Source organism: Oncorhynchus nerka, linkage group LG18 (genome assembly GCF_034236695.1).
Source record: "Oncorhynchus nerka isolate Pitt River linkage group LG18, Oner_Uvic_2.0, whole genome shotgun sequence".
NCBI classification, from domain to species: domain Eukaryota; kingdom Metazoa; phylum Chordata; class Actinopteri; order Salmoniformes; family Salmonidae; genus Oncorhynchus; species Oncorhynchus nerka.
In genome coordinates this window covers 59,067,869-59,139,957 of record NC_088413.1, presented here as the reverse complement: position 1 = coordinate 59,139,957, position 72,089 = coordinate 59,067,869, and the positions used below count along the sequence as shown (strand labels likewise).

Below are 72,089 nucleotides of genomic sequence, written 5' to 3'. Positions count from 1 at the left end.
TCACCATGTGCAGTTGCAAACCGTAGTCTGGCTTTTTTATGGTGGTTTTGGAGCAATGGCTTCTTCCTTGCTGAGCAGCCTTTCAGGTTATGTCGATATAGGACTCGTTTTACTGTGTATATAGATACATTTGTACCCGTTTCCTCCAGCATCTTCACAAGGTCCTTTGCTGTAGTTCTAGGATTGATTTTCACATTTTGCACCAAAGTCCGTTCAACTCTAGGAGACAGAACGCATCTCCTTCCTGAGCAGTATGACGGCTGTGTGGTCTCATGGTGTTTATACTTGCGTACTATTGTTTGTACAGATGAAAGTGGTACCTTCAGACATTTGGAAATTGCTTCCAAGGATGAACCAGACTTGTGGAGGTCTACAATTTTTTTCTGTCTTGGCTGATTTCTTTTGATTTTCCCATGATGTCAAGCAAAGAGGCACTGTGTTTGAAGGTAGGCCTTGAAATACATCCACAGGTACACCTCCAATTGACTCAAATGATGTCAATTAGCCTATTAGAAGCTTCTAAAGCCATTTTCGAAGCTGTTTAAAGGCACAATCAACTTAGCGTATGTAAACTTCTCACCCACTGGAATTGTGATACAGTGAAATAATCTGTCTGTAAACAATTGTTGGAAAAATTACTTGTGTCATGCACAAAGTGGATATCCTAACCAACTTGCCAAAACTATAGTTTGTTAACAAGAAATTTGTGGAGTGGTTGAAAAACGAGTTTTAATAACTGTAACCTAGGTGTATGTAAACCTCCGACTTCAACTGTATAGTGTAGCTAACTGGTAATGCTTGTATCTTAACAATAGCTTATACAATACAACCACACACAGGACCAGAACCTTGGACTAAAGTTATTTCTAAATGAATGCCATTATGTAATAGTGTCACATGTGCTCCCTCTCCTGCCTCTAGGCCACCAGGTTGCTCGTGGTGGCGCACACCTGTCACCATCGTTACGCTCACCTGGACTCTGTCTCTTCCCTGATTACCTTCCCTATATATGTCACTCCATTTGGTTCCTTCCCCAGGCGTCATTGTTTCTGTTTCCTGTCTGTGCGCTGTTCGTGTTTGTTGTTTTGTTCATTTTTTTATTTGATTATGCACTCCCTGAACTTGCTTCCCGACTCCCAGCGCACACGTTACAAATAAACTAATTCGTTCTGTTTAATGTCCATGCCAGACCTCAATGAAGAAGCCTTTATGGTCGAAGTCTGCCCTGACATGTTTTTTTTCTGCCACAGAAATCTTAGTGTAGCACACGGATCAACACACGGATTGATTCGTCGGACGGAAAAGGACATGTTGAAACCATGGTGTGTTTGCACAGTGTGGCATATCTGACCAAATTTGAATCTTCGTCCAGGCTGGGCTGACCCATGCTGAGAGCCCGGCTAGGAGGTTGAGCCCCCTCTGTGACAGTAGCAGTGTGGAATGGGCTGCTTCAAAAGGCCATTTTAATGACTTTTAGGAATTATCGCTGCTAACTAGCTTTGTGGAGAATGACACTGGGGGGAAAAAACCGAGAGAGAAGGGTCAAATCTTTGATGTCAGAATGGCTCCATCCTGCATGAGTGTGAGAGAGAGAAAGAGACAGACAGAAAGATAGGGAGAGGGACTAAGAACTTGCATTTTACTCCATCCATTCCTGCCACAAGTCCTCTCAGTCAGGGCCTCCAGCAGCTGTTACTAGTTCCTTTTCCACCTGCCTCCACCCCACAAGGACCTAACGTCCCTCTGACCAGGTTCTGCATCTCTGTAGCCTGGAGAAGAAACACAAACGGGCCTCTCTGAACTATACAGCCCTGTCCAAAGGAAGCAAATACATCAGGAGCCTGTCAGACTCTCCTCTGTCAATCAACACAGAAGGGCAATATACTGTATGTATTTTCAATTCATGAATTTACGTGCTGACATTCCCGGGCAACATGTCTTCCTCTTTTAGACATCAAGATAATTAATCTGACTTTGATGTTGTCACTGGTAATTATTAGAGTAATAATACATTTTAAAGTGAAGTCATCTCCAGATGTTTCTCATCTTTGATGTCTGATTCAAGGACCATTCTACCACTCAAATCAGTCAAAATGCCTGAGAAATCACAACTTCTTTAATATATAAGCTAATAACAATGCCGTCTGTCAACTTTACTCAACCTTCTTACACGTTTTAATTTAGCTTACTAAAAAGTCTGAAATGGGTCCAAGAAACCTTTCTTGGTAAAGAAGAAAAAAGCTTTGAAATAAGCACGGATCATCTTACTGAAAGAGTAAAGGTAGTTATTAAAAAGACAGATCTTTTTTTTACACGTTTTTCCCTGATATTCCTGTTCGAACAGTGTGACGACTCTCAGAGGACCTCCGCTGCTGAGGCTTCTCTTCCAATCACCATAAAAGAAAAATATACAGCCAGCTCCTTTCACGGCTCCCACTCCAAACAAAGTCAACACAGTCTGCCATGGCTGTGGGCCTTCTCATGTATCTCACATGGATCTGGCCTTTAATGTCCTCCCCAGAGGGCATTGGATGTTATCCTCATCACCACATTGGGTGGCTGACACTTTTAAACAGGAAGAGGCTCTTGCACTGACCCGCAGCACTAACACAGTTAGCAGAGAGGATGGTGTGAGTGTTATATCACATCCTGCTGGCACCTGGTAATAACTAAGGGACCAACAGTGTCATAATGTGTTGAGAGATGGAGAGAAGCATGGAAATTGTCCACCTTTGCCCTCATACAATAATCAGGAATTAGCTCAGCACTGGGAGGACAGTGGAAATCAAGGACATTCATTAACCCGTTAATTTTCTTGTGAAATAAATACTTCCAAGCAGTGAGATTAAACACATGCTAATTTACCTTGCATGTCACAGCCTGATCTGTTTCACCTGTCTTGTGCTTGTCTCCACCCCCCACCAGGTGTCTCCCATTTTACCACATGATCTCCTGTGTATTTATACCTGCGTTTTCTGTTTGTCCGTTGCCAGTTCATCTTGTCTTGTCAGGGTTTACCAGAGTGTTTCCCGTTTTTCCTGTTCTCAAGTTTTTGTTTTTTAGTCTTCCTGGTTCTAACCTTTCTGCCTGTCCTGACCCTGAGCATGCCTGCCGTCCCGTACCTGCCTGTTCTGACCCTGAGCATGCCTGCCGTCCCGTACCTGCCTGACTCTGACCTTGTCACGGCTTCTAGGAGTAGTGGGTGGAGGAGTCAGGCGCAGAGAGCAGAGTTAGTTCAAACGTGGGTCTCTATTCCAGGAACAGAGTAACGGTCACTCCAAACACAAGGGCGCATAAATAACCAAGTCCAAAAAAAAGGACGAAACCGTCCGGAAAAAGGAATCCACATAAATCCACACACATGAACAGAAAAACAAGCCCGCACAAAAGCAGGCGGGCATACCGGGTTTAAATAGCCCAAAACAAAACCCAAACAAGAAACAGGTGAAACGAATCAGCCAAAACTAACTGAAGCAGAAAAGGGGATCGGTGGCAGCTAGTAGGCCAGCGACGACGAGCGCCAAGCGCCGCCCGAACAGGAAGAGGAACCATCTTCGGCGGGATTCGCGACAGACCTGGTTTACGAACCTCTGTCTGCCCTCGACCTGCCTTTTGCATGCCCTCCTTGTTATAACAAATATTCTGAGAATCGTACTATCCGCCTCCTGTGTCTGCATCTGGGTCATTTTGGGTCTTCACCCTCAAAATACATTACATAATCTGTCAAGCAGAAACACTTCTGAACTAACCTATGCGTGTAGACACAAATGGCTGGACTCAAATCAGCCTTACCACACATCATAGCTTTATATAGATTGAGTGGTGGTGGGCATGGAGGCAGTATAGTTACCTAATCGTACTCAGTCAATCTTCCAGTCGTGTTGAACAGAGCCTCACCCTGTTCTCTGTTACCGCACCACCAGGGTGGTCCCATGGATCTGTAGGCTGTTGAGAAGGCTTGGCAGAGGATATCACCCACGCCGGGGCCAGACAGGAACGTCCTTCACTGACTCAGCCGTTTCCAGCAGGTGTATTCCCCCTGGTCCCTCTGTCCAGCCCAACCCACCATGTACCTCCACCCCACCCATCCTCCAATCAGTCCTTCTCAAGAGGCAAGTCCCTCAGTTCCCCCTGCGTAGCTCCAGCCCTGCTCAGTGCCAGTCCAGACACATGCACCACTGTCCTGGCCGAGCTAAACGCAAGGCTGAGAAGCGTCCTTATTTTGCAAATTTCTACATCCTGTCTTTGGTGCTCCTTTCAAACCCCTGTAAAAAATGTTTTGTCTATTTTCCCCTCCTTCCTACACTGTGTGCGATTGCTCTAGCAACAAAATGTGATTGGGAGAGGGTGTCATAGTACAGTACCATTACTGACTGACCCACACAAAGAGGTGCCACTGATAGTGGGCTTATGATACATGTGGTCACCAGTTGCTATTGTTGTGGTTGTTCAGTTGTTGACATATTTATCCATTTAAAACCTCCTCTTCTCTAATTGGGGGTAAGCCGGGGCAAAGAATACATTCTCCACAGACTTTATGAATACATTCTCCACAGACTTTATGAATACATTCTCCACAGACTTTATGAATACATTCTCCACAGACTTTATGAATACATTCACCACAGACTTTATGAATACATTCTCCACAGACTTTATGAATACATTCTCCACAGACTTTATGAATACATTCTCCACAGACTTTATGAATACATTCACCACAGACTTTATGAATACATTCTCCACAGACTTTATGAATACATTCACCACAGACTTTATGAATACATTCTCCACAGACTTTATGAATAAATTCTCCACAGACTTTATGAATACATTCTCCACAGACTTTATGAATACATTCTCCACAGACTTTATGAATACATTCTCCACAGACTTTATGAATACATTCTCCACAGACTTTATGAATACATTCTCCACAGACTTTATGAATACATTCTCCACAGACTTTATGAATACATTCTCCACAGACTTTATGAATACATTCACCACAGACTTTATGAATACATTCTCCACAGACTTTATGAATACATTCACCACAGACTTTATGAATACATTCTCCACAGACTTTATGAATACATTCTCCACAGACTTTATGAATACATTCTCCACAGACTTTATGAATACATTCTCCACAGACTTTATGAATACATTCTCCACAGACTTTATGAATACATTCTCCACAGACTTTATGAATACATTCTCCACAGACATTATGAATACATTCTCCACAGACTTTATGAATACATTCTCCACAGACTTTATGAATACATTCACCACAGACTTTATGAATACATTCACAACAGACTTTATGAATACATTCTCCACAGACTTTATGAATACATTCTCCACAGACTTTATGAATACATTCTCCACAGACTTTATGAATACATTCACCACAGACTTTATGAATACATTCTCCACAGACTTTATGAATACATTCTCCACAGACTTTATGAATACATTCTCCACAGACTTTATGAATACATTTTCCACAGACTTTATGAATACATTCTCCACAGACATTATGAATACATTCTCCACAGACTTTATGAATACATTCTCCACAGACATTATGAATACATTCTCCACAGACTTTATGAATACATTCTCCACAGACTTTATGAATACATTCTCCACAGACTTTATGAATACATTCTCCACAGACATTATGAATACATTCTCCACAGACTTTATGAATACATTCTCCACAGACTAGATCAACTGTGTGATTACAATTCTCACAGAGACACTTGGTGCTGCACATACTCATTTTCTCTCTGGCACATACCACAGCTCCTTGACTTGGAGAGACTCATCCACAGACCACAACACAACCACTGTGGTGTGTCTGTTTCTGCAGTAGAGAACCAGGCTCAGCCTCTCAATGAGGAACAGGCGTTAAAAATAATCCAGGCAGAGCAGGCTCGGTTACAAGAGACAGAGAATGTATATCTCGCTAATTTACGAGTGCAGATTGCACTAAATCTAACTTAAACCAACACTACTTTGAATTTCCATAAAATAAGGTTCCTGGTCAGGACAATGTTCATTGTCATCAACTGTTACAGCAGAACCTCATTCCAAGGATTTACTGAGGGTAGTAAAACAAATATACTGTAAATGAAGCCCTGTATGTCACCAGGGGAACCTCAACAGAAGCAGGAAATATACAACAGCTATACTATATAGCTATATAGCACCACTTTGTACTGTACTCTCCCTTCAGATCCAAGACCGGATACATCCACTCTCTCATACAGTATTTGTGTTAAGTCTGAACAAAACTCTTTGAAGAGCAGCAGTGCTCCGACCTGGCTGGGTTCAGGTCCTCCTGAGTGGCCGGGATCACTCTGTAAGCCTGCAGTCAGTCACTGCGGTTGGAATAGGGGCTTGTGCCAAACCCATTCCTGTGCACTGCCAGCCAGACCTTGGTGCATGTCGAGGCCCTCAGAGATGTAAACATCCACTCAAGCCCCAAAGACTTGTGATACCAGCAGGCAGAAAGGCTCTCATTGTGCAGATTGAATTCATGACATTGACTTTGACTGTGACCTTGAACTTAAGCATAGCCGTCCCATGGCCAAGGCCCCCGCCATTCGCACACACACCAGGAGAACATGTCTTAAACTGTACCATGTCCTTCTGCATGGGTGAATATGAAGTGTTTTAATATGCGTTTGCTGCATAAGGGACAATTTGACATGGACATGTTTATGTGACCAGGAGAAAACACTGTGCTGTTCCATGGTGTTTGTTTGACTTACCTTTACACAGTTCCTGTTTCCACTTTATAACCCGTTCATACCTGATATGGTGGTGGTGGGGGACCCTGTATGCTGGGGAGAGAGAGACAATGGAGGACTGAGCTTCAGAGAGCCAGGCAGTGCAGAGGAAATATGAGCACATTAAATGTTTCCCTACACAGAAAAGAATACGGCTGCACATCCCAGCAGGACCACCAACCCCATGAATCAAGGTGGCCTCCTCCAACACAATATATAACACAGACAGTGACAGACTGGGGAGCATTCAATTTACTCTAACTCCAAACATCTTTCCAAGTCCATTGCTAGTTTTTAAAAATATTTTGGATGAAAGAGGATGAAAGAATCTGTACATGTTTGACCTCAGCCTGCACTATGCAAGGTTTTGGATAACCCGCGTTGGTTGTTTTCTAACGAGGACGTAGGCTACATTTTAGAGAGAACAGCTGTGTGTGGCCTCTTCACGGCCCCTCTCTTTACCCTCTTTGACATTAACATTTAAACACCATAAATATCTCACATTCTGTAGACACTGTAGTGACTTCACCTCCCGTGGATTAGCATGAGAAATCTCTATATTTAAAGCGTTCACAGCCACTTGTATCACCTATAGTCTATTGTACTGTATGGAGGCAAGTAGTGGTGGTGTAGCTGAGGGTATGGAAATCTCTCACCCTGGTACATAGCTCCTGCTATGAGGTCAGCGAGAGCAGCAGGAATGGTCTCTGCTCCAGGCCTTGTTTAGATTGGAGTCATTCCGAGCGTCCCAATAAGGGTGATGAGTTCCAGGTCTCAGTGCAAACAAGAGAAAGGAAGTAATGAGTAAGAGAGAGATAGAGAGAGTGTGAGGGAGAGTGAAAGAAAGAGAGAGAAGGAGAAAAAGAGAAAGAGAGGGAGACAAAGTCTTTATCAGCCGCATCCTATCCACACATTCCTCCCCCAGTGATCTGCCAGAGCGCCATCATCAGCTGGCAGCCCATCTTCCCCAGGATCATATCATAAAGCCACACACTGCTGGCCCTGGCAGCGGTCCAGCAGGAATTTCTGGAGGGGACGGAACCGGTGGTGGTAAATATCCACCAAAGTAATTTAGTCAATCCATCACCTTGTCAGAGCTGTTGTGACTGCCCAGCCGCTGTGCTCTATTACAGGGGCTGAGTCACTGGCTTACTAGGGCTCTTTCATACCGTCCCTAGGAGGGGTGCGTCACTTGAGTGGGTTGAGTCACTGATGTGATCTTCCTGTCTAGGTTGGCGCCCCCCCTTGGGTTGTGCCGTGGCGGAGATCTTTGTGGGCTATACTCAGCCTTGTCTCAGGATGGTAAGTTGGTGGTTGAAGATATCCCCCTAGTGGTGTGGGGGCTGTGCTTTATCAAAGTGGGTGGGGTTATATCCTTCCTGTTTGGCCCTGTTCGGGGGTGTCATCGGATGGGGCCACAGTGTCTCCTGACCCCTCTTGTCTCAGCCTCCAGTATTTATGCTGCAGTAGTTTATGTGTCGGGGGCTAGGATCAGTTTGTTATATCTGGAGTACTTCTCCTGTCCTATCCAGTGTCCTGTGTGAATTTAAGTATGCTCTCTCTAATTCTCTCTTTCTCTCTTTCTTTCTCTCTCTCAGAGGACCTGAGCCCTAGGACCATGCCTCAGGACTACCTGACATGATGACTCCTTGCTGTCCCCAGTCCACCTGGCCGTGCTGCTGCTCCAGTTTCAACTGTTCTGCCTGTGATTATTATTATTGGACCATGCTGGTCATTTATGAACATTTGAACATCTTGGCCATGTTCTGTTATAATCTCCACCCGGCACAGCCAGAAGAGGACTGGCCACCCCACATAGCCTGGTTCCTCTCTAGGTTTCTTCCTAGGTTTTGGCCTTTCTAGGGAGTTTTTCATTGCCACCGTGCTTCTACACCTGCATTGCTTGCTGTTTGGGGTTTTAGGCTGGGTTTCTGTACAGCACTTTATCAGCTGATGTACGAAGGGCTATATAAATACATTTGATTTGATTTGATATGCTCTACTCCGTGCTGAGAGCATTTGGTCTCATTTTGAGGAGCATGCTCCATGTTGCTGACGTTCTCCACAGGTTGGACCTAGGCCTAAGGATCCGGTCACATGTAACATGAAGTCAGTCCTCCATAGTGCCTGCGAGGAGAGGAGGATGGAGGCCCATGGAGAAGTCTTGCCAAAGGCTGCTCCTGGAGAGCGCCTGCCTGCCTGTCCTATCCTTTAATACTGATTGAGACTGGCCCCTTAATCAGCACGGATGATAAATACCTACAGCCAATCAAGTTGCCAGTTAATCAGCGCTGTCCAGTCAGGTAATCAGGAGCCCATGTTGGATTTGGGAACATACGGCCCTGAGGCTGTCCAGCAGGAGAAAACATCAGTCATGTTCTTCAAACATTAAGACTGCCGGGCCACACTTCTACTCTCTGTTCCACACGGTACAGTACTGTCTGTGTACAATTATCCTGTAATGGGCTAGCAGACAAACAGATAGACTTCCCCTCAGGAATAGAATGGTTAAGTCGGGAGAGGAAATGGAGCTCAACCCTTTCAAGGCAATCCAATGGTTTCAGCTAACCACCCACAACTGCACTTGTTTAGACCATTGCCTAAGAATTGAAACATTGTCAGAAATTGATGATGTCCCAAAGGATTCCTATTGATGAAGATGATGCTGTGAATTCATTGCATACATCATAGATTATCTTCACACGATATTGCTCATGGTAGGGGATTAACAAACAAACAAATATGGCACAATATCACAATGGAGGGCCAGAGGCAGCCATTTTGATTTGTGGTCCTTATGTATCGAGCATTCCTGCAGGGAATTTGAAAGGGGCCATTATGCAAATACCCAGGTGCATGCCAAGACTGAGAGACTGAACCCCTGTTTCCGAGTGCTTCAAGATGCCTTCACCTAGCCCTGATAGGATTTACACAACAATGGTGGGAGGCAGGCAGTTTGTGAGCATGCGAATCTAGTGTGGAGGGCCAGGGGTTTTGCATGTTTGGAGTACTCCCCATTCCAACAACAAAACCATTGAATGCTAGGCTTGGCTCTACACTGGATATATGTAGTCCATGCACAGTGATGGTTGTCTTAACCTGCCATTTTACAGCCACAAGTTTACATTCAATCCTTCTTTTGGCACCGGTTATCACTTCTGTATACTCAAGTATCACATTCCAGTGCACAGTAGAACACTCAATTGGTTGACTTAATGAAGTATTTAACTGATGGGAAACCAGTCTTATTGAATGAGGTGTATTTATTTTTAAACAGCAATGAGGTGTGAGTGGGCTGGTTCGCTGAAGTGAATCAACTCACTAGATAAATAAATCAGACATCGGTAATCTGGACCATTAATCATTGGACTCTAACTCTTCCTGACTGTGCAGGACTGGAGATTTCAGGACAGGCGTGTTGGCCAGTTGAAGAGAGGAAGGCCCCTCATCCGTAAACTCTTAGTGGGATCTGTCTCTAGAGTTAGCGGTAAACTGTGCTGACTGGAGGGAGTCTTGCCATGCTGTTGCTGCTTTACTTCTCATGTAGAAATACTGCCCCCTTGTGTTTGAGAGAACATCGTATTCTGTTGGAATCATGTGATTCATTATTTATTTATTTTTTACCTTTATCAGGGAGTTGTACTGAGACCAATGTTTCTTTTACAGATGAGCACTGAATTACAGAAAAAACTGAAATACACACATCGATAAACAAATACATAATGTAAGAAAACACAGTCGGGAATTTTTATAAATTAGCAGAAGCTCTTATCCAGAGTAATTAGGATGAAGTGCATTGCTTAAGGGCACATCAACCGATTTCTCACCTAGTCAGGTCTGGGATTCAAACCAGCGACATTTCAGTTACTGGCCCAATGCTCTTAACTGCTAGGCTACCTGCCGCCCTTAAAAACATACACATTCATCATCAATAATAAGGTCCTCAATCAGCTTTCTTTAGAAGCACCAAAACATCAAATTGAAGAACATTTTGAAGTATGTTACACCAATACAAAGTTTAAAAAACCTGTAATGACTAAAGTGATGAGATGGCATACTACTTTACAGGCCTACAGGCCAAGGCAAAGATGAAAGAAAGTGTGTCCATTGTTATGAAGGTCATTCTTTATGCACTAGCTAAACATAACATGCCAATCACACAAATGACAGGCATAATAAATATATCAATAGTAGGAGGGAAGTGAAAGCAGTCTAGTAGCAAACTAGAAGCTCCAGTCCAGGTGAAGAGCAGGGCTCCAGATATTCTCAGCATGTGGCAGTCAGGCAGCATCTGGTTATGCTCTACATGTAATCTTAATGAAATTCTAATGCAACATTAGGCCTTCCCATTTCTGCACCGGGAGACTGGCCTGTCACTAGATGGGATAATTGAGGCCAGGCTATGGTGAGGCTGCCGGGTGGAATCTCCTCTCTGTTCCTTTGATTGTGTCCAAGGACAGACCGCTGGGATGTCACATAAAATAGAAATCATCCTGGAAGGAGCAAGACCTTGTCTGTCTTTGGGAATAATCTTTCATTTTGGACTGTGGAGAGGATGGTTGGTGCGTCCAGGCTGCAGTGAAAGGGCACATGCTGTATCCACTAGCCAGCCAGGCTACTGCGTTCATTACTGTCATGTAGTTCCACCACACTCTGCTCAGTCAGCAGTCAGAGAGCTGGGGCCTTGTCCGGATTCTCATACTCACAGCATTAATCTCACTCTACATCAGAGAGGGTCAGACACAGGGCTCTCCTCAAAGTTTGGAGTCACTACTCAGGGGGCCATGGATTGGTCCCTGAACTCTTTTTGAACGGTAATAATGAATCAATTCAATGCTTTGATCACTAAATTACACTCAAACATTGTTCAAATCAATGTCTGGTTTTGCATAATATCCCCCCTCATTTTTTATTAATGGTATTTGCAATGAAGGTGAACATTATTTGACCAATGTAACTAAGCATACTTGATTGATTTTTTGCCATACCATAATGGAGTAAATGAATTGCTTGCTTATGGTGGTGCAATGTGTCAGATGATGGAATGCCATAGCTCTCTGTTGTTCATGACAGCTAGTAGGCCCTCAGTTCTGAGACCAGTGTCTCTGAAGATATTGTCCATGTAAACCTAGCTAAAAAAGAAATGTCCTCTCACTGTCAACTGCTTTTATTTTCAGCAAACTTAACATGTGTAAATATTTGTATGAACATAGTATTCAACAACTGAGATATGAACTGAACAAGTTCCACAGACATGTGACTAAAATAAATGGAATAATGTGTCCCTGAACAAAGGGGGGGGGGGGGGGGGGGTCAAAATTAAAAGTAACAGTCAGTATCTGGTGTGGCCACCAGCTGCATTAAGTACTGCAGTGCATCTCCTCCTCATGGACTGCACCAGATTTGCCAGTTGTTGCTATGAGATGTTACCCCACTCTTCCACCAAGGCACCTGCAAGTTCCCGAACATTTATGGGGGGCAATGGCCCTAGCCCTCACCCTCTGATCCAACAGGTCCCAGACGTGCTCAATGGGATTGAGATCCAAGCTCTTTGCTGGCCATGGCAGAACACTGACATTCCTGTCTTGCAGGAAATCACGCACAGAACAAGCAGTATGGCTTGTTGTCATGCTGGAGGGTTCTGTCAGGATGAGCCTGCAGGAAGGGTACCACATGAGGGAGGAGGATATCTTCCCTGTAACGCACAGCATTGAGATTGCCTGCAATGACAATAAGCTCAGTCCGATGATGCTGTGACACACTGCCCCAGACCATGACGGACCCTCCACCTCCAAATCGATCCCGCTCCAGAGTACAGGCCTTAGTGTAACGCTCATTCCTTCGACGATAAACACAAATCCGACTATCACCCCTGGTGAGACAAAACCGCAACTTGTCAGTGAAAAGCTCTTTTTACCAGTCCTGTCTGGTCCAGCGACGGTGGGTTTGTGCCCATAGGCGACATTGTTGCGGTGATGTCTGGTGAGGACCAGCCTTACAATAGGCCTACAAGCCCTCAGTCCAGCCTCTCTCAGCCTATTGCAGACAGTCTGAGCACTGATGGAGGGATTGTGTGTTCCTGGTGTAACTCGGGCAGTTGTTGTTACCATCCTGTGCCTGTCCCACAGGTGTGATGTTCGGATGTATCGATCCTGTGCAGGTGTTGTTACAAGTGGTTTGCCACTGCGAGGACGATCAGCTGTCTGTCCTGTCTCCCTGTAGCGGTGTCTTAGGCGTCTCACAGTACGGACATTGAAATGTATTGCCCTGGCCACATCTGCAGTCCTCATGCCACCTTGCAACATGCCTAAGGCACTTTCGTGCAGATGAGCAGGGTCCCTGGGCATCTTTCTTTTGGTGTTTTTCAGAGTCAATAGAAAGGCCTCTTTAGTGTCTTAAGTTTTCATGACCGTGACCTTAATTGCCTACTGTTAGTGTCTTAATGACCGTTCTACAGGTGCATGTTCATTAATTGTTCATGGTTCATTGAACAAGCATGGGAAAAAGTGTTTAAATACTTTACAATGAAAATCTGGGAAGTTATTTGGATTTTTACCAATTATCTTTTAAATACAGGGTCCTGAAAAAGGGACGTTTCTTTTTTTGCTGAGTTTAAATGTGGTCTTCTGCTTGTGTCCAACTAGGAATCCTTGAAACAGTCACCAGCAAATCTCAGCCTCCTTAAACAAAGACAAATTGACACAAAATGTAATAATCTCCATCACGTTTTAATTCCATGAACAATAAAGGGACTGCAGAGCAGGAACCCTGACATCCATCAGCCCACAGTGTTGTCATTTATTTGACACATAAAAAATTCCCACCTCCAAGCTGTAAGCAACTATGTCACAATATGTACATCGATCCAAAACCAAACCACACCAACCACTGAGCTTTCCCCATCACTTGAGCTGGAATCTTAAACACTGAGAGCAGGACCTGCTTATGAGTGAAACACTATCTGAACAATAACTTTAAAATCACAGCTGTCGTTTCTTTTCACATCTTCATTTAAAAAAAAAATCTGAACTGCATTTCAACTATTTACACTTTTGTAAATGCACATGGTTTCTATAAGAATATTTAATATCTCGATTCCTATAGTACAATGCAATGCTACTTCTGCCAAGTCTTGTGTCTGACAGCAGCTACCATTTTAGTTGACTAGCTCATCTGATTAGTCTACCATTTCAATAGCCATAGACTTTCAGTCATTGCACTGACGCTAGTTAGCATCGGGAAACTACTTCTAACAGGACACAGAAACATACAAATGGTATCCACGAGTTCATCTGACTCTGGGAAAGTAGACAAGTAGCCTCATTGCCAAAATCCAGAAGTATCCCTTTAAGACTTTGCCCTAGGCAAATCATGGTGGAGGATGAAAGCTCGCTGTGTCTCAAAAGAGAAATTCTGAGTGACTGGGAGGTGTGTGCAGTCAACCCCAGCAGCAATAACAAAAACCCAGCACCCTTAAGAGGTTCCCAATAAGGTAAAGTTATTCTGTTAGTACGAGGAGCTTGGGAAGTGATATGTGTATCCTGTTCCAACAAGAGTGAGGTGATGTTTAATTAGGAGAGTTGAATAACAATGGGTTTGCATTTGTGGTAAGTTGTGAGGCTAAAGATTCAGGTGAATACAAAAAATACAATAATATTGCATAAGAATGTGTCTGCTTTAGGCTACCGTGCTATGTTCTAGATGTTGGCTTTCCTAAATAGCCTGTACATGTGGGTAGCTGCACACTGCAATATGGGGTATCTGTACTTTACTATTTATATGTTTGACTACTTTTACTTCACTACATTGTTTAAGAAAATATTGTACTTTTTACTCCATACATTTACCTTGACACACAAAAGTACTTGTTACGTTTTGAATGCTTAGCAGGGTATGAAAATGGTCCAATTCACACACTTATCCATTGAACATCCCTGGTCATCCCCACTGCCTCTGATCTGGTGGACTCACTAAACACACAGGCTTAGTTTGTAAATGATGTCTGAATGTTGGAGTGTGACCCTGGCCATGCCTAAATAAAGAAAACAACTAGAAAATGGTGCCATCTTGTTACCTTCATTTGAAATGATTTACACTTTTACTTTTGACACTTAAGTATATTTTAGCAATTACATTTACTTTTGATAGTTAGTATATTTTAAACCAAATATTTTTTCCAATCCTGAAGAAATATTCATCTTGTGTTTCCTGTCTCAGTATCCCTTACTCAGGTGGCTTATCTACCGAGTTGTAGGAGTCAGAGACAGCACACTATGGGTAGTAGTTGGAGAGGAGGCAGCTGAGATCACACAACCATGGGCAGGGACACACACACAGGGGATGCATAGATGAGATTCGGAGGTAAACCCAGACAAGGCGGTGAATGAAAACCAACAGTCAAGAGCACAAGACATGACAGCTATCAAGATAACCTTGAGTTCCGATCTCTTCACATGTTAACATCCAATTGATATTCCCATGTCAAACTTCCACTGCAAAAACTACCAACAGTAATATCCCTGTTGTCATACTTTTGCTAGTCTAGGCTTCGTTTAACTACACACTTCTCCAGATTATGTCAGAGGCAAAGGGCTTGAATAAGGCAGGTTTTAAAACAAAAAACTGTTACGGCTCAAGACAAATAGCATTGTCATCAACGGTATGGGTGAAAACAACATAAATCAGTCCAGAAGTTAAAACAGACACACTGACATGGGGTAGCAAACGGTTTGTTCTTTTGAAAACCCATGTATTTGTAAACTGAAGTCAATTGTGGATGTGAAACGATGATAACTAAAAAATACATGAAATCAGCTGTAATGTGTTAAACTCCCACCAATAAAAAAGTATGACCTCAAAGATCTATCAAGTACCTTTCGTCCCTTCTGTCTGAAAATATGTCTGAACTGTTGCTATGACAACCTTTTATTAACATGCATGTACACATATTGAAATGAAAGAGTGATATAATATATACTGTATATACATTTGACATTTGAATCATTTAGCAGAGCGACTTAAAGTATGAGTACATACATTTTCATACTTTTCGCAGTATATACACACACATCCTTCCCTGATCAGGTAAGGCCAAAGTGCTATGGGGTGTGCAGCTTCTCCACACTTTGTGTAGGCTGCTTTTGCATTTAAATCTTCCTCAGCTTTTTTCCTAAATAAAATGTAAAAAACCAAAACAACACCAAGCTCACTAGGCTCTTTAACTAGCTCTAAATTCTGTCTCAAAAACGTCAAATTAAACAACTCTAACATCTAGAATAAAACTACCCAGCCTTTTCTAACACTAGGTCATGTTCTTCATTAGAAAAGCAAACATTGTACAGTATATACACATAGTGCAGACACCTGACGACGTCCCAGAGCCTACTGGACTTCCTGTGGAATTCCTTTAATGCCCTCTACCGCTGAAAGAGGATCATGGGTAGCCCGTGTGAGTCGAGGAGGGATGTCCATTGTCCAAAGCGGATGGAGCGAGTAACAGGCGTACCAGGGGCCTGGTTGGCGCTGGTGTCCTTGGTACCCCACTGCTGTATGAGCAGGACCACAGTGTGACCAGAGTCTGGGGGTGAGCTCCAGGGATAGGGCCACTCAGAGTCTGGGGGTGAGCTCCAGGGATAGGGCCACTCAGAGCATGCCGAAGCCCTCACTGCCCTCACTGATGGCCAGCTTCAGCATCTTGTGCAGCTCCTCATAGGAATCATAGGTGGGGAGGCAAAGCTGGTTAAAACTAGAGAGAGAAGAATTCACAGATAGTCAGTCACAAGTAGTGTGTCTGTTTACTCAGGTAAAGAGCTGAAACCGACTGTATAGCACATGTATATGAATGTGTAAGAGTGCATGTGTATGTGTATACGGTGTCTGAGTGTGTGTGTGTTTGTGAGGGTGCGTGCATGTCCGTCCACTCACCAGGTGTGTGCGGTGGGCAGGGTGCTGTGTGTGGGAGCAGCAATGATCTGGAATGAGGGGCAGAGGGTGTTGAAGCCCCCAGGGGGAAGCTGGGAGGAGCCGGTGGTGAACTGCAGCAGGCGAGCCAACTCCTCCTGGGTGAAGCTGGACACCACGGCCCAGAACCACTTCATCACCTAGCACAACACAACACAGTCAGCATGGTGCACAACACAGTCAGCATGGTGCACAACACAACACAGTCAGCATGGTGCACAACACAGTCAGCATGATGCACAACACAGTCAGCATGGTGCACAACACAGTCAGCATGGTGCACAACACAGTCAGCATGGTGCACAACACAACACAGTCAGCATGGTGCACAACACAACACAGTCAGCATGGTGCACAACACAGTCAGCATGGTGCACAACACAGTCAGCATGGTGCACAACACAGTCAGCATGGTGCACAACACAGTCAGCATGGTGCACAACACAACACAGTCAGCATGGTGCACAACACAACACAGTCAGCATGGTGCACAACACAGTCAGCATGGTGCACAACACAACACAGTCAGCATGGTGCACAACACAGTCAGCATGGTGCACAACACAACACAGTCAGCATGGTGCACAACACAACACAGTCAGCATGGTGCACAACACAACACAGTCAGCATGGTGCACAACACAACACAGTCAGCATGGTGCACAACACAGTCAGCATGGTGCACAACACAACACAGTCAGCATGGTGCACAACACAACACAGTCAGCATGGTGCACAACACAACACAGTCAGCATGGTGCACAACACAACACAGTCAGCATGGTGCACAACACAACACAGTCAGCATGGTGCACAACACAGTCAGCATGGTGCACAACACAGTCAGCATGGTGCACAACACAACACAGTCAGCATGGGGCACAACACAACACAGTCAGCATGGTGCACAACACAACACAGTCAGCATGGTGCACAACACTAACACAGTCAGCATGGTGCACAACACTAACACAGTCAGCATGGTGCACAACACAACACAGTCAGCATGGTGCACAACACAACACAGTCAGCATGGTGCACAACACAACACAGTCAGCATGGTGCACAACACAACACAGTCAGCATGGTGCACAACACAACACAGTCAGCATGGTGCACAACACAACACAGTCAGCATGGTGCACAACACAACACAGTCAGCATGGTGCACAACACAACACAGTCAGCATGGTGCACAACACAGTCAGCATGGTGCACAACACAACACAGTCAGCATGGTGCACAACACAACACAGTCAGCATGGTGCACAACACAGTCAGCATGGTGCACAACACAGTCAGCATGGTGCACAACACAACACAGTCAGCATGGTGCACAACACAACACAGTCAGCATGGTGCACAACACAACACAGTCAGCATGGTGCACAACACTAACACAGTCAGCATGGTGCACAACACTAACACAGTCAGCATGGTGCACAACACAACACAGTCAGCATGGTGCACAACACAACACAGTCAGCATGGTGCACAACACAACACAGTCAGCATGGTGCACAACACAGTCAGCATGGTGCACAACACAGTCAGCATGGTGCACAACACAGTCAGCATGGTGCACAACAACACAGTCAGCATGGTGCACAACACAACACAGTCAGCATGGTGCACAACACTAACACAGTCAGCATGGTGCACAACACAGTCAGCATGGTGCACATTACAGTCAGCATGGTGCACAACACAACACAGTCAGCATGGTGCACAACACTAACACAGTCAGCATGGTGCACAACACAGTCAGCATGGTGCACAACAACACAGTCAGCATGGTGCACAACACAACACAGTCAGCATGGTGCACAACACAACACAGTCAGCATGGTGCACAACACTAACACAGTCAGCATGGTGCACAACACTAACACAGTCAGCATGGTGCACAACACAACACAGTCAGCATGGTGCACAACACAATCACAGTCAGCATGGTGCACAACACAACACAGTCAGCATGGTGCACAACACTAACACAGTCAGCATGGTGCACAACACAGTCAGCATGGTGCACAACACAGTCAGCATGGTGCACAACAACACAGTCAGCATGGTGCACAACACAACACAGTCAGCATGGTGCACAACACTAACACAGTCAGCATGGTGCACAACACAGTCAGCATGGTGCACATTACAGTCAGCATGGTGCACAACACAACACAGTCAGCATGGTGCACAACACTAACACAGTCAGCATGGTGCACAACACAGTCAGCATGGTGCACAACACAGTCAGCATGGTGCACAACAACACAGTCAGCATGGTGCACAACACAACACAGTCAGCATGGTGCACAACACAACACAGGCAGCATGGTGCACAACACAGTCAGCATGGTGCACAACAACACAGTCAGCATGGTGCACAACACAACACAGTCAGCATGGTGCACAACACAACACAGTCAGCATGGTGCACAACAACACAGTCAGCATGGTGCACAACAACACAGTCAGCATGGTGCACAACACAACACAGTCAGCATGGTGCACAACAACACAGTCAGCATGGTGCACAACACAACACAGTCAGCATGGTGCACAACACAACACAGGCAGCATGGTGCACAACACAACACAGGCAGCATGGTGCACAACACAGTCAGCATGGTGCACAACAACACAGTCAGCATGGTGCACAACACAACACAGTCAGCATGGTGCACAACACAACACAGTCAGCATGGTGCACAACACAGTCAGCATGGTGCACAACACAACACAGTCAGCATGGTGCACAACACAGTCAGCATGGTGCACAACACAGTCAGCATGGTGCACAACAACACAGTCAGCATGGTGCACAACACAACACAGTCAGCATGGTGCACAACACAACACAGGCAGCATGGTGCACAACACAGTCAGCATGGTGCACAACAACACAGTCAGCATGGTGCACAACACAACACAGTCAGCATGGTGCACAACACAACACAGACAGCATGGTGCACAACACAGTCAGCATGGTGCACAACACAGTCAGCATGGTGCACAACAACACAGTCAGCATGGTGCACAACACAACACAGTCAGCATGGTGCACAACACAACACAGTCAGCATGGTGCACAACAACACAGTCAGCATGGTGCACAACAACACAGTCAGCATGGTGCACAACACAACACAGTCAGCATGGTGCACAACAACAAAGTCAGCATGGTGCACAACACAACACAGTCAGCATGGTGCACAACACAACACAGGCAGCATGGTGCACAACACAACACAGGCAGCATGGTGCACAACACAGTCAGCATGGTGCACAACAACACAGTCAGCATGGTGCACAACACAACACAGTCAGCATGGTGCACAACACAACACAGTCAGCATGGTGCACAACAACACAGTCAGCATGGTGCACAACAACACAGTCAGCATGGTGCACAACACAACACAGTCAGCATGGTGCACAACAACACAGTCAGCATGGTGCACAACACAACACAGTCAGCATGGTGCACAACACAACACAGGCAGCATGGTGCACAACACAGTCAGCATGGTGCACAACAACACAGTCAGCATGGTGCACAACACAACACAGTCAGCATGGTGCACAACACAACACAGTCAGCATGGTGCACAACACAGTCAGCATGGTGCACAACACAGTCAGCATGGTGCACAACACAACACAGTCAGCATGGTGCACAACACAACACAGTCAGCATGGTGCACAACACTAACACGTTTGACACATCTCAATCAATATAACGCAGTAGCAAAGCAGTGTCGTTCACCATCTACTATGGCTCCGACCAGGTGGTGTCACACACCTTCTCTCTGAAGTGCCACGACCCTCCTACGACCACAGCATGGGCCTTGAAGTCCTGGACATTGATGTCCCCTGTACCGCACATCAACAGCTGGGGACAAACAGACATTTAGACATTACAGTGCCATAGGCCTGAGATTTAGAAAGTAGGACACGGCATGCAAGCTTGGAAAGTTTGATAGGGGATGTAATTAGAGACAAACTCAGTTTGTTTTTCACTTTGAGTTTCATTCAACATACCTCCAGCTCATTCTCATCAAATATGGCCAGGAGGTTCTCCGGAACAAGTTCATTCAAACCTGCAATTCACAAGACAGTTCATTGCCAAAAGCTTGGTTGCCTCTCCCCTTATAGACATTCCAGATTAGATACAGGGGTGAATGTGAAATGGCTCCATAATATATGGGTGTTTGTATCCCTACCTTTGAGAAAGTGCTCCACCTCGTCTCGCACCTGACTGGCGAGCCTGTACTGGGCCAGCAGGTTCAGATAATGCATCTTGTTCTCATTGTTGACAGCAATCTGAGCTCCTCCAGATATCAGCTCCACCACCTGAAGAGTGACAGAGTAACAGAGCTCAGGACATGACTGACAACACACCCACACACAGACCCCGCACTGCCTTTCTAGGAGTACTAAGCAGTCTGCCAAGGAAATAATTATTCTGTTTTGTTAGTGCTTTCTTTTTTCTGTGAGATGACATGGTGGATAAGGGAAGTCATGTCAAACAGAAAGGTTCCCTCGTCACCTTCTCCAGCTGTCCTGACTTGTACTTCTCCTCAGCAAACACCAGGTCCATTTCACTGACATCATTGTTTAGGATGAAGCAGACTTTCGTTTTGTAGAACTCCTGATCATCCGTTTCAAAGTACTGCCGTGGAAAATGAAATACAAATACAGGAAAATAGATTTAAAATAAAGGTGTCGGTGAAACAACAAGGATGACTTATCCACTTAGAGCGGCAGGATGAGATCTTTAATATGTTCTACAAACACCACAATATACACCTCATACGCTATGAAATAAACAGATCGCCTTTCTAACCAGCCAAAGCATTGGGAGAGAGGTAAACATTGGGAGAGAGGTAAACATTGGGAGAGAGGTAAACATTGGGAGAGAGGTAAACATTGGGAGAGAGGTAAACATTGGGAGAGAGGTAAACATTGGGAGAGAGGTAAGCATTGGGACAGAGGTAGGCATTGGGACAGAGGTAAGTATTGGGACAGAGGTAAGCATTGGGACAGAGGTAGGCATTGGGAGAGAGGTAAGCATTGGGAGAGAGGTAGGCATTGGGACAGAGGTAAGCATTGGGAGAGAGGTAAGCATTGGGACAGAGGTAGGCATTGGGACAGAGGTAGGCATTGGGACAGAGGTAGGCATTGGGAGAGAGGTAAACATTGGGAGAGAGGTAAACATTGGGAGAGAGGTAAACATTGGGAGAGAGGTAAGCATTGGGAGAGAGGTAAGCATTGGGAGAGAGGTAAGCATTGGGAGAGAGGTAAGCATTGGGAGAGAGATAAGCATTGGGAGAGAGGTAGGCATTGGGACAGAGGTAAGCATTGGGAGAGAGGTAAGCATTGGGACAGAGGTAAGCATTGGGACAGAGGTAAGCATTGGGACAGAGGTAAGCATTGGGACAGAGGTAAGCATTGGGACAGAGGTAAACATTGGGAGAGAGGTAAACATTGGGAGAGAGGTAAACATTGGGAGAGAGGTAAACATTGGGAGAGAGGTAAACATTGGGAGAGAGGTAAACATTGGGAGAGAGGTAAGCATTGGGAGAGAGTAAGCATTGAGAGGTAAACATTGGGAGAGAGGTAAACATTGGGAGAGAGGTAAACATTGGGAGAGAGGTAAGCATTGGGACAGAGGTAAGCATTGGGACAGAGGTAAGCATTGGGACAGAGGTAAGCATTGGGAGAGAGGTAAGCATTGGGAGAGAGGTAGGCAGGGACAGAGGTAAGCATTGGGACAGGGAGGTAAGCATTGGGAGAGAGGTAAGCATTGGGAGAGAGGTAAGGCATTGGGAGAGAGGTAAGCATTGGGAGAGAGGTAAACATTGGGAGAGAGGTAATTGGGAGAGAGGTAAACATTGGGAGAGAGGTAAACATTGGGAGAGAGGTAAACATTGGGGGACAGGTAAACATTGGGAGGAGAACATTGGGAGGTAAACATTGGGAGAGAGGTAAACATTGGGAGAGAGGTAAGCATTGGGAGAGAGGTAATTGGGAGAGAGGTAAGCATTGGGAGAGAGGTAAACATTGGGAGAGAGGTAAACATTGGGAGAGAGGTAAGCATTGGGAGAGAGGTTGGCATTGGGAGAGAGGTAAGCATTGGGACAGAGGTAAACATTGGGAGACAGGTAAACATTGGGGGACAGGTAAACATTGGGAGAGAGGTAAACATTGGGAGAGAGGTAAGCATTGGGAGAGAGGTAAGCATTGGGAGAGAGGTAGGCATTGGGAGAGAGGTAAGCATTGGGAGAGAGGTAGGCATTGGGAGAGAGGTAAACATTGGGAGAGAGGTAGGCATTGGGAGAGAGGTAAACATTGGGAGAGAGGTAAGCATTGGGAGAGAGGTAAACATTGGGAGAGAGGTAAACATTGGGAGAGAGGTAAACATAGGGAGACAGGTAAACATTGGGAGAGAGGTAAGCATTGGGAGAGAGGTAAGCATTGGGAGAGAGGTCCATCTCTAGGTCCTCAGAGGATGTGGGACTGAGACGGAGGACATACTTTGTAGTTCATCCTGAGTCCGATGAGCTGGGCCAGGAAGGAGCGGGTGAAGCGAGCGCGGACCAGCTGCTTGTAGGCCCCGCCCAGGGCTGACTCGTACAGGCACTTCCCCACCACGCGCCCCGCAAACTCATACATCTTCAGACGCAGGTGGACCGGCCGCTCAGCGTTGGGGTGGACCTGAGAAGATAGACGGACAGACACAGTACCTCACTATCCTATTGGCTAACCCCAGCACTAGGTCACTGAATCCTGGCCGTAGCCGTATTGTTCTAGTTGTGCTGGTGAGAAGGGAGGTCTTACCAGGCCCTGGTTGTCGTCACTGAAGCGAGTAAACAGCTGATTGGTGGTGTCAAACAGGGTCTTACAGACGAGCTCAAACCACTCCCTTCGCGGCCCTCCCCAGTCCAGAGCTAGGGGCCCACACAACACATATACTGCGTCATTCAACAGCCCTCCCCACACAACACCAGCTGACTGGCCTGTCATCTGCTGATCTTACCTTCCTCATCCTGGAACACCACCTCAAAGTTCTTACTCCAGTCCGACACGGAGAAGTTCCGGGTGGATTTCAGAGACTGGGGAGAGATAGACATGTTAAAACACTGTCATTTTCACACTCAATATCACCTTACGAGTCTGCAGGAGCAGTTCTTAATCTCACTGCGGCTCGGAGAGTAGTTACACGGTGGGTTCACTCACCGAGTCCAGGATGCAGTGGCGTGTGATCTTCAGGCAGGTCTTGGTGCGAGGTCTCTTGGAGTGGATGTGTCTGAGCTCCCTCTGGAAGAAGCACACCTTGTCCTGGAACGTCTCCGAGCCACCTGACAACGGCACAAAAACCATCCAGTCTCAATGCTTCTACAGAGGCCAAAAACGATCTTTACCAGGTACACCCCCCCCCCCAGTGTTACTGAACTGGAAAAGGAGGGATACCAACCGATATTCTTGTGCAGGAAACGGATGAAGGTGGCAGCCATGATGTTTCTGTCTTTACAGCTCAGCTCCACTGGCGGCTGGATCCCATCATCCACCACTAGAGTCAGGTACTTGTGAACGGGGTCAGGGCCGTAGTATGTGAACTGGGAGGGACAGAAAGACGAGGGTGAACACACCAGCTCATTAAACCTACTGCTAAAGGTCAGACAATATCATGTGGAAATCACACAGTGTTTCACAGCATGGCTGCTTGTCCTACCTTTGTCCCTGGGCAAACTCGAAAGGTGAAAAGGCGCCATGGAATGATTTTCAGGTAAAACTCCTTCACTGATAGTTGCTGTGTAGCAGAAAAGTAAATGGTCCAGTGAATGACAGAAGTCTGCAACAAACCTGGCTGTAGAGCATGTGGTATGTCTGGTCAAATCTAAATCCTTTCTATCCTCTTCACCCACCTTTGGCGATATGTAGCAGTAGACCTTTTTTGGTTTCTTGACCTTCTCCGGCTGGCCCTCTACAGGGGAGTCATGCTCGTCCTCCTCGTCCCCCATGGAGGGCCGTCTCTGAGGGGCCATCAGAGCCGAGGCTGGGAGCTGCCACGAGGAGTTACTGTAGTTACTGTAGTTCTCTGTGCCGTAGAGGTACGCCTCAAAGTAGATGCTGATCCCTGTGGTGGACACGTTCTTCTCCACACACTTCTTCTCATTCTCTGTTTGGTGGAAGGGTAGCATTTGAAACAAAAGAGTGATATGAGAACCCTACAACCACAGCTTTTCCTCCACCAAGACGAAAGTCTAGACTCTACATGTATTTCACTGTGGAGTAGCTCATTTTGAGTATGATAGGCTGAAAATACATGTAGCAACTTGGTGAAATACCATTTGATCCACTATCCTATCACCTTCCTTCACATGGGCCTGATCAATCATACCCTAAAATAGGACCCTTACTCACCACTGAGAACAATGATGTCGAACTCCCCGTTGCTGAGGGGCAGGTCGGTATAGGAGATGCGTGCCCGGAAACAGCCCTTCTTCCTCAGGGTGATTTTCAGCAGTACCTGGCACAGCTGCTTGTTGGATGACACTGACTTACAGTAGTACTCCTCCAGGCTGTCGTCATCCACCGTGCCCAGCTGAGAGGAGGAAGACACAAAATGGATTCCCATTGTCCAATTCCACAGTCTAAAATCAGGAAACAAATTAATTTATTCTGTTGTATGAGTGTTGTGTCGTGATATTGGGTTCTTACCGAGTGGACGTGGACACTGTAGTTGACTTCGTCTATCAGTGAGGTGGAGTTACTGGTGGGGTTGCCATACTCGTCCCGAGGCTCGATCTGCAGGGTATGCTGCTGGCCATATACTAAGACCAGGGTGGAGAAGTGGTAGGCTATCTTCGTTTTGGACGGGTCCACTGTCCCTGAAATGGACACAGAACATGTGGGGAAGAGATGAGCATTCAGGGGATATCTCAAATTAAAGTATGTAGTGTTTACCAGTACAATACATACATAGGGCCTGAGACAACAGAGGAAAAACAGTTTTCATTTACACAAAGTTCCAAGTTGCTTCCATGTGAAGGGAAGGGTTTCAACCCTTATCAAACCTAAAGGAGAAAAGCTGTAGAGCATAATACAAATATTTCCAGATTCAAATCAAATGTTCAGGAAAATATCGATATTGCCTTAAATAAACATTACGATCATCATCACCTCGCGCGATATATTTCGTAAACAAAGCCGAACTACAAAACATATTGTGATGATGAATACTATTAACAGACTTATTATCATGTTATGAGGACAAGCAATGGAAAGAACATTGGAAGAAACGTTCAGTGGTATCAATTCTGGTCTGGGTGGTCATTAATCATTCTTACCGCGCAACGTCATAGTTCTGTTCTTTATCATAAGCAAAAACACAATTATCAATATCAATTACTTAAACGTCCTCATGTCATCCATGCTTTTGCATTTATATTACAAATATAGCACAGTCCAGTCCTGAGATGGGTTAGTCACACAGTCCAAAAGGTCATGACTTTCTTTACCTGATTTGAATATCTTGTAGTAAGGGCTGTAGGCCACGTTGAGTCCTCCCAGTTTGACAGCTACCTCATAGCGTCCGGCCTTGCGGACAGTGAAGGCCAGTTTGACCACATTGGACTCTGGCTCCTGCAGAACCTCCTGGGTGATGGGGATGTCTAGGGCCAGCTCTATGTGAGTGATGTTGACCCTTAACCCCACGGGTCGGTGAGCAGGGAAGGGCTGGCCGTTCTTGTAGAAGAGCTTTGGTAGAGAGTCAGAGCAAACCATGAGAAACCATGACAGGATGTCTAGTACCACAACTTGTGCCAACAGTCTATTCTCACCTTGATATTCATATATTGTATATTGTATTGTTGGGAAAAAGCTAGCAAGTAAGCATTTCACTGTACTGTTTTACGCCCGCTGTGTTCTGTGCACGTGACAAATAAACCAGAAACTTCATTGTGTGCTTTATGTCCCCAATAGAAACCCAACCGACAAGACAAAATAACAGAATCACTGACTAAAATCTGCAGAAACAAAAAGGTGTATCCCTCATCTACATTCTCTTTAAAGGCCCATTGCGGTAAAACCTGATTTTCCTGTTTTTTTTCTCTCTACACTATGAGGTTGGAATAATACTGTGAAATTGTGAAAATTATGATAATGCCTTTTTAGTGTGAGACCTGCTTAAAAAGAATACCTGAAGATTTAGTGGGATGGAGTTTTTGCCAATTAGTTAATAGAGAGTTCCAAACCCCCCTTGGGGTTTCACAAAGAAGAAAACATATCGCATGACTGAAACTTAAAGGAAAACTCCACCCCAAAACAATATTTTGGTATTTGTTTCATTAGTCCATTGTTGACATAGTCCCAAAATGTGAGGGAGAACTTTAACCCTTCTCCAAACCTTTCTGCCAATAACAGCTTGTTTTCAGTTTCCCCCTCCCCACTCAAACCACTCACAGACAGTCCTAGCAACATTATTGCTTGAGAAATTGCTCTTTGCTAAGTAGCATTATTTTGTTTATTTTTGACCATTTGAATTGAAAACAATCACAGTAAGGTACTTAATTGTTACCCAGAAATGATTTGATATTGAAATAAAAACGTCTACATTGAACCTTTAATATTTGAGGTGGGTGGTTGTGCTCTAATCGTAGTTTCAGAATTGTAGTTTCAGAAATTGAACTCTTAAAATACAGAAATGACTGAAGTATCCTAGATATGTGATTTCAAGCAGATAGGTAGGAAAGGATCTTACGTGAACACGGAAGCTCATAGTCTGGCCCACTTCCTGTGGGTCCTTCCAATCCCAAGACACCTTGCAGGAGCGCGGGTCCAGGTAGTTCCCTCGTACATAGTCGTAGATGCTGCGGTCACCCCTTCTCCCGGGATCCTCATTCTGCAGGAAGCTAACCACCCGCGCAGCAAGCTCACATAGGAACTTGATGGTAAAGACAAACGCTATGATGGAAACAGTAATTCCACCTGCCAGGGGGAGACATTCAGTCAGAGACCTTGTTTGAACACACTGAATGTGATTAAATGCACAGCATACTGAGGATGGCTCATAGAGGTCTTCACGGGTCCAACAGACCACAAAATTTGAGGATCTGACACGGGACCCAAGCGGGTCCAGGTCCTAAATTCAGACTTTTGTCTCGGATCTGTGACGAGTCTGACATAATTGGCAGGGGTCTCGGGTATGTGCAATTCAAATTGATTTACCGACTGGACCTGATTGGACCTGTCCTCTGTTAATTTACTGTTTGTGTGATGAGAAATGCGCGAGCTTGTTATCTCTGTTAGCCAATTGCAACTCAATAAATTGTATAGTTATGTTCGACTGAAAATGGTTCCAGCTGCTCACCTCACCTGCTGGAGAGAGACAGTAAAATGAGCCTTGGCCTAGGCTACTGTTGATTGTGAAGATGAAGTTATTTTTAATTGAAGTAAAACGAAAGTTAGAGGAGAAAGAGTACAGTAAAAAGAAGCCGACAAGGTTAATGTCCTCGGGGACAAGTTTTAATATTATAGTGGACAAAGATGAGAAGAATGTTGGTGTGGCCAAATGGACTGTGTGCAACTCACTATTCAGGTTTGATGCAATTGTCTACCTACCATTAATCTATTTCGATATTTATTATTGAATGTTTAGTCATTATTATTACTGTAAATACTTTGTATTATTATTGTAGGCCTATTTTATCATCTAAACGGGTTCTCTGCATTGCCTATGCAAGTTTTTTTTCCTTCATTTTGTTGAGACATTTTCATTGGCTAAATTAAGTTTGTCTTTTCAATTTTGTGATCCGTATTTAGTTTAAGGTTAAAAGTAGGCCCGTTGTAAAATAAATAGCATTAACCTATTACTGTAATTTGTTGAGTAGGCCTACGGTAGGCAATGACCTTTGTTGGTATTAGCTACAATATACATTGCATTTGGAAAGTATTCAGACACCTTGACTTTTTCCACATTTTGTTACGTTACAGCCTTATTCTAAAATTCATTAAATATTTTTTTCCCCTCATCAATCTACATGCAATACCCATACACACAATACCCAATAATGACAAAGCAAAAACTGCAAAAAAAAATGCAAATTTTTGCAAATTTGTTAAAAATAGAAATAGAAATTACATAAGTATTCAGATCCTTTACTCAGTACTTTGTTGAGCACCTTTGGCAGTGATTAAAGCCTTGAGTCTTCTTGGGTATGACGCTACAAGCTTGGCACACCTGTATTTGGGGAGTTTCTCCCATTCCTCTCTGCAGATCATCTCAAGCTCTGTTAGGATGGATGGGGAGCGTTGCTGCAAAGCTATTTTCAGATCTCTCCAGAGATGTTCGATCGTGTTCAAGTCCGGGCTCTGGCTGGGCTACTCAAGGACATTCAGAGACTTGTCCCAAAGCCACTCCTGCGTTGTCTTGGCTGTGTCCTTAGGGTAATTTTCCTGTTGGAACCTTCGAACAGTCTGAGGTCCTGAGCACTCTGGAGCAGGGTTTTCATCAATCATCAATCCTGACTAGTCTCCCAGTCCATGCCGCAGAAAGAAATCCCCACAGCATGATGCTGCCACCACCATGCTTCACTGTGCGGAATGTTGCCAGATTTCCTCCAGATGTGACGCTTGGCATTCAGGCTAAAGAGTTCAATCTTAGTTTCATCAGACCAGAGAATCTTGTTTCTCATTGTCTGAGAGTCTTTTGGTGCCTTTTGGCAAACTCCAAGAGGGCTGTTATGTGCTTTTTTACTGAGGAGTGGCTTCCGTCTGGCCACTCTACCATGAAGGCCTGATTGGTGGAGTGCTGCAGAGATGGTTGTCCTTCTGGAAGGTTCTCCCATCTCCTCAGAGGAACTCTAGAGCTCTGTCAGAGTGACCATTGGGTTCTTGGACACCCATCTGACCAAGGCCCTTCTCCCCCAATTGCTCAGTTTGGCCGGGCGGCCAGAACTAGGAAGTGTCTTGGTGGTTCCAAGCTACTTCCATTTAAGAATGTTAGAGGCCACTGTGTTCTTGGGGACCTTCAATGCTGCAGAAATGTTTTGGTACCCTTCCCCAGATCTGTGCCTCAACAAAATCCTGTCTTGGAGCTCTTTGGACAATTCCTTCAACCTCATGGCTTGGTTTTTGCTCTGACATGAACTGTCAACTGTGGGACCTTATATAGACAGGTGTGTGACTTACAAAATGTCCAATCAATTGAATTTACCACAGGTGGACTCCAATCAAGTTGTAGAAACATCTCAAGGATGATCAATGGAAACAGGATGCACCTAAGCTCAATTTCGAGTCTCATAGTAAATGGTCTGAATACTTAAGTAAATAAGATATTTCTGTTTTTATTTTTAATACATTTGCAAAAATGTCTAAAATCCTGTTTTCGCTTTGTCACTATGGGGTATTGTGTGTAGATTGCTGAGGATTGTTTTGTGTTGAATCCATTTTAGAATAAGTCTGTAACGTAACTTTCCGAAGGCAGTGTAAGCCTGTTCAAAACTTTTTGGAACGTTTTATTCTGTTGAGCCATTTTCGGTGGCCAAATTAAGTTCCAGCTGTAATGTTGTGTTTGCCGCAATATAACAAAATTACCGGTATTCCCGGTAGGCCTACTATGCTACTCGCACACAAACCATGAAAAGGAAGAACCAAAGAGGGCAAAATGCAAAACGTTATTTAATGCAGCAATATAATAACCTGTTCGTATTTTCACTAGAAACAATGACTTGACTTACTTGTGATATTACCCTAATAAAGTTAACCAACTTTTGTGACGGTTTGGTGTAGTATGACTATTATTAGGCTTAGCTACTGCAGGCTTTTGACTGCGGTGTGCACTGGCACTCCAAGTGACTCCGACAGTTGAACTTGTGGTGAGGCAGAATGTTTTAGGCCTACCAGACGTACTCCTTTAATCTAACAATCACAGGAGTTTGGTGGCACCTTCATTGAGTAGGACTGGCTCGTGGTAATTACTGGACACTATAAAGTTTTGAACTTTGAAACAACAAACTTTGTTTTTTTGTAATTGGTTATTTGGCGTTTGGTCTCTCGGCTCCGAACCAGTATGGGTCTGTTTTCCATGGTCTTTTCGGAAAGGGTCTGACTGTCCTCGGGTCCCTTCGGAACGGGTCTCCGTTTTTGGAAAATAAATGTATGCATATCGGGTTGGGTGGGAAAGCCACGGATCCATCCAACGTTTTGGACCCGTGAAGATCTAATGGCTCATGCTGATCTTATTAGTGGAGAGACCATTTGCAATGCAATTGTGGAAACATTACTTCAAAGAATGCTTTAAAGCACATATGTCAGAGTCAAGGCCCGCGGGCCACATCCGGCCCGCAAGAAGGTTTTTTACGGCCCCTGGGATGATCTTGATTTATTATTAGAACCGAGCAAACCGGCAGCCCGCAGATCTTTTACACGCACCAATACTACATTTCCCACAATGCAAAGGTGACGCCTAGGCTGCTTCATTTCAATATTTATTGGCACAGCAGTCGTCAGCATCACAGTAAAATTAACTTTCAGATACCCATCAAAAATGGCAAAACGGAAGGTGGATACTGAGAACAGGGGTTTCAAACAAGGTGGGAGTCGGAGTATATGTTCACGAAGGTAGCTGGAAAACCTGTGTGTCTTCTGTGTGGAGAAAGTGTGGCGGTACTGAAAGAGTATAATCTGAGACACTTATAAAGTATGGACATGGAACAAAGGCTACAAAAGGCAGAGGAATTAAAACGAGGCCTCAAATCTCGAAGGCTCTGTTCAAAAAAGCCAAATCACAAGGCCAGGCTGCTGTCAAGGCCAGTTTTATTTTGGCCGAAGAGATCGCTAAATCAGCCCGGCCATTTACGGAGGGGATTTCATCAAAAACTGCATGATTAAAGTTTGTGACGATTTGCCCAGAAAAAAGGCAACTCTTTTTAAATGTGAGTCTGAGCAGAAACACCATTGCCGAGAGAGTAGACCAGTTGTCCATCAATCTAAAAGAGCAGCTTGTGAAAAAGGGAAAAGATTTTGTGCATATTCCTTGGCTGTGGATGGAGCACCGACATTTCTGACATTGCCCAGTTGTCAATTTTCATCCGCGGAGTGGACTCCAACCTAAGCGTGACAGAGGAGTTTTGGCTTTACGTCCTATGCATGGCACAACTACGGGGCATGATTTGTATGAAGAGGTGTCAAGATGTGTAAATGAGATGGAGCTGCCTTGGGAAAAACTCACAACCGACGGAGCACCTGCGATGTGTGGACACAGGAGCGGACTGGTGGCGAAGATACGGGAAAAGATGCAAGAGGAAAACGCGACAGGTGAGCTGACAGCTTATCATTGTATCATACACCAGGAAGCGTTGTGCGGTAAAGCCTTGAAAATGGAGCATGTAATGAGCATCATCACGCGCACAGTTAACTTTATCAGAGCCAAAGGTTTGAATCACCGCCAGTTCAAGGCATTTCTGACGGAGTTAGAAACGGAGCATGGTGATTTGCCTTATCACACAGAGGTGCGATGGCTAAGCCAGGGAAAGGTGCTTCAAAGATGTTTCGAGCTTCGTGAGGAGATTTGTCTGTTCTTGGACAGCAAAGGGAAAGACACAACACAACTCCGAGACGAAATGTTTCTGTGTGAAATGGCTTTTCTGTGTGACATTACGAGTCATCTGAATGCAATAAACTTGCAGCTGCAGGGTCGGGATCGTGTCATCTCTGATATGTACAGTACAGTGAAGGCATTTAAAACCAAACTGACTCTGTGGGAGACGCAGATGCGTAAAGAAAATTTGAGCCACTTTCCCAGCTGCCAGACCATGAAAGAGAAGCTCTCTACCAGTGGTTCCCGAGCACACAGTTGGCTGATAAAATAGTATGCTTGCCGCTGACTTTGAATTTGCTGACTTTGAAGCACAAAAAAGCTTGGAACTGCTCGGTAACCCATTTGCTGTTGACGTGGAAAGCTCACCACCAAACCTCCAAATGGAGTTGATTGACCTCCAATGCAATGATGCACTGAGGGCAAAATATGCGGCAGTGGGTGCTGCGGAGTTCGCCCGTTTCCTCCCGGCACAATGCCCCAGCTGCGCATCCAGGCTGCTCAAACGTTGTCTATGTTTGGCAGCACATACCTTGTGAACAACTGTTTTCTTTGATGAACCTGAACAAACATCACACAGAAGTCGAACTGCTGAACACCTCCACTCAATTCTGAGGATTTCTTCAGCTCAGAGCCTTACCCCAGAACATTGATGAACTTGTGGAAAAGATGGGACACCACCAAGTATCACCCTCAACCTCAAACAAGTGAACATTACTGTGCAATCACATATTTAGAGTTTTTACTCAGTTCAAGTTTAAAAGTTAAAATTTAATATTTGTTTTCACTGCATGTTACTTCTCCTTAAACAAAGTGTTGTTTTTGATTAATAGATTTTTGCACTTTATTTTTGTATTTCAATCCAATTATATTTTAAAAATATTTCAGTTGAGTGGATGATAGAAAATTGCTATTATTGTTTTTTCTTTGAAGTAAATTTAGCCCACTTTTGCTAAAATAGAAAATATAGTCTACTGATGGTGCCTTGAATACCGGTTTCTTTCATTTAATGTTCATGTTATGGGGATATTTATATAAAGGAAATTTGTCTTTTGTGTCTGTTGAAAATTAAAGATTACTGACAGAGCCATAAGAAAATATTGCTTTATTTATCTGATCATATTGTAATATATTTGTTAGGTTTTCAGTAGGTTCAATTAGGTTCACTAGACTATACGCGTCATTTAAAAATTTTTCAATGAACATTCGAACAGTCCGGCCCTCGTCTTGTAGCTGATTTTTTTATTTGGCCCTCCGTCCATTTGACTTTGACACCCCTGCTTTAAAGGGATTGTTCACTTTCATCCAAAAGTATCTACAGTACATTGATTCTGAAGCTCAAACAGTCACTTATAGAAGCTTTGAACAAAGCGAATATCGAACCCATGACTTGATTGGGATTTGTGCCACCAATGCCAAAAGTTAACCATGTGGAAACAGTGCCAGGGAAATGAACCCAGAGCATTGAATGACATCATACCTTCTCCATAGATTACTTACAGGGTAAGGAAACCCATTTTTTTGTATTTTTGAGTGAACTATCCCTTTAAGGTCTATTTCCTTGAATGTGCTATGGAGAAGCAGTAATTGTATGGGTAAAGCCTGGAAATCTTGGGACACACAAACAGTATCTGTAGTTCAAATATATTATATATATACAGTATATCTGAATGGTTTTTTGATTATTTATTATTATAAAAAATACTCTTTTTTTAAATGTAACCTTTATTTTACTAGGCAAGTTTCAACTGTACTAATATTTTCAACAAGTACTTCCTGATAATTCTAATGACAGGTTAGTTTAGGCCCCAGGCCTTGCTGACAGGCGCCCATCCCCTACTTCAAACGGCTACTGTCAGTAGAACTCACTCACCAATCACGTAAAACATGAGGTCCCTTATCAGAAAGCACAGTGCCACAGTACAGCCAAATATAAAAGCTCCCGCTGAAAGAGAAACAAAGGCATCATACTTTACTTGACTTTCACAGCACAGAAAAAGCTTTTGACAGACATTTCATAATAATCTGATGTGCCCTACGCCCAGGGCACTAAAGTGGTCGCATAAGCTCCTACATATTTTGCTGTGTGACCTGACATTTTATTTTGGGAGCACCAGTGCGACCAGGACAAAAATTACCCTGATAATGACTGTTGTAATGATAGGTTTCACTGTGCAGTTGTTTCTGAGTACCTTAAGAGACAAAAGTGAGCACAGATTTGTTCAATCCAAAGCCTACATGTAAAGAATATAAAAAAACATTAAAGAATGTATCAGTGACTTGTATTTCTTGCAACTTTCTGAAGATGTAACGGCAGGGGAATGCCTGTGTCTACCACTTTGTGTAGCCAGTAATCAAATCAAATCTGATTTGTCACATATACATGGTTAGCAGATGTTAATGCGAGTGTAGCGAAATGCTTGTGCTTCTAGTTCCGACAATGCAGTAATAACCAACGAGTAATCTAACCTAAGAATTTCACAACAACTACCTTATACACACACAAGTGTAAAGGGATTAAGAATATGTAAATAAAGATATATGATTGAGTGATGGTACAGAACGGCATAGGCAAGATGCAGTAGATGGTATCGAGTACATTAAAAACATATGAGATGAGTAATTTAGGGTATGTAAACATATTAAGTGGCATTGTTTAAAGTGGCTTGTGATACATTTTGTACATAATCTTTTCCAAAATTAAAGTGGCTGGAGTTGAGTCAGTATGTTGCTATGCAATCTGGTTTCAGAGCTGGTCATGGGTGCACCTCAGCCACGCTCAAGGTCCTAAACGATATCTTAACCGCCATCGATAAGAAACATTACTTTGCAGCCGTATTCATTGATCTGGCCAAGGCTTTCGACTCTGTCAATCACCACATCCTCATCGGCAGACTCGACAGCCTTGGTTTCTCAAATGATTGCCTCGCCTGGTTCACCAACTACTTCTCTGATAGAGTTCAGTGTGTCAAATCGGAGGGTCTGCTGTCCGGACCTCTGGCAGTCTCTATGGGGGTGCCACAGGGTTCAATTCTTGGACCGACTCTCTTCTCTGTATACATCATTGAGTTCGCTCTTGCTGCTGGTGAGTCTCTGATCCACCTCTACGCAGACGACACCATTCTGTATACTTCTGGCCCTTCTTTGGACACTGTGTTAACAACCCTCCAGGCAAGCTTCAATGCCATACAACTCTCCTTCCGTGGCCTCCAATTGCTCTTAACTACAAGTAAAACTAAATGCATGCTCTTCAACCGATCGCTACCTGCACCTACCCGCCTGTCCAACATCACTACTCTGGACGGCTCTGACTTAGAATACGTGGACAACTACAAATACTTAGGTGTCTGGTTAGACTGTAAACTCTCCTTCCAGACCCATATCAAACATCTCCAATCCAAAGTTAAATCTAGAATTGGCTTCCTATTTCGCAACAAAGCATCCTTCACTCATGCTGCCAAACATACCCTTGTAAAACTGACCATCCTACCAATCCTCGACTTTGGCGATGTCATTTACAAAATAGCCTCCAATACCCTACTCAACAAATTGGATGCAGTCTATCACAGTGCAATCCGTTTTGTCACCAAAGCCCCATATACTACCCACCATTGCGACCTGTACGCTCTCGTTGGCTGGCCCTCGCTTCATACTCGTCGCCAAACCCACTGGCTCCATGTCATCTACAAGACCCTGCTAGGTAAAGTCCCCCCTTATCTCAGCTCGCTGGTCACCATAGCATCTCCCACCTGTAGCACACGCTCCAGCAGGTATATCTCTCTAGTCACCCCCAAAACCAATTCTTTCTTTGGCCGCTTCTCCTTCCAGTTCTCTGCTGCCAATGACTGGAACGAACTACAAAAATCTCTGAAACTGGAAACACTTATCTCCCTCACTAGCTTTAAGCACCAACTGTCAGAGCAGCTCACAGATTACTGCACCTGTACATAGCCCACCTATAATTTAGCCCAAACAACTACCTCTTTCCCAACTGTATTTAATTCATTAATTTATTTTGCTCCTTTGCACCCCATTATTTTTATTTCTACTTTGCACATTCTTCCATTGCAAAACTACCATTCCAGTGTTTTACTTGCTATATTGTATTTACTTTGCCACCATGGCCTTTTTTGCCTTTACCTCCCTTCTCACCTCATTTGCTCACATTGTATATAGACTTGTTTATACTGTATTATTGACTGTATGTTTGTTTTACTCCATGTGTTACTCTGCGTCGTTGTATCTGTCGAACTGCTTTGCTTTATCTTGGCCAGGTCGCAATTGTAAATGAGAACTTGTTCTCAACTTGCCTACCTGGTTAAATAAAGGTGAAATAAATAAATAAAATAAATGTTGGCAGCAGCCACTCAATGTTAGTGGTGGCTGTTTAACAGTCTGATGGCCTTGAGATAGAAGCTGTTTTTCAGTCTCTCGGTCCCTGCTTTGATGCACCTGTACTGACCTCACCTTCTGGATGATAGAGGGGTGAACAGGCAGTGGCTCGGGTGGTTGTTGTCCTTGATGGTCTTTATGGCCTTCCTGTGACATCGGGTGGTGTAGGTGTCCTGGAGGGCAGGTAGTTTGCCCCCGGTGATGCGTTGTGCAGACCTCACTACCCTCTGGAGAGCCTTACGGTTGTAGGCGGAGCAGTTGCCGTACCAGGCGGTGATACAGCCCGACAGGATGCTCTCGATTGTGCATCTGTAAAAGTTTGTGAGTGCTTTTGGTGACAAGCTGAATTTCTTCAGCCTCCTGAGGTTGAAGAGGTGCCGCTGCGCCTTCTTCACCACGCTGTCTGTGTAGGTGGACCAATTCAGTTTGTCCGTGATGTGTACGCCAAGGAACTTAAAACTTACCACCCTCTCCACTACTGTCCCGTCGATGTGGATAGGGGGTGCTCCCTCTGCTGTTTCCTGAAGTCCACGATCATCTCCTTTGTTTTGTTGACATTGAGTGTAAGGTTATTTTCCTGACACCACACTCCGAGGGCCCTCACCTCCTCCCTGTAGGCCGTCTCGTCGTTGTTGGTAATCAAGCCTACTACTGTAGTGTCATCTGCAAACTTGATGATTGAGTTGGAGGCGTGCATGGCCACGCAGTCGTGGGTGAACAGGGAGTACAGGAGAGGGCTCAGAACGCACCCTTGTGGGGCCCCAGTGTTGAGGATCAGCGGGGTGGAGATGTTGTTACCTACCCTCACCACCTGGGTGGGGGCGGCCCGTCAGGAAGTCCAGTACCCAGTTGCACAGGGCGGGGTCGAGACCCATGGTCTCGAGCTTGATGACGAGTTTGGAGGGTACTATGGTGTTAAATGCTGAGCAGTAGACGATGAACAGCATTCTCACATAGGTATTCCTCTTGTCCAGATGGGTTAGGGCAGTGTGCAGTGTGGTTGCGATTGCGTCGTCTGTGGACCTGTTGGGGCGGTAAGCAAATTGGAGTGGGTCTAGGGTGTCAGGTAGGGTCCTTGACTAGTCTCTCAAAGCACTTCATGATGACGGAAGTGAGTGCTACGGGGCGATAGTCGTTTAGCTAAGTTACCTTAGCTTTCTTGGGAACAGGAACAATGGTGGCCCTCTTAAAGCATGTGGGAACAGCAGACTGGGATAAGGATTGATTTAATATGTCCGTAAACACACCAGCCAGCTGGTCTGCGCATGCTCTGAGGACTTGGCTGGGGATGTCGTCTGGGCCTGCAGCCTTGCGAGGGTTAACACGTTTAAATGTTTTACGCACGTCGGCTGCAGTGAAGGAGAGTCCGCAGGTTTTGGTAGCAGGCCGTGTCAGTGGCACTGTATTGTCCTCAAAGCGAGCAAAGAAGTTGTTTAGTCTGTCTGGGAGCAAGACATCCTGGTTTGTCTCTATACTGACGCTTAGCTTGTTTGATTGCGTCGCGGAGGGAATAGCTACAGTGTTTGTACTCGGTCATGTTTCTGGTCACCTTGCCCTGGTTAAAAGCAGTGGTTCGCGCTTTCAGTTTTGCGCGAATGCTGCCATCAATCCACAGTTTCTGGTTTGGGAATGTTTTAATAGTTGCTGTGGGTACGACATCGATGATGCACTTGCTTATAAACTCGCTCACCGAATCAGCGTATTCATCAATGTTGTTGTTTGAAGCAATGTGGAACATATCCCAATCCACGTGATCGAAGCAATCTTGAAGCGTGGAATCAGATTGGTTGGACCAGCGTTGAACAGACCTGAGCTCGGGAGCTTTCTGTTTTAGTCTCTGTCTATAGGCAGGGAGCAACAAAATGGAGTCGTGGTCAGCTTTTCCGAAAGGAGGACGGGGGAGGGCCTTATATGCGTCGCGGAAGTTATAATAACAATGATCCTGAGTTTTACCAACCCTGGTAGGACAATCGATATGCTGATAGAATTTGGGGAGTCTTGTTTTCAGATTAGCCTTGTTAAAATCCCCAGCTACAATGAATGCAGCCTCAGGATATGTGGTTTCCTGTAAGGGTTTTCCTTAGGTGAAGTAGAGACGGACCAAATCGCAGCGTGGTGGTTATTCATGTTTATTAATAAAGACACTAGACATGAATAAACTAACAAAAACAATAAACGTGGAAAACCAAAAACAGCCCTATCTGGTGCAAAACACAGAGACAGGAACAATCACCCACAAACACACAGTGAAACCCAGGCTACCTAAATATGGTTCCCAATCAGAGACAATGACTAACACCTGCCTCTGATTGAGAACCATATCAGGCCAGACATAGAAATAGACAAACAAGACATCCAACATAGAATGCCCACTCAGATCACACCCTGACCAACCAAAACATAGAAACATACAAAGCAAACTATGGTCAGGTTGTGACATTTCCAGTTTACATAGAGTAAAATAAAGTTCGTTCAGGGCCATCGATGTGTCTGCTTGGGGGGGGAATATATGTGGCTGTGATTATAATCGAAGATAATTCTCTTGGTAGATAATGCGGTCGACATTTGATTGTGAGGAAGTCTAAGTCAGGTGAACAGAAGGACTTGAGTTCCTGTATGTTGTTATGATCACACCACGTCTCGTTAATCATAAGGCATACCCCCCCGCCCCTCTTCTTACCAGAAAGAGGCTTGTTTCTGTCGGCGCGATGCGTGAAGAAACCAGTTGGCTGTACCGACTCCGATAGTGTGTCTCGAGTGAGCCATGTTTCCGTGAAGCAAAGAACGTTACAGTCTCTTATGTCTCTCTGGAATGCTACCCTTGCTCGAATTTCATCAACCTTGTTGTCAGGAGACTGGACATTGGCGAGTAGTATGCTCGGGAGTGGTGCGCGATGTGCCCGTCTCCGGAGCCTGACCAGAAGACCGCTTCGTCTGCCCCTTTTACAGCGTCGTTGTTTTGGTTCGCCGGCTGGGATCCGATCCATTGTCCGGGGCAAAACACAGGATCCACTTCGGGAAAGTCGTATTTCTGGTCGTAATGATGGTGAGTTGACGTTGCTCTTATATTCAGTAGTTCCTCCCGACTGTATGTAGTAAAACCTAAGATGACCTGGGGTACCAATTTAAGAAATAACACGTAAAAAAAACAAATACTGCATAGTTTCCTAGGAACGCGAAGCGGGGCAGCCTTCTCTGTCGGCGCCAGAAGTGTACCACATGCCAAAACAGTCATTTATAAAGGCTTTAACATAAACATTTCCATATTAAATGGAGGCAGGCTTACCTGGCAGAATGATATGATATAATGATGATTTGTATCAATCGGATGCTATTTTTTTTTCTATCAAACTCTGCTATTGAGCATGCAGTACAGAAACACCGCCAGCCTAACACCAGTCTCTTGAGTTCAATTGAAATGAAAGGGAAACTATGTTTTTCTTTTCTTCCTTAGACCTCAAAAGTGGTCTCCTGATCTGGTTAAAATGGTTGTGCAATTCAAATGATATATTCTCTACAGATCACTTAATTGGAGTGCCAGAATGAACTCTTTAACAATTCAAAGTATGATGCTACAAGTCTCTACAGATGCTTGTGGCATAATAAAACCCAATCAAAAAGTTTTACTTCAGACTTAGAACATCCAATGTTACGTTTAAAATTTGTTTAAAATAAGTGTGATTTTGAGAGTGAAATCTGAAAAAAGAACTGGTGGAATTTCGAAATCTGGAAAAACAAAACCGAGAAAATGTTTTTGTTGTGGCTTTTGGTGTTATTAGGGAGAATACATGTATTGGCTGGTAGATTGTTTTTAATCTATCTGCCACAGTGGCTGTTGGACCAAAAAGTTAGTTTTTAGGCCCTGTTCATAAACCATGTCACAGGTCATTCCAAAACCAGCATTTGTTTACACCTTGTTCAGTCATGTTACCTCATTAGCTAGCTAGCTAACAACCTGGTTACTTTATCAGTATATCTAAACATTTGGAGGCAAAGAAAGAAGCGAAAAGGGATAGCTTCTTTATAAGATCAATGATCATAGCAATGAATGAATGACTGATCACTTGCATGTCATCACTCACAAACGTGACGACCTTAAAGAGACTGTTTAGAATTTTCGATGTAATGCGCTTCAATAGATAGTGCTTTTGCACAATGTAGAAACCTAATATTACACAAATGACTGTAATTATCAACATTTTAGCTTTTTATAATAAACAAATGTCTTTACCGGGTGAAATATTTGTTTCTAGAGCACAACATGTAAGTTGTAAGAACTCATATACACCCAATATGCTAGATCTCAATCAATTCAAAAATATATATATCTTCTGGTGCTCCTAGATTTGACATTTTAGGTGATTGTTTATTTATTTAGAGCACTGCCTACGCCCTTCATTCTCACAGGCTTGGAGGATTGACCTTTTTATTTCACTTTTGCTTTCTGATATACCTGTAGATAATAAACCTTTAAAACTAGAACACATACCCATGTTGGACTCTGCATCCAGGACATTAATCCGAAAGTCTAATTGGTCCATGTTGTCCTGCACTAGCCAAGCACAGTAGTGTGTGGACAATCTGTGTATTCACCGATGCGTCACACCACAAAGCCAAATCAAGCTTTTCCAGAAATAGGACTTAGGCTATTCTTGGCATCAGAGAAGATACCTATCATAGGTAGCATAGCTATTTGGTTATTGGGAGTGTACAAGCCAATGAGAATCGGTGTGTACTACAGTATGTAAATTAGGATAGGCTAAGAAATTGTACATGAGAATTGTAATGTAACAACATAGGCCTAGGCTACTTTCTTTCACATTATGTCTTAACTGTCTTAATATGGCCCTGTAGTAACAGTCAACTTCTCCTTTACAACACCTAGTTTTGTTCATCTGTGTGGCTATTGCTTAATAAAAAGTTCAATGCTAGGTCCTTGCAATTAGGGCTGGCATAATTACCATATAACCGTGTAACCGATGGTTAGGATGAAGACCACCATGAAAATAAAATAACTGTCATAACGAACAGCTGACTGAAGTACTATCACCATACTTAGGTGCCGATACGATATTTATTGTGATTCTCACGATTCTATATGTTTTGCGATTCGATACAGTGAATTTAATTGTGAATCGATGTTCCAGACATATTGCTCACCACATGTCTGTTGCAGAGGGACAAGAGAGAGCCATGAGAAAACTAGTTTTGATCAGTCATGGAAATAAAAGTGCTGAAAACAAATTTGCTGCATATTTAAAAAGATAAGAGAACAAGCTATGAAGGAAAAATACTGGAGTGTTGGTGCAGGTACATCCAACTGGCACTAACATTATATTGCGATATTGTATCTTGACGACGATACGATAACGTCAAAAATAATATCCCCATCACTATTAACAACATTCATGAAACGTTGTTGCTCCTTGAAGAAAGTAGCAACAAACAAGTCTTCAACACAGCAGCAACACAAATAGAAATATAACAGGCTTGGAACTAACTTTGGCAATTTCCAGAAATAGGACTTAAGCTATTCTTGGCATCAGAGAAGATACCTATCATAGGTAGCATGCAATAATTTCCATGGTAATGTAGACTGTTCATTCAAATTATGTTAACTGATGTGTAGCACATATTGAAGGGTACAATTCCTGCTTTTACTTCCTGCTTTGCTCTTATGGATACACTTGCAAAGGCCGCCAGTCACAGCCCTACTTGCAATGCATCAGTATCTTCTACAGCCAGTGTCTAAAATCACTCTTAATCCATGGCAGACGCATTGCACTCACCGATAGACCACTTCTCATTCAGGCGCCTTTCAGCAAGGCTGTGCACGAGTTGGATCTCGTAGTCCTGGTCGCGGCTCCCCCTAGAGGCCTGGAGAACCTTGACGCCCGTGGACAGCTTGATGTAGTCTTCGTAGTAGTATCCCCACGCAGCAAGAGAGAGCTGCAACTGGCTGTCAAACTGGGCTAGATCATCCAGAGTCATACAACCCAAGGTCTTCAGTCTTCAGTTGGACCACAGTGCAATATGATCAAACACAGAGAAAAAACAGTCAATTGTATTCATTCACCTCTAGCATGGCCACAGTCTCAAACAGGATAATACACAGAACGACTGAACAAGAAGAACCTGACTTTAAAGCTGGGTTGTAGTCTGTTATTGCTTTAAATATTGTGTACTTTATCATGCATGCAAAGCAAATATTGATCTATCACCCTGTTCTGCACTGTACCACAGTAACCTTAACATGATCTACTAGGTTACATTTACATTAAGCCTTTAAGGGGCAAGTAAATAATAATAATAATTTATTACATTTGTAAAGCACTTTTCATTATCCAGGAATAATCTCAAAGTGCATAAAATAACAATTTAAATATAGAAAAACAGTTTAAAAAACTAAATAAATATATATTGAACAAAAATATAAACTCAACATGCAACAATTTCAATGATTACACTGAGTTACAGTTCATATAAGGAAATCAGTCAATTGAAATACATTTATTAGCCCCTAATCTAAGGATTTCACATGACTGGGCAGGGGCGCAGCCATGGGTGGGCCTGGGCGGCCATAGCAGGAAGAGAATGGGTCCTAGCACCGACCCCTGTGGGACACCACAGGTTATGGTGGACTCCACTGATCTTGCCTCACCAAGGGTGGCACACTACTTGTGGTTAGAGATGTAGGAGGTAAACCATAGAGAATGGTACCAAATGGGGTGGCTGCAGTTTTACGGGCTCCTGACCAATTGTGCTATTTTGTGTGTTTTTTTTTGTAGTTTTCTTCTTTTTTTGTACATAATTATTCCACCATCGTTTATTATGACCGAAAAGAGCTTCTGAACATCAGTACTGCGATTACTCACCTCGAACTGGACTAGGATTTTTTCATTAATGAGTCAGACACAAAGGATATACTGCTCCTCCTGGACCAGGCCCAAATCCCTGTCATTTATATGAAGAGGAGACGCCGTTACAAAGGTCGAAGAGCCAGATGGCTGGCGAGACTGCGCTGGCGAGTAGATAATCCGCCTTTACCCTCCGTTTTACTGCTAAACGTGTAATCACTGGAGAATAAATTGGATGAGCTCCGTAAGATCAGGAGGGGTAGTGTGTCTCTTTGATAACAACAGCTGGTGCGCAATCTCAAAATATTAAGGACGTCTCATGGTTTGGCTCGCCTGAATTAGAGTGTCTCATAATAAGCTGTAGACCCCACTATTTACCAAGAGAGTTTTCATCTATATTCTTCATAGCTGTCTATTTACCACCACAAACCGATGCTGGCACTAAGACAGCACTCAGCGAGCTGTATAAGGCCATAAGCAAACAAGAAAATGCTTATCCAGAGGCTGTGCCGGGAACTTTAATGCAGGAAACCTAAAACCCATGTCACATGTGCAACTCGCCCTCCATTAGGCAAATCTGACAATAACTATATCCTCCTGATTCCTGCTTACAAGCAAACACTCAAACAGGAAGTAGCATTGGCGTGGTCAATACGGAAGTGGTCTGATGAAGCAGATGCTAAGCTACAGGACTGTTTCTGGAATACTTTCCGGGATGCATCCAATGGCATTGAAGAGTATACCACATCAGTCACTGGCTTCATTAATGTATCGACAACGTTGTCCACACAGTGACAGTACCGGTACCCCTTCTATATACCCTCATTATTGCTATTTTATTGTGTTACAATTTTTCCTTTAGTTCAGCAAACTTTTTTAAAACTCTGCACTGTTGGGGATCGGTGTCCCCCCATGGGACGGTTGAGCTAACATGCACTAATGTGATTAACATGATGTTCTAATTAACAAGAACATTTCCCAGGACATAGACATGTCTTATATGGGGAGAAAGCTTAAATGATTGTTAATCGAACTGCACTGTCCAATTTACAGTAGCTATTACAGTGAAAAAAATACCATGCTATTGTTTGAGGAGAGTGCACAACAACAACAAAAACTTGAATCATGGCAACTGGTTGATACATTCACCTCTGAAGATAAATAATGTACTTAAATTCATCAATCTTGCTCTGATTTGTCATTCTGAGGGTCCCAGAGTTAAAATGTAGCATAGTTTTGTCAAATAAAATCTATTTTTATATTAAAATGTAGGAACTGGGTTCTACAGTTTGAACTTCTGCTATGTCTGCCACCTTGCTTCAGGTCCTGAGCTACAGGCAGTTAGATTTGGGTATATAATTTTAGGCAAAAATTAAAATAAAGGGTGCGATCCTTAATTAAGGGCTTGTAAATAAGCTTTTCCCTGTTGTATTCTGCGAATTGATTAGAGTTTAGGGCAGTCCCACAGATGGCAGTGTGCTCTCTTGAGGCGCTGCAGTAGAATGTGTGATCAACTGTGTCGAAAGCAGTACTAAGGTCCAAAAGAAGGAGGAGTTAGAGTGGGGTTAGAGTTGGAGGATACAATGTTCTCTCGGATGGTGTTGATTTTAGCCTTGAAGAACTCAGAAAATCTGTTGCATTTTTCAGTAGTTGCTTTCGGAGGGCCAGAGTCTGTAGGATGGAGAAGACGACTGATGGTGGAAAACAAAGTCCTATGATTTCCTCGGTCGTTGTCAGACTAGAAGGTGGAGTGGGCTGCTTTAAATGCTTTTAAGGAACAAGCCTGGTAGTCTTTATAGACCAGTAGATGGACAAATAGGCAAGCACTTCTCCACAGACGCTCTCGCTTGTGGCCATGGGTCTTCATGCTAAGCAGATCCTTTGTGTACCATGGGGAGAACTGTTGGAAGGATATTTGGAAGGATACTTTTTCAAGGGCAAGGCTGTTTAAGGTGTTCCTTAGAGTGCTGTTATACAGGTCAACCATCTATCTCATCAGGGATATCAGACTCATGACAGTCAGCTTGTAGGGCAGGGCACACAGACTCCTGGAAGACGGACGTGTCAAGGGACTTGTTGTTTTTGAATGTAATAGAGCTGAAGTGCAGGAGTACTCACAGACATTGTAATGGCCCTATGGCCATGCACATCCAGGTCTGAGGCAGGGACACCTCCAGTGATGAAGTCTAAATAGTGTTAATTGCTGAAGGATGGGGCTGGAGAAATGTATCGACTCTCAAATTCATAGACAGAGCTATGGATGCAAGGACTGACCATCCATGAGATTACAGTTTTAACCATGTTTTGAGGCTATACAGTGTTTGTTTACAATTACTTTGTTTGAAAACAAAGGAGTAAAACAAGTTTATATTTTGGGTTCTGATGGGGTAAGAAAATTACCCATTATGGATTTATTTATAAATTACAGTGACAAGAAAAAGTATGTGAACCCTTTGGAATTACCTGGATTTCTGTATAAATTGGTCGTCAAATTTGATCTGATCTTCATCTAAGTCACAACAATAGACAAACATAGTGAGCTTAAACTAATAACACACAAATTATTGTATTTTTCTTGTCTATATTCAAATCGAAGTTTATTTGTCACGTGCGCCAAATACAACAGTGAAATCCTTACTTAATACATCACTTAAACATTCACAGTGTAGGTTGGAAAAAGTCTGTGAACCCCTAGGCTAATAACTTCTCTAAAAGCTAATTGGAGTCAGGAGTCAGCTAACCTGGAGTCCAATCAATGAGATGAGATTGGAGGTGTTGGTTAGAGCTGCCTTGACCTATAAAAAACACTCACAAAATGTGAGTTTGCTATTCACAAGCAGCATTACCTGATGTGAACCATGCCTCGAACAAAATAGATCTCAGAAGACCTAAGATTAAGAATTGTTGTCTTGAATAAAGCTGAAAGGGGTTACAAAGATGACTGCAAAAGAGCACAGCTCAATGAGGTTAAGAAGAATCCTAGAGTGTCAGCTAAAGAAAGCTCTGGAACATGCTAACATCTCTGTTGACGAGTATACGACATGTAAAACACTAAACAAGAATGGTGTTCATGGGAGGACAAATTATTATTTTCAATGAACAGTGGGTTAACTGCCTTGTTCAGGGGCAGAATGACATATTTTTACCTTGTCAACTCGGGGATTCGATCTTGCAACCTTTTGGTTACTAGTCCAACGCTCTAACTACTAGGCTACCTGCCGCCCCATTGCTGCACGTCGGAAGTTTGCAAAAGTGCACCTGGATGTTCCACAGCGCTACTGGCAAAATATTCTGTAGACAGATGAAACTACAAAAAATGGCACAGCACACCAACATCAAAACCTCATCCCAACTATAAAGTATGGTGGAGGAAGCATCATGGTTTGGGGCTGCTTTGCTGTCTCAGGGCCTGGACAGCTTGCTATCAGACAGAAAAATGAATTCCCAAGTTTATCAAGACATTTTGCAAGAGAATGTTAGGTAATCTGTCCGCCAATTGAAGCTCAACAGAAGTTGGGTGCTGCAACAGGACAACGACCCAAAACACAGAAGTAAATCAACAACCGAAGGACTTCAACAGAATAAAATATGCCTTCTGGAGTGGCCCAGTCAGTCCTGACCTCAACCTGACTTAAAATCCAGTGGCAGGACCTCGAGCGGTTCACACCAGACATCTTAAGAATATTGCTGAACTGAACTGTAAGGAGGAATGGACCAAAATTCCTCTTGACTGTTGCGCAAGTCTGATCCGCAACTACAGAAAACATTTGGTTGAGGTTGTTGCTGCCAAAGGAGGGTCAACCAGTTATTAAATCACATACTTTCCCCACCCTGCACTGTGAATGTTTACACGGTGTGTTCAATAGACATGACAAAAGATAACATTTTATGACCAATTTATGCAGAAATCCAGTTATTTCCAAAGGGTTCAAATACTTTTTCTTGCCACTGTATATTGTTCAATAATCAAATATAGTATATATCATGAATTGAAATGTCAAAAAATGTACGTAGCTCTCGCAGATTGCCCCTTTAAGGTTCATATAAACATTAAAGTAAAATAGTGTGGTATGTATTGAGTTATGATGAAATGGCTTCCTCCACTGACAGATGTATAAAATGGTATATGGGTAATCTACTCAAGGAACAAAAGCTTCCCATAGTTGACAGCTGCTGTAGCTACAAGAAACAAAGTATAGTAACCACTATAACCCCCAGCTGCTCATGTTCACAATTACTTCAGGTAGGGAGTGAGTGTCACTGCTCAGACAGAGGTGAACTCATACTGTACTACAGTAATATGCAGAGGAGGTCGGTTAAGAATCCCATTTGTATGACTAGCCCATGGATCACAATGAAATGTCTGAATGTGATGCAACTGAAAACCGATATTTATTCAAACATTAGACAGAAAAAAGGGTCTGCTACTCCGTCCACTGAGAGCTACCCCCATATCCGCAGCATTGCATAACATCTAGCATATTGTATGTGTAACAACACCTTAAAGCGGCATTCAGCAGTTGAAACAATAACAAAGCCGACTCCCCGCCCCGTTTCGGTAAAAAGCTGAAGGATGGGGCAGGAGAAATGTAACCAGTCTCAAATTCATAGACAGAGCTATGGACGCAATGACTGACCATCCATGAGATCACGATTTTTAACCATGTTGAGGCTTTATAGTGTTTGTTTACTCTTACTAATTTACAAACATTGGAGTAAAACAAGCTTATACCACAGTTGAATCTAGCTCATGAGGCAATTATAAGTTATATTTTCAAGAATAAATGGGTACATATAATACATTTATACGTTTTTCAAAAATGGCTGTAGCAACTGTGTATTGCCTCTTTAAGTGACCCTCTGAAATACGATTTCCCAAACTTGGTCATGTGCACGTTTTGGTTTTTGCCCTCGCACTACACAGCTGATTCAAATAACCAACTCATCATCAAGCTTTGATTGTTTAAATCAGCTGTGTAGTGATAGGGCAAAAACTAAAACGTGCACCCAGGGGGGGCCCCGGGACCGAGTTTGGGAAATGCTGCTCGGAAACACTGCAGCCACTGAGCTTAATGTCACCAAGTGCAGCCAGCCATGAATGGGGATGCTGCCCCCAAGTGGACATAAAAACACATATCTTCTAAGGCTGTTATTCTATCTCTCAGAGAAAGACAGAAAGTGAAAGAGGGACCTCAGTGTTTCACAAAATGAGTGAATTCAGTAAGATGTTAGTGCACTAACTGTAAGTCTCTCTGGATAAGAGCATCTGCTAAATGACTCAAATGGGAAAAAAAGTCATGCAGAATCTTTAGTAATGTTAATTGTGTTTATGTGATGGGTTTGAATCTGCCCATGACAGGTGAGAGGTAGGTAGTGCTATGCTGGTAATAATTAGTTGCATGCTTGTGTAGTGGCACTGACAACATGGTGGTGGTATGCTTACGTATGATAGTAGTGCTCAAGGCTCTGAGAGCAGAGCCACTCCTGGAAGGCAAAGTCTCGCAGCAGCTGGATATGAGCCTCTGCGATGTCCCTCCAGCGCCGCTTCTCTCTCACCACGTACTCCAGACGAGTCAGAATACTCAGGCTCAGCTCCTCCAGAGTCTCCACATCTACACACACAGGCAAAGACAGACACAGACAAATCAGCCAGAGCAGAGAAGGATCTAGTCTATAGCCTGCCTTATCATAAATTAATTCACCTCAACAACAGGCCAAGATAAGAATATACTCCTACCTGCAAACAGGCAAGCCCTAAATCACTAAAACCACAACATCATGAGCTTTGGGAAATTACACTAACCTAAAACCAAGACCTCTACCTCTTCAACGGCAGAGAATGAGCTAAATCATTGGCTGAACATTCAAGAAAATATCCTTTGAACTGTGTAGGCTTTTGTACAAACTCCAATGGATGAGTAAATTCAAAGATGATCAATTCCTCTTGTTGTAAAAGAACTGGGATGCTGTGAATCAACTACAGAATAAATCAATGAAGATGTTACTGTGTTTGGTTGCAATCACATTAGCCTCTGGCTTCTTTACATCAGCAATAGTTCAGAGATACCAAACTGACACTGTTCCATGTCATTCATAAACGCTGGATCAAATCAAGTTGCTGATATTTTGTCGACTGACCTTCAAATAAGTGTTTGTATTCGGAGAGACTGTGGCCTTGAATCCATTCTTCAATCTGACTTTCTTTGCCTTTCTTCCAGCGCACTTCCCAGAAGAAGATCCACGAGACTGAGCAGAAGAGGAAAGTCAGCAAAAAGCGGAGGTCCATCAGACCATCTTCAGCTCTGACTCAGACTCTTCTGCTCCCCACAAAGGCTGGGCCAGGTCCAAAATACTGCACGATAAAATAAAAAGTTGCAAATCATGTTCATTCTCCAGCTTCTTCACTGGTAAAGAGCTATAGCAACAACAACAACAACATCACAGGTTTAAGTCAGGCAGCTCATGAAAGGTAAGCCTAAACAATGACTGAGACAACTAAAAAGTTGTGACCATGCTCATCTAGCAACTCAGGTGCTTTCATTATGCAGTAGCAGCATAGCCAGAGAAGGCATGCATGAATGTTAATGTCTCACACTGGAGGAGTGTTGAATGATGGGATAGGACATGTAATCCAGATGACATATGCATGAACTGGCAAGGTTCTTAAAATGTCTCATTACTTTTATCTCATAATCTAAACTAAAGACCACCAAAGTCCACAGCGACAAAAACATAGAATAAATGCATTGGCAACACCCATAGACATAGATTGTCTACAAGAACAACATCCCCACAAGATACATATTTGCTACAGCACCCCTAATGATTGGTGTACAAAATTCCCCACCCATTTCCAGACTCCCCACCAACCACCAGTCACCCACACTTCATGCAGGGGCGTTATTTCCTTCCCCCACACATTTAAGTAGGCACACCGGTAACTAATCAGTGTTGAGGTCAGGATAAAGATGAGTCTGTGACAGTAGGAGTGAAGTATTTGGAAAAAGTGCACCCTTGCCTTTTGGCTGATCCATTTGTGGTTTCAAGGTGGGTGCTGTGGAGTCAGTGAGGGTAACCAGAAGTGGTCTTGTGATAATTGTTTGTGTTTCTGCTGGGCAGAGGGAGCAGGCGCTCCGCATTAAATGAATGTGGGTAAGAGATTTATTTTGCTCAAGAAAAAAAAAGTGATTACTGGAATGGCAGTAAATGTAAAAGTTACCTAACTGAAGGGGAAGATTCCGGTATTTGTGATGCTCGTTGTTTGGTGCGACGCAGACAGGGTGGTGTGAATGGTGAAACAGAAGTCGTTGTCTGTTCTTTTGAGTTTTGTTTGAGTCTTTGCCAGAAAGTGATGTTAGGATATGTAAGTTAAACTGTACGAGGTTTTATGCCGACTACATTACGTTGTTGCAGGTGTCAAGCTTATGGGTGTGGCAGCAGTGTGTAGGAGGGAGGTTCCTAGGTGTGCAGAAGGGCATTAGACAAAGGACTGTGTAGAAATGGGGAAAGTAGTGGTATGTGGCAATTGTAGGGGTGCCCATGGGCCTGGGGATCAGAAATGTCCTGTGCGAGAGGCAGGTTGAGGTTTCCAGGGATAGAGTAGTGCAGAAGTTGTCATATGCTGCGTCAGTGAAGAAAGTAGGGGGAGGGATCCTGGAGTGGAGTGGTGTCAGTAGTAGATCTGTACCAGTACAGAGGGATAGGATAACAAGTGATAGATGTTTCAGTAAGACTGGATTTTTAGCATTTATAGCAATGGTTATTAACTGTACTGCAGGGATGGAAGGTCATTTGCAGACAATTGAGGTTGTGGTGGCAGCTGCAGAGGTATTTGGGTGTGCGAGACTTGACATCAGAAGAGTTACATGGTGTGTTAAGTGGTGATGTCCCATCCTTTCAGGTTGTTGGTCTGAAGTAGGACTAAATATATTTAAATAGTGGAGTAGTGTGGGATTTAAAAAAAAGTTTTTGTGTGTAGTGATTTTTTTCTTTTCTTCCCCAAGCAAAGTATATGGGAGTTGTACTCCAGTCTAGTAGGTGGCAGTAATGCAACATTTATTAGATGCCAACCACCCTTACCCTCATTGAAGAAGTAATCAATGTTGATACCTCATGGACTGGTAGTGTGATGTGTTTGGAAGATATGTTATGTGGATGAGTTACTAAGTTTGCCCTCTTTCCTTTTGGTGTTGACTTCCTTGGTCAGTGTGATTTGTTTGTCTTTTGTTTGACCACAGCCTTTGTTAGCTTGCCTTAGCCATTATACTAACATTATATTATCACAGTTCTTTGTACACATCTGTGGTGTTAGGAGTAATACTTATGTGTTGTGCTGATGTAGCATATTCCTTATTTGATTCCCAGAAACCATCCAACTGTCATCATAGTTTAATAAAAGGTTACCCTCTCTGTGTTCTTGCAGACACACCCATTTGCATTGCCTCCCACACATCCCTTAGTTTCTTTTACCTATTTTTCATGGTGCCAAAACCTGGGTTGGTAACGCAATGGGGGAGGGGGCTACCAACCAGCTAAGCTTTACCCGGGCCAGCTACCAGTCCAGCCTTGCCAGGCCCAAGTCCAACAACCAGCTCAGCCTTACCAGGCCCCCTACACCTACCTTGCGCTGACGGCCAGCTACCCCCAGCCAAGATGGGAGGGATACCAGTTGCAGGTGGTTCTACAAAAAAAACATAAAATTCAGAAAAATATTAAATCAAGTTTTTTTGTACAGAGTAAGATCTTGTTTTGTACAGAGTAAGATCTTCCTCTTGCATGCGTGTAGATCTTTGTTTTGGTCGCACTGTGATGCGCCGTCATCTACTTCTACACGTGGCTGCGTTGCATAGAAATGTCTAGTTCCTGCAAAGATGCTGGGAAATGCTAGATGTGGTTTGCTGGCTTTTGTAGAACCACTTGCCACTGGAAACTGACATTTCTAAGATACTTTTAAAAGTGACTCAAAAACTAAGTAAGTATCTCCATGAACAGGTTCATTAAAAAATCTACGGTGGCAGTTTGTATGGGGCTTTCCTGTAATGGACACCAAAAGTCATTGGCTCCCGAGTGGCGCAGCGTTCTAAGGCACTGCATCTCAGTGCTAGAGGTGTCACCACAGACCCTGGTTCGATTCCAGGCTGTATCACAACAGGGCATGATTGGGAGTCCCATAGAGCAGCGCACAATTGGCCCAGAATTTGTTCTTAACTGACTTGCCACTACCTCAAGCTCAACCTCGACACGACGGAGCTCCTCTTCCTCCCGGGGAAGGCCTGCCCGCTCAACTTCTCCATCACAATTGACAACTCCACTGTGTCCCCATAGCAGAGTGCAAAGAACCCTGACCCTGGACAACACTGTCGTTCTCTGCACACATCACAGCAGGAACTCGCTCCTGCAGCTTCATGCTCTATGACATCCGTAGAGTACAACCCTACCTCACACAGGAAGTGGCTTGAGGAAGTGGCGCAGGTCCTAATCCAGACACTTGTCTTCCATCTGGACTTGTGCAACTCACTGTTGGCTGGGCGACCCGCGTGTGCCATCAAACCCCTGCCATTTATCTAGAACGCTGTAGCCTGCCAGGTGTTCAACGGTCTCAAGTTCTTCCATGTCACCCCGCTCCTCCGCATACTACACTGGCTTCCAGTCGACGCTCGCATGGCACTTGCTTATGGAGCAGCAAGAGGAATTGCCCTTCTCGAAATTCAGGTTATGCTCAAACCCTACACCCCAACATGAGTACTCTGTTCTGCCACCTCTGGTCTCTTGGCCCTCCCACCCAAACAGGAGGGCAGCTCAACTCGGACCAGTCCAAGCTCTTCTCCGTCCTGGCACCCTAATGTTGGAACTAGCTTCCCCCTGAAGCTAGGACAGCAGAGTCCCTGCCCATCTTTTGAAACCCTCTCTCTTCAGAGCATCTTAAATAATGTCACAGTTCTTAAGGAAATCAGTCAATTTAAATAAATTCATTAGGCCGTAATCTACTGAACTGGAACAGGCTGCCAATCCAGAGCATTCCAAACATGCTGAATGGGTGACATGTCTGGTGATGATGCAGGCCATGGAAGAACTGGGAAATGTTCAGCTTCCAGGAATTGTGTACAAGTCCTTGAGGCATGGGGCTGTGTATTATGCTGAAACATGAGGTGAGGGCGGCGGATGAATGGCATGACAATGGGCCTCAGGATCTCGTCCCGGTATCTGTGTATTCAAATTGCCATAGGTTCAAATCAAATGTATTTTTTAAAAAAATGCCTGCCCACACCATAACCCCAAAGCCACCATTGAGCACTCTGTTCACAATGTTGACATCGGCAAACCGCTCACCCAAACAATGCCATACACGTGGTCTGCAGTTGAGGCCGGTTGGGCGTACTGCCAAATGCTCTAAAATTATGTTGGAGGCAGCTTATGGTAGAGAAATAAACATGAAATTCTATGGCAACGGATCAGGTGGAAATTCCTGCAGTCAGCATGCCAATTGCACACTCCCTCAACTTTACATCTGTGGCATTGTGTTGTGTGACAAAACTGCATATTTTAGTGGCCTTTTACTGTCCACAGCACAAGGTACACCTGTGTAATGATCATGCTGTTTAATCAGCTTTTTGATATGCCACACCAGTCAGGTGGATGGATTATCTTGGCAAAGAAGAAATGCTCACTAACAGGGATGTAAACACATTTTTGTGGAATATTTGAGATAAGCCTTTTGTGCATATGGAAAATTTCCGTGATCTTTAATTTCAGCTCATGAAACTTGGGACCAACACTTTGTTGCGCTTTATATTTTTGTTCCGTGATCCCCCCTTCTAACTCTGACTTTGCTGATAGCTAGTTTATTGAGGAAAATGTACTGTGACATGTGGTTGTCCCACCTATCTACCTTACCGTGAATACATTAAATCGCTCTGGATAAGAGCGTCTGCTAAATCTAATGAAATTTGATTTCTATGTGCCGAATAGAACATGTGTAGACTTTACAGTGAAATGCTTACTTACAAGCCCATAACCAACAATGCCGTTTTCCCTAAAAAAATAAGAAATAAAAGCAACAAATAATTAAAGAGCAGCAGTAAAATATAAATAGCGAGGCTATATACATGGTGTACCGTTACAGATTCAATGTGCAGGGGCACTGGTTAGTCAAGGAAATTGAGGTTACATGTAGGTAGAGTTATTAAAGTGACTATGCACAGAGTAGCAGCAGCGTAAAAGAGGGGGGGAATGCAAATGGTCTGGATTGCCATTTGATTAGATGTTCTGGAGTCGTATGACTTGGGGGTAGAAGCTGTTTAGATGCCTCTTGGACCTAGACTTGGCGCTCCGGTACCACTTGCCGTGCGGTAGTTGAGAGAACAGTCTATGACTAGGGTGGCTGAAGTCTTTTTAGGGCCGTCCTCTGACACCACCTGGTATAGAGGTCCTGGATGGCAGCACTGATTTTCGGGGGGCTTAGCCCTTTCCACACAGCCCCTCACCCACTAGGCTGTATTTGTTTTGCGTTAAAGTATGTTCCACATTTGGGGCGGCTATAGCAAATTCCCCACCTGCCTCCAGTCAACCCTGCGGGGTGGTACTTCCTTCCCTACACCATTAAGTAAGCACACCTGCACTTAATCAATGTTCATACCGCTTGGGAGATGTTATGTGCTAATATAGACTTTTCCTATTATTTTCACATGGATGATTTATTTACTAAGTTTGTCGTCTTTCCATTTGGTGTTGAAGTCCTTGGTCAGTGTGATTTATTTGCATGGTGTTTGACAACTGCCTTTGTTAGCTTGCTTTCGTCAATGTTGAGCTACCTTTGTGTGTATGTGTGTGTGTGTATATATATATATGACGTGTTTAGCTATTATTCATTATGTTGTACTGATGCAGCCTATTCCAACTATCATCCTGATTTAATAAATGGCTACCCTCTCAATTGTTTTTGCAGACACGCCCATTGCGTTGCCTCCCACACATCCCCTTAGTTTCTTTGAGCTATTTTTCCGATGGGGAAACCTTCAAGGGTGAAATTATACCTGCTTTGCATATGACCCCTAATGAATGACAACTAGGTCACGGAAGCTCTCTATCAATAAGGAGGTTGTTGGGCAGCAGATCACAGACCTGATAACTCCAGGAACGCTGTAAAATGAAGAAAGTTTAAGTGATCAATATGCTTTGCTAAATGCTGGCTCGTGATACGTTACCTGGCTGGTTGGAAAAGTCGATCAATTAATGAGACAGCAGCAGCTAACTGACGTTAGCTCAATACTCCATATGTGTTTAGATAATACATCAATATCGACAACCAACGTGATTCATGTGTTTTAGGCTATGCACACTGGCAGGGATTATAGTCAGCTAGCTACAACATAAATTCCTTCAGGACAAGTACAGACTAACTAGCTAGCTTGTTGCTGATACTGTAGCCTACGTTAGCTACCTACGACGTACGTTAAACCGTCAATGTCAACTCAAAATCGAAATGTGGTATTCCAAAGCCAAATTCAGTGTTTCAAAACATGTAATAATTCACCGCTCACGCATAGCTACGTTCAAATACATCAGATAAATCCATTTTAATTTTAAGAATAACAGTCCTACCTTGAATGTATTTATTATATTTAACTAGCTAGCGGCAACCGGAAGCCGAGATGCGCAGGGAAACAAACGTCGATTGTTGATGACGTTTAGACACAGTCACACGAGGGCTGTAGGCAGTTATACAAGTCAGCTGTTGTATTTTTAAAAACAAACCATGGTAAGTCGTACGATAATTTATCAAAATACAAGGTCATCGTTTAAATATAGACCGTGGTTCTTGATTCGGCAGTTGGAATAAATTAAAATATATTTTTAGGCCAGAGTTCGTATGCCTTTTTTTGCTCTGCTAGCTTAGCTAGCTAACAGTAGTCACTTGACTGGAGCTAACTGAAGTGTGCATTTTTACATAAATTTAGCAAACGCTATTCTTTACTTCTGACTTGTATTTCCATATGTTTACTTTAGGGGAAACGGAAGACAAAGAAGTTTGCTTCAATGAAGAGAATGATAAGCTTGAAAGATCAGAGAATGTGAGTCTCTGCCAATGATGTTAGCTAGCACGAATATGAATCATTCACACCGTCTAGTTTGACTGATAAACCATGCCAATTTTGTGGATTAGCTAAACGTCAAGCTAACAAGTTGGCATGGAATGTCAGAAATATCAGCTAGCTTCCTTAGACTCACTAATTTCTTTAGTTTGACTAATACATACTTTATCATGATATATTCCAGTTGAGTCCTCATGGTATTGACTCTTGGGTTTCTTTAGAAACGAGAAAGATCGTGCCAAAGTAAAAGAGACAAAGAAAAAGGATCCATCAGAAATAAAGGAAAAAGAAGTGTAAGTAGCTTCACAAGTAGGCTGGTTGCCATCTCTGTTCAGCTATTAGAATATACTCCTTGCCACTCCTTTCATTTGCCAAAGAGACCTTTCAGCAATCATCAAATAGGAACATTCTATCGTTAATGAGCCCGAGGAGATCAGAGGATTTTTATCCTGATTTGATAACTCTCACAGCTATCATCCAATCACGTTTGTACAAATTACACTTGGGAAAACATTCTAACTTAATTCATACATTTGATTGTAAACATTAGAACATTGGGCATTATGATGTAATACATTTCCTTGTAAACATTAGGCATATGGAGAATAGAGGATTCCTGTTCATTTCATTTTTGCCACCAGCCAATGTGATTTCATCACACAAGAGAAGTTATTGTGTGATGTGGAGATGCATCAATTGCGCAAGAAGGGAACAGTGAAGATGTGTAAATTAAAGTTAATTCACTGGCTGAGCTATTAATCCACCATTTGTATGCTATCCTATGTATTAGTCCTAGCTTACTATAGTTTAGCATTATGTATAATGTAGCATATGCCTACTTTTTGATGGACTACAGCCAAGATTTGAAGGCGCGCCTAGGTTATGAATACGTTTTTAGGAAGAAATATGATTTGTGAGTGTCAGATGCTCTGGTGGCTATGATTGGTGGGTCATTTTACGTTGTCTGTGAGTTTGAATTATTTTCTAAAGTAGTCTGTCTGTACTCCCAAGTCATGGTGATCAGCATATGTGCGATGAATGACGACAGGTGCCAGTTTTGCGTTTCTTTTCTCTCATTAATGGGATGTAGCTGAAGAAAACACAGCCTACAAGATTCTATCGAGCTAATATTTTCCTTATTATTTCTCTCATTGCGGAGTTCTCTCTAGCTACTTTGAGCAATGGATGCCGAAAGGCCAGTCTCTTTGGCAAATGCAAGGAGTGGAATGTTAGCTAAAAAGACTGGTACCCAGACTACTTCACAAATATCAGAACAAACAAATGCACCCAGAACTCTTAACTAATATTCAGTATATTATGGACAAATGATTGATTATAGGTCGATACCTTCTTACTGTGTGTTCACACATTTATTTTCCTACCTGCAGTCCAAAATATCCATCGTGCCTGTTCTTCCAGTACAACACTCAGCTTGGTCCCCCTTATCACATCCTGGTCGACACCAATTTCATTAACTTCTCCATCAAGGCTAAACTGGACATAGTTCAGTCAATGATGGACTGCCTGTATGCCAAGTGTGAGTATCTGGCAAAGTTTATTCAGCGTGAACTCAGTTAATGTAACTAAGGAATAACCAGTGTATTTTTAAATTATACTTTTGCTTGTTCAAGGTATCCCATGCATCACAGACTGTGTAATGGCTGAGATAGAGAAACTGGGGATGAAGTATAGAGTAGCTCTGAGGTAACTAGCTGTTGTGAAGACCAACATCCAGATACACTACAGACATTCAGACGCATACACACACACACGTTCTGAGGGTATTATCAACGTTCCATAGGGAAGGTATATGACGGATGCATTTTCTGCCTCTGTAGGATAGCCAAGGATCCTCGGTTCGAACGACTGCCATGCACCCACAAAGGAACATACGCTGATGACTGCTTAGTTCAAAGGGTAACCCAGGTAATGTAGTTTAATCTACTAAATTGACAATGTATTACATTAGGGAAACTCTTTAGTCATTAGAGCACTGTGGTTTTATACCAGAGAAGAACACCAATTCAATCATGTATCTTTCACAGCACAAGTGCTACATCCTGGCAACTGTGGACAGGGACCTGAAGAGAAGGATCAGAAAGATCCCAGGAGTACCCATCATGTACATCTCCAACCATAGGTCAGAATTAACATCAGATTATCAGTGTTCAATTGGTCATTTGTGGTTATCACTGTGTTTTATAGCTAGTTTATCTCTCACTCATATAAAATGTCTTATACCATGATCTTTAAACCATGTCTAACCGTAATATTTTTCACAGGTTCAACATTGAAAGAATGCCTGATGACTATGGTGCTCCAAGATTCTAATATTCAGTTGATGGAATTTAAAAGTTGGACTGTGGCTTTTGTCGAAGGTTTTGATTTGTTTACCTGCTTATTGTATATTGTTAAAGGACTTGAGTTTATGCTCTACATTTTTAGCAGAAATGGATGACAGAGTAATAATTTTGCAAATTTAATGACTGGTGTATTTCTTACTATTCCGAAACTGTTTTTCACTTTGTTCCAAAAAAGTACAAATGCATTCTGTCAAGGCTGAAAATTGAAATAAATTAATGGAAGAATAGTCGAATGTATCCGGTATTTTTTCTATCATAGTGTGAAGAGGTAGGCTATACGTCATTAGTCATGGAGAGTGCATTTATTATAAACCTTTAAATTGTGCTGCATTTCATAGGCTACCTAGTGGTTAGAGCGTTGGACTAGTAACCGAAAGGTTGCAAATCGAATCCACGCGTTGACAAGGTAAAAAGCTGTCGTTCTGCCCCTGAACAAGGCAGTTAATCCACTGTTCCTAAACCGTAATTGAAAATAAGTGTTCGTTCTTGACTGACTTGCTGTCTGTTACAGCGGAGGAAATGTGAAGCTCGTTGAAACCGTCTGCGCATGCGCAGCTGCTATAGATCTGGGAGTGTCTGAGCGGCGCAATATTGTAGCAGGCATGAGATTAGCTCTCGCTACTCTGTAGCCATGGGCGTTCAAACTGGATTGATTTGGACTGAAACGAACAATATTGTGTCGTAAAATGGACTAGACTGGAATGCGGGCACTAACTAAGCGGAGTGTCGAAGAAATGTGATCGTATCCAATCTATCCCGGCGTTTTGGATATAGACCGAATGACCTCTGGGATAACGGTGCCGGGTATTGGTGGTTTTTAATACAAACTACTGTTTGTTGTCTGTATACCCTTTTGGAAGATGCTATTTTCCCCCCTTATGTTGTAGGCATTATGTGTATTCATCATTTCCCAATGTGCTTAGTTCAACTTCATTGTTGAAGTCTTATTTTCATGATGCCTAAAAATTCACGCATTTTCTAGTTTTAATAATATATTGTCTAGTTTCAGTATTTCAATGATTTACTTGATTTAACCTGCATTGTGATGTTTCTAAAGTGCCAATAACATTATCGTTCAGACATGACTTGATGTAGGCTAACTATAATTCCCTTTAATCCCTGATTTTGCAAAAAAATAATAATAATTGAACTCATCTGACATAAGTGGACAATTGTAACAACTACTGTAGCTTTAACTCTGCATTTGGGTGGAACATATGATTGTGTGCAATTTTGTTCATAAGAGGTACAGTATTTGAATTTGGAGACTGATACAGCCTGCAGTTTTGCAAAGTTCTACATATCCAGTGTGTCATGAATTGCTCATGTTTCTCACCTGCTGTGGGAGTGTTACTTGCTGAGAAACTGCAATCAGATTGACAGTTAAAGGGCAGGGCACATAGGCTGTAAACCATCTGTGCCAGGTTCCAGGACTGGGGTCCCTTGTGTGGGGGGATGCTAAGGACCACAGTGGGGTGTGTGGGGGTGGAGGAGAGAGATGAGGATGAAGGTGAAGAGGATTTGCGGGACGGAGGGGTGCCCTTCTTCGTAAACAGGGGAGGCCTACCGGTGGATGAGGAGACTTGGGAGCAGATGTGGAGGCATGTGGCTCGGATTCACCCTGATGGGGAGGCCATAGGGACACGCATCCGGGGAGCCAGTGATCTGCCCAAGGTAAGAGCAGGTGAAGTCCTCACCTAGACACCCTACACTGTTGTTTTCAGTTTGACAGCTCTATGGACTACACTCAGTCTATTTCAACAATGTGAAAGTAAAAAAGAATCAGCTTTTCCTCCCACTAGCATATAGTGTTCAATATGTATCCTAGTCACATTTATTTACCATAAACTATCATTCAAGATAAACATGCAGTAAACTATTCAGGAGGATATATTGTCCCATAGCATAGGCCTAGTATATGATGCTACATGCTTAATTCAATTTGCACTAGAGATGGAGTGAAGATAACCCACTATGCAGAATGTTTGTAACTGACACAGTTACGACTCCTCAGATAACAAGTGGATGAAGCTGTCAAAATATGCAGCATTTCAAATCACACAGATACACATGCAGTCCTAATATGCCACTAGATGTACATGTGCTGTGCTGTCCAGATGAGGTTAAATGCTGTGTCTGTGCTCATAAGGAATTCCATTATATATTCAATTAATGTAGCATTGTGAGACTTGCTATATGGAACAATTAAGATAATGACCATGCCCATAAAGGATGGTTGTTAAGTTAAACAAGAGGACATTCTCCAGCTCTGTGAATATAGGGATTGTGTGATACTAATGCTTCTTGTTGTGCTTTGCCTCTCCCCCATAGATTCCTACACCGAGTGTGCCTACATACCAGCCAACCACCAGTATCCCACAGCGCCTGGAAGCCATACAGAAATACATCAGGGACCTGCAGTATCCTTTGCCTGGAATGGTAGAACTGCTTGGTCACTATTGCCAAGCTCTGGACCAATGATGAATAGCCCAGGTAGCCTAGATAAAGCTGTGACTGTTCATTGGAGCTGTTGTTGGTCATTGTCAGTCTCTGTATGATTGTTTATCCCAACCTGTCAGTCTAGATAACAGTTTAGGTACGTCAACAAAATGTACAGTAGGTTGATTATACATTAATAAATGTGTAGATATGTTAAATTACATGCCTGATGCTAACACACTATGCTCTGGGTTGGAATTCAATATATGTCTCCTGAAATATGTGTTAGCCATTATAAATAATTCATAGATATAGGCACAGGCTGATTTCATGCAAATGGAAACTGGGCCACACAGTAGATGTACTGAAGAAGATTATGGTGATTGGTAACTCACTGAGGTCCTTTGTAGCTCAGTTGGTAGAGTATGTTGCTTGTAACACCAGGATAGTGAGTATGATTCCCGGGACCACCCATATGTCAAATGTATGCAAGCATGACTGAGTCGCTTTGGATAAAAGTGTCTGCTTTATATATATATATAAAACCAGTAACATAGTTTACTATTATTTACTCTTACTCATTATTTTATGACAATATCAATGTATGTCACATCTCAGAATGTAGACCATGTTTAGACTATAATCTATTTTGAGCATAAACATTAGTATCTCTCAGCTCAAGGAGCTCATCCATAATTCACAAACGAGGAACTATGAATATCAGAAAGCACTTAACGGGGTTCATTCCCCATGAGAATACGTTCAGTGCACAACCCAGAGGGTCTGTTGTGTTTGGACATTTCCCATATTGTTTCACTCCCTCTGCATTTGTATGTACACTGAACAAAAAATATAAAAGCAACATGTAAAGTGTTGGTCCCATATTTCATGAGCTGAAATAAAAGATCCCAGAAATATTACGTACTCATAAAAGCTCATTTCTCACAATTTTTTTAACATCCCACTTAGTGAGTATTTCTCCTTTGCCAAAATAATCCATCCATCTGACAGCTGTGGCATATAAAGAAGCTATGTAATAAACAGCATAATCATTACACAGGTGCCCCTTGTGCTGGGGATAATAAAAGGCCACTGTAAAATGTGGAGATTTGTCACACAATACAATGCCACAGATGTCTCAATTTTTGAGGGAGCGTGCAGTTGGCATGCTGACTGTAGGAATGTGCACCAGAGCTGTTGCCTGAGAATTTAATGTTAATTTATCTACCATAAGCCGCCTCCAACGTCATTTTAGAGAATTTGGCAGTATGTCCAACCGGCCTTACAACCACAGACCTCGTGTATGGTGTAATTTGGGGGAGCGGTTTGCTGATGTCAATGTTGTGAACAGTGCCCCATGGTGGGGGTAGGGTTATGGTATGGGCAGGCATAAGTTACGGACACAATTGCATTTTATCGATGGCAATTTGAATGCACAGAAATACCGTGATGAGATCTGAGGCCCATTGTGAGGCCCATTTCTTTTTAAAGGTATCTGTGACGAACAGACACATATCTGTATTCCTAGTCATGTACAATTAGTATATTATGGCCTAATGCATTTATTTCAATTGACTGATTTCCTCATAAGAACTGTAACTCAGTAAAATCTTTGAAATTGTTGCATGTTGCGTTTATATTTTGGTACAGTTTACTTAACAATATCCTACAGGTACAATCACACGGGAACACAGTTTTTTGAAATCAAGAAGAGCAGGCCTCTTACGGCGTAAGTTTCACCGTTTCTTCTATCCCCTTCCTGTTTCCTAATCTTTTATTTTAGCTTAGCTCTTAGATTATCCTGAGTGGATCATGGCCTTGTAGGGATATTGTAAATGTCAGACAGTAAGCAACATGGCAGCTACCTGCCAGAGAGAATCTCAAGGTTTGGTGAAATAGCTTCTCCTGGGGCCACAGTGGCAGCAGACAGAGGAAGTAGCTATGCATGTTTACCAATTGCTTTCATATTATGCTGATCATGACAGAAGCTGAAGGAATTGGGTATCTGAATCGGCTGTATGTCTGTTGCACCCAAGGGCTTTGCGACCAGGAACTGTTTTCATAGCCTAATAGGATCTGTTTCCCCGGCAGAAGCTTCTAATGCATTTTGCTTACTCGGTTCTTGACATTTAGCACCAGATGGTTTTATTTCAATGTCTCATGCAAAATGCCAGTTTTAATAATCAAATGTATTTATTTTTCCTAAAGGAGTTAGTCATTTTCCCTTTGCATACACAAAGATAACCTGTAATATGTACAAGTGTCTTTCAGGCCTTTTAGAATCCAAGTTTATCATTTCTACCTTTTTAGAGTAGACTATTTTGTTGCCTTGCCTTCAGGTGTATTCTAACCCTCATATTCTGTGTAGGTTGATGGATATCGCCAAGGAGATGACCCGGGAGTCACTGCCAATCAAGTGTCTGGAGGCTGTGATCCTTGGGATGTATCCTTTCCTTTAAATAGCTTAGGTGTTCCATGTGAAAACTGTAATGACTTTCTTATGCCACTGTTGTTACCTGCACATCATTTTTTTCTCATCTACCACACTCAGCAGCACAAGATTTGTCAATGGGGTGATAAATGATGACTTGGAAATGTTGTTTTCCAAATGAGTGCTTGTGGGAAGCTAAAAAAATAACATGGAGTGATGCCTCAGTGTGGTAACAGGGATTTAGAGACAAAGCTTTATGGGCACAATCAGGGCATCCAAGTATTATGTGATTAGAACTGACTTAGTGTGCTCAGTCTGAGAATACTGTATGCAGACTAATGTATTCTTGTCTTAAAAACAGATTAGTGGAGCTTGAAAACAATTGTGGTTTATGTTACCATGTAAAGGGGCACTCTAGTTGGAGCATGCAACCAGGGTCAGTGATAAGGTTTTTCAATGTCCTTGACCTTGCCTGTCCCAGTTACCTTACCAACAGCATGTCGGGTGTGGAGCGCTTCCCCCTCAGCTTTAAAACGCAGTTCTCAGGGAACCACTTCTGCCACATCGTGCTGGGGGTGCACAGCGGGGGCCGCTTCGGGGCACTGGGCATCAGTCGGCGGATGGACCTCATGTTCAAACCCCTGGAGTTCCGAACACTGGCTGACCTGGTGCAGGAGTTTGAGGGGGCCTACATGGGTTACTGGCACACCCTGAGGAAGGTGAAGATTGGCCAGTATGTGTCCCATGACCCCCACAGTGTGGAGCAGATAGACTGGAAACACTCCATACTAGATGTGGATAAGCTGACCAAGGAGGAAATGAGGAGAGAGCTGGAGAGACACACTCGGGACATGAGGATGAAGGTAAAGGACCCAGGGACACAGAGACAGTGTTAGAGTGCAGGAATGTGATAGGATGTACAGAACTAAGGCAGGACATGTGCACACATCTGGGGACTGAGATGGAAAAATGTCCATGAGCCAAACCATGTTAGGGATCCATGAAACAGACCTGTCAGCTTCCTAGGATTCTAGTGATTGCATTAGGTCCAACAGGCACTGAACTCCTAGTTTGTAGACTTCCACAGTACCCGTTTGGAATTTAGATTTGTGTCAAATGAAATTGGGATACATCTGAGCTCCATGTTTTTGATTCATGTGATGGGGAAGCACTAGGGTAATTTTATTGTGAATCCTTTCTGAGAAGATGGAAAGCCCCTGTTAATCACTGAGATTCTGACTCCTTTTGACCCTCTGTCTCATCATGCATGATGACATGGAGTTGACCTGCCATTTCACTAGCTATAATCCTCAAATGATGACCTCATGCGCTATCATCCCAAACAGTAATGAAAGGATCCTTAACGCAGGGCCCTGTGTATAATAAAACGAATGGGATGGCTTTGCTCTGCTCGGTTGTGTGCCATGCATGGCTGCCTCTATCAATCAATGGCTGATATTTTTAGGGAGCGGGCTCTCTCCCATTCACTGGACCCACAATCACATTAAAGATGCGGAGGATTTTACCATCATCACCGTCAACACTGTGCCTCCAGCATGTTAGGGCCTCTCATCGAGCAGCTCACCTTAGTACTACTCTAAGTAATTGAAAGCTGATGATCGGAGTGTTTGTTTGCTACCGACTTTCCTTCCACCTCGCTACTCTGCATTTATTGATGTGCTGTATTTTGAAAGACAAACGTTTAGTAATTGGAGTCTTACTTGAACTGCACTTCTCCTTAGTCTGTACAGAGGATATGACCAGAACTGTTTGTGTACCTCGTTTGTGTTTCCCCTTGTTGCTAATGTGAGGTAAACAGAACTGAGTGATTGTCTTTCAGATTGGGAAGGCTGCGCCCACTTCACCCACCAAAGACAGGAAGTGTAACATGGGCTCGCCCCACCGTAACCCAGGCAGCCCCATGCGCAGGAACAGCCGCATCGAGAGACGGTAATACTGATTGTGCACTATAGTCAGATATCAGGAGATGCTTAGTCTCACTATAGTCTCTCTGACAACACAGTAAATACTCTTTAGGTCAATAAACAAGGTGCTAGCTGTAGTGGAGAGGGTTCTGCACTGATCTGAACAAGCACTAGAGGCTAGATGTCCTATGACGTAGTCCAAGAGGATTCTCTGAACAGTAATCTTTGTTGTGATCTGTCATGAGAAGTCATATCTTTTTTCTTCTTTTTGGGGGGGGTGTACAGTCCATCAGGAGAGAAGAAAGTTCTTGATCCGAAGTCCCCTCCAGACATGAATGGATATCAGATTCGAGTGTGAGGAAGATTTCACTTCATAAAATCATCCTGCAAAACAAGACCGTAGAATGGTAGGGTTCTGTCCAACTAAAGGTTAGTTCCGGGGCATGGGCTTTTGTGTTCAGATTCGAAATAGGTTTGTACTGTGTAAGCAATTTATTTAGGGTATTTTGCATTCAACAAACGTGAGGTATACTGTACAGAGCATGGCCATGTCAATAACAGATTTTTGACTAAATGTAAGTTCAAAGCCTATAATTCTAAGTTCTCACAATGCTCAACTTTGGGGATATCAAACAGTCGTTTTACACAGCCAAATCCATTTAAATGAACTTGCCTAACTGGTTGGCCTATTCACAAGATCTCTTTGAAAAATAGACAACTTATCTCCAAAAATGTGGCATGGGCCATTCATCAGCCCTGTGGTTATTTGTTGTGACCAGGCTTTTTGTAAAGCCAGAAGCTTGGTAGTGTAGTCTATTCTACAATAGGATTGGTTCAGACAGCATTTAAGGGTCAAACAGGCATTGATCATGTTTTTAAAGATGTTCTGTAGGGTTTTGTTAATATGCAATGTTACATTTAGCTTATTTCTTAACATGTAAAGTGGTGCAATTGGAAATATCATAGCAGATATCCATGTTGTCAATCAGTTATTAAGAATGACAATTATTGTGAGGATTATGTGCAATCTGTGTCTCCATGTTGTACTGTAAGTGTGTAAATACATTGAACCTTTAACCTGTTAGCCCTGCTGGACAGTAACTGCTTTTGTAGTGACTAGTTTGCAATCCACTTACCTTGTGCCTTTTAGGAACATTTTAATAGACAGTGATAAAGAAAACAAGTATTACTGGGTGAATCGTTTTTTTTTCAATTTCACTAGGAAAATACACTGTACAATCCATCTACACTATCCCAAATAGATGGTAAATTGAGCTATCAACACCTTACCCTGTGTTTGTGTGTTCTGCTATGGAGATGATGCGCGTGATTGAATTTTGGGTAATTCAGTGTACAGTAGTCTATTTAAACCTCTCAAAGCATGAAAAGTGTGATATGTTTTAGGATAGTAAGAGAAAGTAGTCAGTGTGGTCAACAGAATTTTAAAATTCTGGGGACACTCACAAGACAAAATCTCTCACTCTCATAAAATGACTGTGCAACTAAGTGCGAAGGATGAATTGCAGCTGATATGGTTTGACATTATTTTGGGGGAAAGAGAGATATTTTGAAGGCAGCAGTTACTTTTTTATATTGACATGGTCTGATATATTTTTGCCTTTGTACAGTATAAATAACATTATTCTTATTATCTTAACACATAGCCTTATTGTGGTTGTCTAGCTCTATTTAATATTTACCATTTTTATTAAAGGTGCAAAGAGATTTGTTTACAATATTCTCATCTTTCATTTTTAAATGACATTTAGGCCAGAGCACTTGAGAAATTGGAGTCTGCACCATTTAAAAAAAATAGTGCCTCGGAGCACATTGATTGGTTGAGATTCCTTGAGCCTCTTTCATTTTAACATAGAGGTTGTTGTCTTGTACCAAAATATTATATGACCTTTTATCACTATGTAGGACTTCCTATTGATTTAGAAATAAACTCTCCTCACCTCTCTCCCAATTAACCTGTTATTGTGTTGATTTAGCTGACTTATGTCATGGGTCAGATGCCTGTGAGTTTATTAGAGCTTCAGCTACATTAAGAGATCTACAAAATGCAACAATGGATCAAATGTAGACCTAAAATCAATTAATACAGTTATCAAACAGTGTGCTGAGGACATGGAGGGCACACTGCCAGTCTACATACCAACCAAGAGTCCAAATTGGGCATTGTGCACTCATCTGAAATACCTCTGCCACACAGAGACGGACATTTCAAAGAATAAGGGACGAGCAATAAACATTTCCTCCTTTGATTGTCCACAAAGAAACCTTAATACAAATCCCATACTGATGATCTGTGCACTAGGGGACTATACATTTATAAGACCATGAACAAAGACATCTGCTTGCAGCCACACTAATTAGAATAACATTTTCTGTATCTTCTCTGTTGCATGCTGGTACACTGTGAGAACTCCTAGCCCATTTTGGGCTTCAAGACAAATCACAGGAGTTTTTTAATATCCTTTTTTTCTCTGCAATTTTGTGTTTTTGTTCCTTAGTGCAAAGATGTGATGATGTCACTGAGATTTTATCTAAGGTGGAATAACAAGAAATATTGTAACCAGAAATCATCTGTACGGCTTTGTGACACTTGAAACTGAAATAAACAAGCAACTGGTATTTGACTAGATTTGTTGAAAATAAATGGTGTAACATTGATTGATTATCGTACCTATTTTCCCATTCAGTAAATGCTTTATTTTTTGGGGGTACTGTGCTGGCTGTCTGCAGTGCACTGTACTGACGCCCAGGGATCCTGGAATGGAAGCCTCACTGGATGGATAGTCTACCTGACAGCACTGCAATCGGCTAACAAGGCTTAACTAATGAATCGCTGCCAACCTGACACATTTCATCATATCATGGGAGCACAGAGGACTGCCATGGTTGCTGCTCTCCTGAACACCCAGCCTCCCTTTAACAGGGGAAATCCATACATGAGGTAATGTTTTGTGTTCGGACCAGAGAGATGGCAAGACTTTGATAGCTCTCATACAGCACAAGATAATACTGGTGACTGTTCTCTTATGAAATTGCTCCTGTTAGTGTAAGTTATAGCTGAATGTATAGCTAGCCGAATATACCGAATGTACTGAATGTATAGCTAGTCGAATATACTGAATGTATAGCTAGTCGAATATACTGAATGTATAGCTAGCCGAATGTAGTGCATGCATAGCTAGCCGAATATACTGAATGCATAGCTAGCCGAATGTACTGAATGCATAGCTTGCCAAATGTACGGAATGCATAGCTTGCCAAATGTACGGAATGTATAGCTAGCCAAATGTACTGAATGTATAGCTAGCCAAATGTACTGAATGCATAGCTTGCCGAATGTACTGAATGGATAGCGTGCCAAATGTACTGAATGCATAGCTTGTCGAATGTACTGAATGTATAGCTAGCCGAATGTACTGAATGCATAGCTTGCCAAATGTACTGACTGTATAGCTAGCTGAATGTATAGCTAGCCGAATGTACATGTACATAATGTAGGTATGGCATGTGAAATGTGTTTTAAGGAGTATGGTGCAAGTGCTTTAAGGAATCACAGCTGCAGTTGAAGTCACAGTTTGTTAAGTGGGGGTGATGTTGGTAAAGTTCAGTGTAAAGAATGATGGAGAACGATTTCAAAAAGTATGAAGGCACTGGGGAAGCCAAAACATAACTCTGGTCTAATCTGAAAGTAGATCCCAGTAGTACCTCCCCCACCTTATCTGCCCATAACTCTTTACGAAATTAAAATACACAGTCCAACTCCTGAACAGGTTTCAAGGTAGAGCCAGGAACGGAAGCACTAAGGTATTTCTTCTACTCATATTAACTTATGTTTATAACTCTTTCAGTGATGGATTGAATGGATGAGATACAGAAATTACTTCCCTGGAAGAACCTGCTAGAGAAAACATCTGATTTATTGTAGTTAGGCTAAAGTGTCAGACGTTGACTGTGTCATTCCAGTGAGATATAACTAGATGTTTTAGTGGTGACAGGAGTCCGTTCGCTGGTCTTCTAGACCAGGGGTTTCCAAACTTTTTCAATTGGCGCCCCCCTTCGAGCATTGGGGAACATCCTGTGCCCTACCTACACACGTGCTACGTCCATTTCTATGGGTATAATCACTATTCATGACACAAACTGTTCACATCCCTCTTGTTGGTGGAGAGAATTTTGCGGGTTTAAAGCTTATTTCCTGAAATTTTTTGTCATGGGCTGCAAAGAAAATGTTGCAGTTTGAGCGAACTTTCTTGCAATTCTATAAATGTTACCATGTCTAATGTGTACTCGTGATATTTGAACATCTATGGGCAAAAAAAAAGAACAGTTTTTTGCTGACATGGGCTATTTCTAACAAGTTCTAAATAGCTCTCAAGGTATGCAATGACTAACATGACGAGGAATTGATTATGCACTACCGAATTTTGAAATGGCACCTTGTGCATTCTACTATTAACTTATTTTTTTGGGGGGGGACACCCCCACAGTTTGAGAACCACTGCTCTAGGCTGCATTGTACACACACAGAACCCCTGACTGTGCCCTATCACGCATGAACGTTCCCTCCCTGCAATCTGAATGAATAATTCATTCATGCCTCAGCCAGCTACACACACACACACATTTTCTCCCTGACAGACTGACTCGCTGGGGCGAGAGATCTCCCATATTAGTGGGACACTGCCAACATTCAGGTCACAATCTTAAAGGTCCAATGCAGGTAACAATGAAGTACCTTACTGTGATTGTTTTCAATGGTCAAAAAGAAACAAAAATAGGTTCTTAGCGAAGAGCAATTTCTCAAGCAAGAATTTTGCTAGGACTGCCAGTTATTCGCTGCGAGGTTTGGAACTCTTTCTTATGGTCTATGTATTATCTAATTTACAGCCTGGTGATGTCACCAGGCAGGCCTAAACTCCATCCCATCTAAACAGGCTGACATTTCAGCTCTTACACTAAAAGGGCATTATCATTTTCACAGTATTATTCCAACCTCATAGTGTGGAAATATACACTGTGGCCAGTTTATTAGGTACATCACCCCGTTCACAAAAATGGTTTGCGCCTAGACAGTGAGTCACGTGGCCTGCTATAAAAAAGCACAGGCATTGAGGCATTCAGTTACTGTTCTATTGAACGTTAGAATGGGCAAAACGAGTGACCTCAGCGACTTTGAGCGTGGTATGCTCGTCGGTGCCAGGCGCATCTATTCCAGTATCTCAGAAACGGCTAGCCTCCTGGGGTTTTCATGCACGACATTGTCTAGGGTTTACAGAAAATGGTGCGACCAACAAAAAAATTGGAGAATGGCAAGAATTGTGCAAGCTAACAGGTGGGCCACAAACAGGCAAATAATGGCGCAGTACATAAGTGGTGTGCAGAACAGCATCTCGGAACGCACAACTCGTCAGTCCTTGTCACGAATTAACACCATCTCAGCCAGGCAAGACAGGATGTAGATCTTCCCAAAATACTGCCAAACTGATATTGTTATATGGAAAATATGAATTCAATATTTCTATCATTTGAAAAATAATACTATGACTGGCCCAAAGCCAGAGGGACAAAACACATCAAACACAGTTTGTAAAGATTTAAATGTTCTAATTTACTAGTGTAGCAGATTGTTTACTCAGTTTGTTCACAAAATATTAACTTTTAAAATCTAAAAGCTTCATGCATTCAAATCTCAACAGTAAGAGAATTTGTCAAATACATTCCAACTTTGAACTAAATTCAACCTTTTTGGTTTGTTTTGCTCTCTCTTCAGAGGACATCCCATCCCCTCTGGACCTTGGGATGAGTAGTTTCTCTTCAGGTAGGAAACAACCATGTGAGCCCAAAGAACCAATTAAGTACAATTATTAACTTATAAAACATGGAATCACACCATGGGAAAATCATGTACAGTTTGAACAAAAATTTTTAAATGCTTGACCTCGGTCCTCCTGATATATTAATTGATCACAAACAGCCCAAATTACACAGGGTTTCAGTCCAGCTGGAACCTAACCAGGAGACTGAGATGGTCCGAAGGGAACAATTAATTGGGTAAACCTTTCATTGACCAGAGATGACCAAGCAGCTTCAAACCTCCACTCTGCCGTTGACCTCCACCTGAAACAACTTTTTTGTTAAGCCATAGCTCAATTCTTCTTTCTCTATATACTAACTAGACTCAAGGTCAATATCAAAGGCTATTT

The 72,089-nt window shown here is 43.1% G+C and overlaps 3 protein-coding genes across 6 annotated transcripts; 2 read left to right on the top strand and 1 right to left on the bottom strand.

Moving 5' to 3' along the window:
• Positions 1-13,510: 13,510 nt before the first annotated feature.
• Positions 13,511-56,298, bottom strand: LOC115146788 (apoptosis-resistant E3 ubiquitin protein ligase 1-like). 4 transcript variants are annotated; one of them, XM_065004233.1, is made up of 23 exons: positions 56,220-56,298; positions 52,240-52,299; positions 49,758-49,971; positions 49,063-49,231; positions 42,552-42,772; positions 34,244-34,315; positions 27,535-27,761; positions 26,294-26,531; positions 25,494-25,663; positions 25,197-25,377; positions 24,698-24,951; positions 24,505-24,582; positions 24,247-24,388; positions 24,009-24,130; positions 23,809-23,884; positions 23,610-23,719; positions 23,307-23,486; positions 21,319-21,441; positions 20,993-21,122; positions 20,811-20,869; positions 20,572-20,661; positions 16,728-16,903; positions 13,511-16,548 (listed from the first exon to the last, which is right to left on the bottom strand). In XM_065004233.1, exons 3-23 carry the CDS (start codon positions 49,903-49,905, stop codon positions 16,446-16,448), a joined length of 3,069 nt encoding a protein of 1,022 aa, XP_064860305.1. In that variant the 5' UTR covers positions 49,906-49,971; positions 52,240-52,299; positions 56,220-56,298; the 3' UTR covers positions 13,511-16,445. The 4 variants fall into 4 exon arrangements, with proteins under 4 accessions (XP_064860305.1, XP_064860306.1, XP_064860307.1 ...); XM_065004234.1 differs by lacking the exon at positions 56,220-56,298 and adding an exon at positions 55,823-56,169; XM_065004235.1 differs by lacking the exon at positions 52,240-52,299.
• Positions 56,270-59,300, top strand: LOC115146236 (rRNA-processing protein FCF1 homolog). The gene is made up of 8 exons (XM_029688195.2): positions 56,270-56,376; positions 56,625-56,689; positions 56,932-57,003; positions 58,099-58,247; positions 58,342-58,414; positions 58,549-58,636; positions 58,756-58,850; positions 58,993-59,300. The coding sequence occupies exons 1-8, from the start codon at positions 56,374-56,376 to the stop codon at positions 59,039-59,041; spliced, it is 594 nt and encodes a 197-aa protein (XP_029544055.1). The 5' UTR covers positions 56,270-56,373; the 3' UTR covers positions 59,042-59,300.
• Positions 59,301-59,633: 333 nt separating this feature from the next.
• On the top strand, positions 59,634-68,530 carry LOC115146235 (tubulinyl-Tyr carboxypeptidase 1-like). The gene is made up of 7 exons (XM_029688193.2): positions 59,634-60,747; positions 61,405-61,493; positions 63,185-63,241; positions 63,881-63,955; positions 64,425-64,806; positions 65,784-65,893; positions 66,154-68,530. Exons 1-7 carry the CDS (start codon positions 60,529-60,531, stop codon positions 66,224-66,226), a joined length of 1,005 nt encoding a protein of 334 aa, XP_029544053.1. The 5' UTR covers positions 59,634-60,528; the 3' UTR covers positions 66,227-68,530.
• The last annotated feature ends 3,559 nt before the right edge of the window (positions 68,531-72,089 follow it).

Excerpts from the sequence above, each read along its gene's own strand:
- LOC115146788 (XM_065004233.1), bottom strand. The coding sequence starts at position 49,905 with ATGGACCTCCGCTTTTTGCTGACTTTCCTCTTCTGCTCAGTCTCGTGG. Across the intron at positions 25,378-25,493 it reads ACAGTGTCCACGTCCACTCG|CTGGGCACGGTGGATGACGA; the intron begins GTAAGAACCCAA and ends TCCTCCTCTCAG. Across the intron at positions 23,487-23,609 it reads GTGACGACAACCAGGGCCTG|GTCCACCCCAACGCTGAGCG; the intron begins GTAAGACCTCCC and ends CTATCTTCTCAG.
- LOC115146236 (XM_029688195.2), top strand. Across the intron at positions 58,637-58,755 it reads TAGTTCAAAGGGTAACCCAG|CACAAGTGCTACATCCTGGC; the intron begins GTAATGTAGTTT and ends TATCTTTCACAG. Across the intron at positions 58,851-58,992 it reads ATGTACATCTCCAACCATAG|GTTCAACATTGAAAGAATGC; the intron begins GTCAGAATTAAC and ends TATTTTTCACAG.
- LOC115146235 (XM_029688193.2), top strand. The coding sequence starts at position 60,529 with ATGCTAAGGACCACAGTGGGGTGTGTGGGGGTGGAGGAGAGAGATGAG. Across the intron at positions 61,494-63,184 it reads AAATACATCAGGGACCTGCA|GTACAATCACACGGGAACAC; the intron begins GTATCCTTTGCC and ends AATATCCTACAG. Across the intron at positions 65,894-66,153 it reads AACAGCCGCATCGAGAGACG|TCCATCAGGAGAGAAGAAAG; the intron begins GTAATACTGATT and ends GGGGGTGTACAG.